The 72,089-nt window shown below is 39.3% G+C and overlaps 1 protein-coding gene and 1 long non-coding RNA gene across 3 annotated transcripts; one reads left to right on the top strand and one right to left on the bottom strand.

Moving 5' to 3' along the window:
* Positions 1 to 13,016: 13,016 nt before the first annotated feature.
* Positions 13,017 to 33,483, bottom strand: RAB32 (RAB32, member RAS oncogene family). The gene is made up of 3 exons (XM_053904399.1): positions 32,970 to 33,483; positions 18,236 to 18,513; positions 13,017 to 14,155 (listed from the first exon to the last, which is right to left on the bottom strand). Exons 1-3 carry the CDS (start codon positions 33,217 to 33,219, stop codon positions 14,006 to 14,008), a joined length of 678 nt encoding a protein of 225 aa, XP_053760374.1. The 5' UTR covers positions 33,220 to 33,483; the 3' UTR covers positions 13,017 to 14,005.
* A 12-nt stretch (positions 33,484 to 33,495) lies between these two features.
* LOC109252468 (uncharacterized) lies at positions 33,496 to 51,299 on the top strand. Of its 2 annotated transcripts, none has more exons than XR_008422865.1 (5): positions 33,496 to 33,607; positions 35,086 to 35,189; positions 35,333 to 35,438; positions 35,659 to 35,781; positions 50,351 to 51,299. It is a non-coding gene; the product is annotated as an uncharacterized LOC109252468 (long non-coding RNA). The 2 variants fall into 2 exon arrangements; XR_008422864.1 differs by lacking the exon at positions 33,496 to 33,607 and adding an exon at positions 33,672 to 34,192.
* Positions 51,300 to 72,089: the final 20,790 nt, after the last annotated feature.

The following is a 72,089-nucleotide window of genomic DNA, read 5'->3' on the forward strand; positions in this document are numbered from 1 at the left end:
TTAGCTGACATCTGAGAGAATTTCTAAATTATTAAGAGCTATATCACACAAATGAAAGGGGAGGATGCTTAATTCTGTTTTAGTCATTTGCAAGTGTCTGTCTTATAAGTTCTTCAGAAGCAGGAAATTGTTTGTTCATCTTTACAGTGTGGTTTGGGTAGAGCCATGACAGGTACAGGGTAGCACTTGACTGTCCTTGTCTGTTGCTTTGCCAACGTTAGGATGGGGTTGTTTGTTCCACTTGCACGAGAACTGGCAGAGAAAACGTCAACCATCTTTTCGGAGAAGAGGAAACTATTTTTACCCAATAGAGTAGAAGGTAGGTTAGCACTTTAGTAACAGGATCATAATCTAGAAAGCAGTTATTCAAGGGTCTGTGTATCTTAAAGGATTTCTTGAAAAAAAAAAAAGTATGGAGAGGCACTGGCATTTAAAAAGTCATCTTGTGGGAACATATTATTAAAAGCAGGTTAAATAAATCTTTTAAAATGCTCAGCACAGTGTTTGGCATATAGTCACAACAATGAACATAATGATCACTGAGCCCTCATTGCTAAATCGAGGACACACATTGCATACGATGACTTATTTCTACCCATGCCAAACAGACTGGAGTTTTAGCACTTAATCTTCAAAGGGCTTTGGATAACTTATGAAATGGTTATGTTCCTATATAAAGGATTTGTACCCTTTCTATATTCACATTTGATTTGATTATGAAAGGAAAGCCACAGCACTGTTCTGCTTCTAATCTGTTCTTTCTAGTAGTTCCTCTCTTCTAAGCATTGCTGGACTGAACATCCTTCCCACGTGAATTATATTTACAAATGTGCAGGCATACCTGTAGAATGAATGTCAATGAGAAATGTGATGTAAAATAACATTTATAATTTTCATAGGTATTGTCCATTTGTCCTTTGTATAAATTTTGTCATGTTCCACCCTTTTCAGCAACACGAGACCCTGTTTCACCAAACTGTAATCATTGTAGCAAATACATTTTTGGTCAACCTAAGAGATGAAAAATGGTTTCTCAGTGTGGCTTTGAATTCGCATTTTTGTGAGTGTGTTTGAGCATCTTTTCATCTGGATAATAATCATTTGTATTTCCTTCTCGGTGAACTGTTTCTGTTTGTTCTTTGCTCATTTTTCTATTCGGCTGTTGTTTTGTTTGTTTGTTGACTTGTAAGAGTTCTTTAAAAATCAAGGACAATAGCAGTTTAATGAGAATATGGGTTACTTTTCCAGAATTATCTTTTGAGTTTATTTATGGTGGGTTTTGGCAATGTATCTATTTACTTTTCCGTAGTTGAGTGTATCAGAGTTTATGGTTTTTGTGTCATCCTTGGAGAGATTTCCCCAATTTCAAGGTTCTCTTAAAAATCCCATGCTTGGGGCGCCTGGGTGGCTCAGTCGGTTAAGCGTCCGACTTCAGCTCAGGTCACAATCTCGCAGTTCGTGAGTTCGAGCCCCGCATTGGGCTCTGGGCTGATGGCTCAGAGCCTGGAGCCTGCTTCTGATTCAGTGTCTCCCTCTCTCTCTCTGACCCTCCCCCGTTCATGCTCTGTCTCACTCTGTCTCAAAAATAAATAAAAATGTTTAAAAAAATTTAAAAAAATCCCATGCTTTACCATAATAATTGTTAAATATAAATTATTACTCATCTGAAATTAGTTTGAATAAATAACGAAAGGTAGGGAGTCAACATCTTTCCCTGTATAACTATTCACTTTTCTCAACATGTCTTATTAGATAATCAAATTTTGTTTGCTGATTTGAAATAAAACCTCTTCATATTCTACACTTCCAAATTCCCTCACATTCAATTTTTGATTTTTTGATTCCTTAATCTGTCTAGCTATTCTTAAGCTAATACGAAATTGTTTTACACGTAGAGGTACACAAATACTTACCTCAGCAGAATGTTGAATGACTTAAGCCTATTTAATCATCACAGAAGGAATTTTTTGCTTTACAGAAGCAAATAGAAAGCTGCATCAAAAATTTACTGGTCACAATTAAATTATTATTTTCCTAAAAAAATTGTAATGTTTATTTTATTTTTGAGAGACAGAGAGAGACAGCGCATGAGTGGGGGAGGAGTGGAGAGAGGGAGACACAGAACCCAAGCAGGGTCCAGGCTCTGAGCTGTCAACACAGAGCCGACGTAGGGTTCAAACGCACAAACCACAGATCATGACGTGAGCCGACGTTGGACGCTCAACTGACTGAGCCACCCAGGCCCCAAGGTCACAATTAAATTATTAAAAAATATTTTAGTATCCAAATTTAGACGTTTAATGTAGAAGTTTATATACGTTCCCTGTCAAAGTCCCTGGAATTGAACGATGAAATTCTATTATAGCAAATATTGCTTAAGAAATATATGCAATCTGGGATGTATTCATTGGTTACTTCATTAACAGGTTCCAGCAAACTAATTACATCCTATACAAGCAACGACTGATGATCAAAAGAACTTACATTATTTAATAATGAAAGATTTTTGTAGTTTTTATTTAGAGTCTCTTTTATATAGAACGGCTTCTGTTTGACATGTTTAAACATCTATGTTCAGAACAGACAGTTCCAAAATGAAGAGTGTTAACAGTACTAAAACTCTCATAGTCTCCAACACACTTGTTCTGTTGTTGTCAATGATAATTTTATGGCACTTTTCCTTATAGTTTTCCATTGTCTAAACATATCTTCATTCCCTCCCACTGTGATGATTTCGGAGTGAGACCTAGAAATCTCTCTGCAATTAAGTAAAACAAAACAAGCATTATTAAATTTATTATTAATCTGTCATGCTGTTAAACTTACTATTCCCGCATGTCCAAATGCCTGAAATAAGACTCAGAAGGGTACACTTAACATCACTAACGTTAAAAATATATATTGTTTGAACAGCAAAATGTAATTCAGGAAAAAAATGTTTTTCAACTTCTAAAAGGAATTTTTACTACAATTCATAACTTGGGAAAAATCTAAAAAATTCTCTTCATCTATTAAAAATTACTATAAGCCCATAGCAATCTTCTTCTCAATGACATTGTCCTTTAAATTCCTAGTTTCCATAGACACCCAAACAGAAAATTGTCTCATTAGAATACCATAACCAAGTCTTTTGTTTTGAAGTTTGAGCAATGGAAGGAAACATGTTTTGAATACTTTGCTTTTCTCTAAGATTTATTTTTTCTTATTGTTGCTTAGATGGGTCATTATGTCTGGCTGGAGGGTAATTTGTCACAGATCTTGTACATGATTTTGAAGTTTTTGTCACCTCGATTACAGGAGAAGCAAAATTAACCTTCTTGTTTTTAATTTATCTTAACCAGATTTGAAGATTTCTCAAGAGGAACTTTTTCTTGAAGGACCCTTGTCCTAAAGGGAATTAAACAACTAAAAGTAAAATTCAACCTTTACAGGATAGTTCGTTAATGTTATGAACACTAACCAGTTGGTTAAACAATTCCACAATGACCAGAAGTCTACAGTTGAGAAACCCCCTCTCTTATTAACAGCAATGTTCTTGGGTCCAAATAGAGAAATTGTGAGACAGAATAGGTTTTGAATAACGTTAAGTTTCTGTAGCGTTAAAAAGGATGTAGGATAAGCAAGCACACAGAGTGCTTGTAAGGTCAAGACCATGGTCGTGTAACTCCCAGGAAGTCTTTGCTATCCCGGTCACTCAGCACTCAGGATCGTAAGAGAGGAGGTTAGGTGAATCTACTCCATCTTATCTCAGAAAGCCCGTCAGCCTTGATTGCTACCCAGTCATATGGCCCTCTCCAGAGCTACTTTACTAGACCCCATGCTTCCCTGTGGCTGCTTGATCACTACTGGTTACTCTTTACGAAGAATATTGACAATGAAGTCTGGTTGCTCGGCCTCCTACATGGTCCTCAGTCTGAGTCTGGTTTATCTTGGATCCAGTATAGGCACACATTCTAACAATTTTTTGAGTTAATGTTTCAAGAAGGAAATGACCAAGAGTAAAATCAGGCGTCACCGTCACCGAGGCTAGACAAAAAACTACCAAACCGGGGGTTAACGCTTTCCTTCCAATAATCTGCTCAGTTTTATACTAAATTTGTATAAACGTTACATTAATAATTTTTCTGCCTTACATTTCTATAAATACTCATTATTTTAAAAGGACACAACCCTGCTATCTAAACATACCCTCTTAATATTGGTATTGGCTGTCAATGTATTTTTGTATTTAAAGACATTTATTAATAATTGTTTTTCCACATAAAATTGTTCTTACGGTTTTTTATACACTATCTATGAGATGTTTAAACAAGATAAAATGGAAGCTAGTACATGCTAAGAAGGAATCAATGAAATCACAAAAAATCCTTAAGTATTAAGTAACCTCTTTTGTATTAATAGCCAATGCTTGCTTGCGGAGAATATAATTAGTTTGCTGGAACCTTCTGAAAAAGTAAGCAAATATACCAGGGTGCCTATATTTTGTTTATGATATTTAACAATCATTTATCTCTTAACTCCAGGAAAAATACCGTTTTTCAAAATAATAAAATTGTCTCAATTTGTATCTGCAGCTCAGGTATACTGGATCCTCACAAATGTTAGTATTTTCCTTGGATGTTAACTTTTGGGCACAATGGATAAACTTAAAAAAATCATATTCAGGAAATAATAGCCACTTATCCCAAAGTTTGCAAGTCACAATCAACTTTTGTGAAATTCTTTTGTACAGCATTTATGGAAAAATTACATGGTCCTCTTGATTTGTTTTCATGCCACATTTTTCTTGGCTTTCCTAACAAATCTTAATAATAAACAACTTTAGAAGCCCCTATTGGGCATCTTACATTGATCTTTATTGTGCTATTGGCTTCATCTGCTAATTATTTATGTGGGGTTTTTGCATAGCTATAAGGTTGGGGGCTAGTTTACTATTTTTATGCAGCCTCGCCAGGTTACAATATAAATACCATGCTAACTTCCTTTAGCACGTTTTTAAATCCTAGAAAAACCTTACCATTTGGTCATTTTTATTATAAAGTTTCTTTTTTTTCCCCAGCAAATAGCGTTTCTTTTATGGTTAAGAATTTCAGTGCAATCATTGACTCACAACAGTGTGTTGTTTCATTCTTGATAGTAAGCCTGGGATGATGATGAGACACCAGCTAGACAGAGGTCATGGAATTCAGTTTGCTTCGTTTTCCCCTCATTATGGAAAGTCCACTCCCTTCTTATGCCCCCAACACGGTGATACAGTGTGGGTGTGCACAGATCATTGTTCCCTGGAGGCCTTGGGACTCACCTTCTTTGCGTTCCCCAAATTACTCCACAGCACTTCTCAGATCCCTAATCGTGAGTAACTAGCCTTCCTTTAAGACAGTATGACAGACCCTATCCATGAACTGGCTGGTAAGTCACTGTCATCAGCTGTGTGACTTGCCAAGCAAGGAGGTGTCTGTTATACTTCAAGCTAACTTCCTTGAAACAGAGACCTTCCTATTCTCCACGTTTGAAGCCATTTAAATAGTATTGGGAAGATCAACTCCTTAAATATTTTTATTGAGTTCCCTGTAATCTATTCTAGATCTCATGTGTTTTTGATGATTGTGGTTACAAAGAGGGCTGAGCTCGGTAAAGGTGAGATTTTTGACCACTTATATCTCAAATATAACAATTAGATGATTTTTCTCCCTGGAGCAGTTTAAGAAATTTAGGTTTTCCTTTGAATTCATTTGCATGGTGTTGAGTGAAGTTTTCAATTAGGATTTTTTAACTTTCTCATGTAACTGTGATTATGTTCTTTTCACCATAATTTTCAAGTTTATCTGTTTCATCTTCTCTCTCCAAAAAATTTACAATAGTTAATATGTTTTCTAGTAAACAAACTTCTGCTAGCATTGATTTTTTTTCCTTCATTGGTCTTTTAAGTTCTTATATTGAAGGTTTATTCCATTCCCTTTTATTCTTTCATCATTTAGAAGTAAGTGTTTTGATTTTGGCATTGCTCTTTGCAGCTCAGTGGTTTCTATATATGGTATCTCCTTCATAGTGATTTTCCAGACATTCTGTAATTTTAGGTTCGATTTTCTCTTTGGCCTAAGGTACGCGTCCAGGTTAGTTTTTCTTTAGTTGGCTTGGTTGTGTGCCTTCTGCTATTTTTTTGAGCTTATTCCTTTGTTATAAATGTTGTCAACTCTTTTTTTTTTTTCTTTTTAGGAATTTGAGGCTTCTTTATGGCTAGGCCAGGTGACTTGTGATTGATTTTCCCATAATTTCTGGAAAACAAGCTATTTCCTTTGGGAGGGGGGAGGAATCTGTGCATGTTTACAGAGGGCTGTCTTAGACTCTGGGTCTGGAGTTCTCTCTTGTCCAGCAAGAGAGCAGATGCAGGATTAAAATGCCAGAGAGGCTAATGTCCAGGAGGCGACAAGAGCCCCAAGTATGGGTCCTTGCTCCGATTTTATTAGAATCAAAAGGCTTACAAGCGTGATGGGCATGCACAAAGAGACAATGAAACTGTGAACATGAACTCATGGACATGAGGGAAAGGGAGTGTCGAAGATATGCAGTGTTAGGGGTTTGGGTCAATACGAAACAAAATTCTGGTGCTGGGCAGAAGGTTGTGTACAGCAAACATGAGGCACCACCTGTTTACCTGAACTGACCTAGGGGACTAGAAAGACAGAGCATGCTACCTCAGGGTCAATAAGCACCTTTCTTTTGCTAATTAGCTCAGCTCTGGGCAACTTCACCCTGCTGAGGTCTCAAGTCCCATTTTCCTGTTTTTTGTCCTTCCTTCCTGTGAAAGCAGCTTTCTGCTATTGTACTAAATTGGAGGGCATTTCCGCCCCAACACCTAAACTAGTTTACCTCATTTTTGATGTTTTCTTCCTGAGGCTTTTCTATTCCTGTATCTTTGTCCTATACTGGGGCCTTTGCCCTGTTTTCCTAATCTCGGATGCGTACATTCTGTGGCTTTCTATTTCTTTATGCCTTGTTAACCCATCGGTGCAAGCTCAGGGAATTCCTAAACGTATTCCCCACAGAGGGTCTATCTTATGTTATTTCACATTCGATTGAGGAAAGCTCAACTGAAATCTTATCCTACAATTTTTCTTCCCTGACCTATAAAAGAAGCAGAACTGATGTTGGGGTGTGTATTCATTTCCTTCAATTACCAGAACTCCAAACTGAGTGGCATATCCTAGCAGGAATGTATTGTTTCACAGTCCGGAGGCCGGAAGTCTGCAAAGAAGGGGTCAGCAGGGCCACGCTCCCTCCGAAAACTGTAGAAGAATCCTTCCCTCTTTCTAGTTTCCAGTGGTTTGCTGGCCATCTGTGGTGTTCCTTGACTTGTAGATCCATCACTCAATCCTTTGTCTTGACATGGCATTCTCCCTGTGTCTTCACAAGGCCACCTTCTTATAAGGACACCGGTCCTATTGTTGTAGGAGCCCATCTTATCCAGTATGACCTCATCTTCACTAATTGCATCTGCTACCAATCTATTTCCAAATAAGGTCACATTCCGAAGTGCGGGGGGCGGGTAGGACTTCAACATGCCTTGTCGGAACACCATTCAACCCATGACAGGGTGCACCCACCCTACATTCCTTATTCTATCTCCTGTATTTTAACAATTGTTTCATTTAAAAACAAAGATCTTGGAAATATGGTTGTTTATATAGCCGCTCCTTGGTAAAAGTTCTCTTATGAAGTGTTTGTCACTTTGGGTTCCTGTTCCTTTTTTTTTTTTTTTTTTTTCTGTTATCTTTGTATAAATTCTGATCTGGTTATAAAGTTGAAATATAGGTAACAATGTCATTTCTTGTGAAGTGTTTGTCACTTTGGGTTCCTGTTCCTTTTTTTTTTTTCTTTCTGTTATCTTTGTATACATTCTGATCTGGTTATAAAGTTGAAATATAGGTACCAATGTCATTTCTCATAAAAATTGTAAGAGATCTCATTATACACCAAAATGCTTTTTAAGAGGCAAATGGTCATTTTTGTTCAATAGGAAACTGATTTTGAACTCAGTGTATGAAACCTCATCTTTACTTCAAGCTTATTTTTTTTAAGAGGTAATGTTAATTGTGCAATATTTAGGGTAAATACTAATGCTGCCTTAGAAATAATGAACTCCAACATTTTAAAGTGACTTCTAAAACCAATGTTAGAACAGAATTAGCCAACCATGATATAATGGTTATTTTATTTAAACTTGGGGTTGGGAACAGAATAAAACATCACATGTAAGGACCTGGTGGGAGTTAGCTAAAATTTCTTTTCTAATCTAAGCATACTGAGCGGGCCAAGAAACTCATAGGTAATTCCTTTGGACAGACCTGCTTCATTCTCTTATCAAGTTCACCATCAACTTTGGTTTGAAAAGAACAAAAAGGCTTCAAAAATAGACTTACAAATACGTTATTGAGTAAAGGTTAAAAGACAGACTCACTCTCTTATAATAAGGAGTTCCATAAATATCACTACTAGAAGTAGCCATTTGGAAGCTTCTCCAATTGGTTAAGGAGGAAATAAAGTCTCAGCTTTCTTTATCTGTTGACTAATATATGACATGGGGAATTAAAGAAGGGAGAAAGCCTTTACTTGTCTCCCTTGAATTGTAGGGACAGGAGTTTGGTCCTGACCTTTCAATGGTAGTTCATGCCTATGCATGGCCACCATTTTGAGTAAAGGGTTAGTTATCACATCACATCAGAGTCTGGCACCCACAAGTCAGGACAGGCTTAAATCATGAGTTCAAGGAATAGGGTACGGGAGTGGATTTCATATACTCTCAGCTGAGTTTGATTCAGCCTAGATCTATCTTAAAATTTACATACAAAATATTGGAATATTTTCATACATAAGTTTAAACTATCAGAACATATATTTTCTGTTTAAACTATCAATATATTTTCATACATAAGTTTAAACTATCAGAACATATATTTTCTGTTTAAACTATCAGAATATATTTTCATACATAAGTTTAAACTATCAGAACACAGTATTTTCAACTTACCATCAATTTAGCATTCAGTCTTCATGTTATACTGTGACAGGTCTCTGAATGTTTGAACATAACCTGATTTCTGGTTAGCAGTGACTATTATTTCAGAACAGGATACACAGTATTATGTATCCCTGAAGAATGGCTATTAGCAACATGTATTGCATTTATATTAAATCATCTTCTTGTTAAATAGGACTGGATGGACATATGCCCAAATAGTACCACAAAAGGAGTCTAGAGTAAAAGAATATATTCGATTTTTAGAAGTGTTATATTCTGAAAAATTAGATTCCACTCCCAGCTGTTAAAATCATTCTGAAGCAAACCAGAATGAAAGTCCTATAGCACTTACCACATTTCCATAGGAGAAAAGTTTTTGGGTATTACCTCAGTTTGCAATCAATAAAAGAAAACAAATCCACGAAATTTCATCCTTTAAACCTCAGATGGAGAGAGGAGTGGTATGTTGAATTGAAATTGAAGCCGGGTTATTACAAGACTTTACTTAAAGCAATTATTGTATTTCTTTAAAGTTCTGCAAGCTCTCAAATCACAATTTAACGGCATGACTAAAGCTATATTAAAGACTCAAAAGCAAAGTTTTCATAAAGGGAGGAAAATGGCAGCTAGAAATTTAGTGGGGTTCAAAAATACCAGCTAGATAATCATGCCACTAAAAGGTAGCATTTCATGTTAACTTAGAATGAACATAAACAAAACTTATTTAAATTATAATCTGTAAACACTTAAACCTCTAGAGCGGGTTTGGCAACGGGAAGATTGAAAGATGACAGGTTTGGTTTGGGAAACGCCGACAGACTGTCAGGACAATACCACATGGCATTCGGGTGACTTTGGGGAGGCAGTGGATTGAATTACTAGCATATACACAGTTCCAGCAGTATTTTATATGCAACTCAAACCTTTATCACCCACATTCCTCCCTCCTTTCCCAACATACACACAGAACTTGGAGAAACAGAAATAAGAATGGTGGCTTCACACATTCATCTTTCAGAACAAAATCCTGGATAAAAGAAATGGGTAGTTGATATGATTTCACATGCCTATGAAGCCTGTTCTTGTCTATTCTTGCACACTGGCTAGAACGAATATCAACAAAAATCCACCCATCACAAATGTACATTTTTAACTGAGATGAATAGTTCCAGCTATTAATCTTAGGAAAGTTAAGTGATTTAGGGAGTAAACAAATACATGTAAGCTCTGACAAGGGGGAGGTCATCATAGATGAGGTTATTAAACGTAGTAAAAAGTAAAGATAATCCAAAGCGTTTTTACTTTATTTTCTTTCTTTTTCTTTTTCTTTCTTTCTTTCTTTCTTTCTCTTTTTTTTTTTTTTTTTTTTTTTGTGAAAGAGAAAGAGTATGAGTGGGGGAAGGGAAGAGAGAGAGGGAGAGGAAGAATTTTTTTTTTTTAATGTTTACTTTTGAGAGAGAGACAGAGTGAGAGCAGGGGAGGAGCAGAGAGAGGGAGACACAGAATCCGAAGCAGGCTCCAGGCTCTGATCTGTCAGCACAGAGCCCGAGGCAGGGCTCGAACCCAAAGACTGCGAGATTATGACCTAAGCTGAAGTCGTACACCCAACCGACTGAGCCACCCAGGCGCCCCGGAGAGGGACAATCTTAACCAAGTTCCACAGCCAGGGTGGAGCAAAAGATCATGACTCTGAGATCATGACCTGAGCTGAAATCAAAAGTCTGATTCTTAACCGACTGAGCTACCCAGGCGCCCTTATTATCTTTTAAAGTATTGTGTTCCAAATGGGAATGTTCCTTGATTTCAGTGTTAGGGTAAGAAACATACTGATTGCAGGAAAATGAATTGCACCATAAAAATGTAGACATTATCTAAAAAGCTCAAGTCAGTCTTAACTGACATCCACAATTCTTACTATCAGGAATTACAATTAGGAACTTGGTATTTACTTTTCTGAATGGCTCACACAGCATTTAAATTCTTAATACATTTATTTTTCTTATTTAAAAATTTTTTAATGTTTATTTATTTTTGAGAGAGATACAGCATGAGCAGGGGAGGGACAGAGAGAGAGGGAGACACAGCATCCGAAGCAGGTTCCAGGCTCTGAGCTGTCAGCAGAGCCCAACGCGGGGCTCGAACCCACTGGCCTTGAGATCATGAGCTGAGCCGAAGTCAGACGCTTAACCTCCTGAGCCACCCAGGTACTCCAGGTGTGCAGACTTTTTAATAATACTGATGTATAAATGGAAATAAAAGTGCTGTACTTTTAAAATGTTCATGTTTTAGGTAATGTTATAGATTTCAATCTCAATAACGTTTTATTATTTAAATAGAAAACTATTTAAATAAGTCTGAAGGTTCAGGAATTTTCACTAAGCAATTAAGTGAATAAGGAAATCAAAATATTCTCTTCTTTCCTTTGGCCATTTATGTAGCTAACCTTAAATTCAAATTTTATGTTCACATTACAAAAACAAATTGCAGTGAGAATTTAGGAGTAAAGTGAAATCCTCAGTTTTACTTCTAAAATGTAAAAAATGATAAATAGAATACATTGTCACACACAACATATGGAACCCTGTCTATCAAAAAACCATTATGTAAGGTACTCTCAATCCTTAAAATTATCCTAAGAAAACAAATACGACAAAGAAAGCCCAATACTCCTGATTTTCAATCCACTGCTCAATTTAAACAGGATGAATACCTTATAAAAATGAAAATCAATATGTAAAAAAAGAAAATTCCAAGACTTGTTGCTTTCAGCCATCATCCAGAATGAGTTTTACATTTCTTTTTTTTTTTTTTTTTTTTTAATGTTTATTTATTATTTAGAGACAGAGAGAGACAGAGCATGAACAGGGGAGGGGCAGATAGAGGAGGAGACACAGAATCCAAAGCAGGCTCCAGGCTCTGAGCTGTCAGCACAGAGCCCGACCCAGGGCTGGAACTCACAAACCGCGAGATCATGACCTGAGCCAAAGTCGGACGCTTAACTGACTGAGCCACCCAGGTGCCCTGTGAGCTTTATATTTCTAATGTTTAGGTCTGGCACCAATTTTTCATACTACTTACATTATTGGACTTTGGAATTAAAGAAAAATTAAGAAGTTGTACTTTGTATTGAGACCAGAAAACATTTTAGAGTACAGAGTATAGGTTTAAACATTTTAGACACGGGACACCCAGGTGGCTCAGTCAGTTGAGCGTCGGACTTCGGCTCAGGTCACGATCTCGCGGTCCGTGAGTTCAAGCCCCGCGTCGGGCTCTGTGCTGACTGCTCAGAGCCTGGAGCCTTTTTCAGATTCTGTGTCTCCCTCTCTCTCTGACCCTCCCCCGTTCATGCTCTGTCTCTCTCTGTCTCAAAAATAAATAAACGTTAAAAAAAAAATTTTAAACATTTTAGACACATAGGTTTCTTAGAAAGATTTAATGCAATACCTTTTTAAAAATTAAGAGGGACTGTATTAACTATATGAGAAGTAATATTTAAATAAGGGTGTTCTTTATATTCCTTAGCTTTGGAAAATCTGATTCTATATAGAATACATGTCCCAAAAGATCAAAGAGCTTATTAAGTGCAGAACATATAAACACCTTTGTGATTCCTAAGCAAAACTTAGACTTAATGAGAAGAGCAAGCTATGTTTTATGGCCCATGTCAACTATTTATTCCCAGAATACACCTGTCAGAGCAAAGGCAATTCTTGCTAATTTTTTATTTCCTGCTCTCAATAAATACATGGATCTTTTCCTATCCCATGTTCATAATAATGTATAAGACAATTTGGTCAATGCCTCATTTGCATTAGCATTGGATTATGGCACAAACACCTTTAAAATTCCTTTGAAAAATAAGTTGGACCTTTCAGAAGGTATCAACTCCCTTAAAAACAACAGGAAAATGTGAGCAGACACGAAGTTTTCTAAGGCAGAAAAGTATACCCCATTTACCTTTCTAGAACCACATTAGTTAAAGAAAAACAAAAGAGGCTTCAGTCAAAATATTTATTCTTTTCCTTAACTGGGTTAAATGGTAATACAAATATTACGAGGCTGTCCTAAGTTTCTCATGTGTTCTACTTTAAATGTCCAAAACTTTACATAAAAACTACGCATGACCTAGTTTCCTTCACAATTCATACTTAGAGAATCTCAGATTTAATTGTATATGCTTTCAAGTAACTTCTCTGTTACCGTTACTAATACAGATTTGAAAAGACTAGCTCCAGTTAGATAGAACTCCAACAGTAATAGCAGCCAGGCTCTCAGGTACAAAAATAAACACACGGGAGGAAGAGGAAAGCAGGAATGTTCATTTATATTGTTTCCAACTGGCAGCAACCAGAAGCCAGGACACCAGTGCACCTGCGTTGTTAGCAAGGGCACACCACGCCGGCCAGGAGTAATGACATAACGTGTGATGATAACAATTTTATAGAAGTATCAAAGTTTTAAGTAGAAAAAGAACTGCAAAACAGCCTTCTGTGACTAACAGAGATGACAGCCTCCCTGGGGAGAATGTAATGTGGAGATAAAAACACAGGCCCATAAAATTACTGGAAGACCTCAGGTCAGGTTTCATGACCATCCCAGTGCTTCCACTAAAAGGCACAACTTGAAAATCTTACCAAATCCTGAGGACCATCATTTTTAAAAAATGTTAAAGAGGACGTAAACATTATCCTGAATTCATGGTGACCACCCTAGAGGCCTAAGTGTGCCTGCGTTAAAGTGTGGGGTCGCGGGCAGAACCACTTTACCACACGCCCCGTGTCAGCGTAGGCTCCCTGGGGGTGCCACCACGGCCATTCTGTACAAGGAGAAAGGTCTACACAACCTGAAGAAAAACTGGAGCGTTCGTCTGAAGTGCAGCCCTGTGAAGATTCACAGAGCAGCACAGCCGCCCCCTTATCCATTCTCGGGCTTGGATCCAGCCCGGTCAGGCTGCACTCTGCACACAGGCCAGAAGCAGAAGCCATGTCAGCAACATTGGGACTTGCCCTCTGCTCTCAAGGTCTCCTGATCCAGTTTAATTTTGTCCTCGTTGTTTTCTTCACTAGGAAAGCTTTGGTGGTTTGCGAGAATATTCTCCACTAGGAACCGGGCGGCTTCATCTATGTTTATATTATCCTGTAATGCAGAAATGACGAACACGATGAATTCTTCAGATTAATGCTTGGAAGTAAGCATTAAGAGTATTAACGGGACTAGCCGAGTTTGTCAGAGGGGACATTATAATACACGAGCTATCATCTTCTCCTCCCGTACTAAAGGGTTAAACCCTAAGAGTTTAATGCCACTGAGTATAATGTGGCTAGGGAACTCTTTTCTTTTCACAAATGATCGCCCTTTCTGATGCTCCTGTTTCAAACTTCTTGCCGCTGAGATTCACTGAACTATCTCAATGGTTGTAAAGGAATCTTCATTCCCACAATGGGTTCCCACTCACATAAATGAAGGCACTAAGATGAAAACCTTCCGCCCTAGAACATCTAAGTCAGTTGTTCACGACACATTATGAAGAAGAATGTCAACGGGCTCATACCACACTAAAATATGATAAACGCATTATGTCGTCCCCCATCTCTGAGTGCAGATTATTACTTTTAATTGTCATGTGTAAATTAACCTGAAACAATGTGGTGGGTGCAACGGCCATTAAAAATATTCTAATGAGTCACAAGCTATCACAACATTTGTGTGACAGATTTATTAGCTGTCACTCACTACACGAGTAACAACACAGAGCAAAATCTGGGCTTATTTAAGTACTTAACTTCATTTTTAAATAATTTCAGGTTTACAAAACCATTGCAAAAATAGTAAAAATTCCTACATACCCTCCACTCATCTTCCTAAAATATTAACAGCTTGGAAATCCAGATTTTCAGATAAAACCAGGAAATTAGATAATAGTGTGGGCATGAATTATGAGCCTTATTCAAATTTTACCATCGTCCCAATGTCCTATTTGCCATCCAGGTGACCAGCTGTATTTCGTGCTCATGTCTCCTTGGTCTCCTTTAACCTGGGACAGTTTTTCAGTCACCTTCCCTTCCACGACTTTGACACTCTTGTAGAGTACTGGCCAGAAAATATCCCTTAGTCTGGGCTTGTTTGGTGTTTCGTATCATTAAACTCAAGTTATGCATTACTGGCAGGAAGAAGGGATGTGTCCTTCTCAGTGTACAAGGAGGCACTTGCTTTGAGTCACGTCTGCCAGGCTTCTCCACTGAACAATTACTATTTATCCTTTGCCCTTAGTAAGTTCCAATATATAAATCACCTGGTTTTTTTTTTTTTTTTTTACCAGTTTTACCCATTAACTTTACCATTAATTAATTTTTCCCTGAAACATTTACTACCATGGTGATTAAAGGTGACTTTCTATTTCCATCATTCCTTCTACATATATTAGTTAGAATTCTACCGTCAGGAAAAGTTTTCTCTTCTCCCTTACTTATTAATTGGTTTATTCATGTCATGGATTATTATTTTATTCCACAGATTAGATCCATTACAATAGCTATTTACTTCATTCCTCAAACTGTGTTACATTTTTGGAGCTTCTGTAAGAACGGTCCTGTTTCTTTTTGACACGTCTCCATCATTTTGTGCTCCCTTAGTTTCTGGCTCCGCAAAATATCTCTGGCGCATCTTTATTTGTCCCACTAGTCCTGGAATCAATCATTTCTCCACAAAACCCCTGTTCTTTTTACGGGAGAACAGTATTTAAAAAACAAATTCTGGGGACCAGTAAGCTCACTGGATCTGTGGTATCATTGCTCCTAAGCCCTCTGAGCAGAGAGAGGTAATAAATATATATATGCATCCACAGACCTGTAGACATCTATTTCTACGTTTGTCTCTCTGTTTATGCAAATGTGTATATATAGAAACACATATATACACAGAAACATATATATATATTTATATGTACATATGAAACATTAAGTTCATACTGATCTCTCCAATTTCAGTCTAACAACATGAGGTTCATTCCAGCTTTCTTCCTTATTTGCTATAAGTTTCTCAGACAGTGAGAAACCTGTAAGACCTGTGCTATTTATTCAGGTATCTTTTCCAGCATCAACACAAGTTTTCTTTAATTAAAGTACTGATCTCCAAATGTCCAAATGTCACTCGGTCCCCACCCTTCCCATTATCCCAAAGAACTACAATGCTCTCTAACTGCATTTAGCAGCAATTGACTAGGAACAGAAATTCCCATATTGTAATTAGTCACACATTTTCATACTACAAATCCATTGTTTGTCATAAAGGTGAAAAGATGAAGTTCACAAATTCAAAACTGTCTTTTGGCTGTGTTCCCATTAAAATTCAGATCACTGGGATTCAAGCAGGAATCAGATGTGAAGTTAGCGCCAGCCGGCTCAGAAATATACAGACATTAGTGACATGTGGGCAGTACTTTTAAGGCTTGCCTAAAATTTTTAACCTAGATTTTATGCTACTGTTATTCTCTTGGGCCATTCCTGGTTCACTACTAAGGAGATTCTGCAGAAGGTGTTGCTAATATATTTGTAGGAAAGCACAGAACATATCTGACACTTCTACCGCTAACCAGCGTGTCCCTTCTCACCTCCACATGTAACGCTGTCTATAAATTTAACAAAGCTGATGACTTGCACAGTCTCAAGCTGCAGGCCACATGACACTATCATTTGTGAATCTCCCATCTAGACTCTGGGGACAAATTTGGATTTATTACCTGAGTGATTAATTCACATAAAACCTAGAGAAGAAATTTTATCTGTAATACGTGCCATCTCTTCCAACAAATCTCATGCTCTAATAAACATTACACATACCACTAATTATTTCCCAACAAAGCTGGGAAATAAAGCAAATTACCCGACGGACACGCCGCAGGAAGGGGGACGGGTTCCAGGACAAGGGCCTCCAGGAGCAGCCTCCCCCTTCTGCCATTTCTCCCGTCCTGCCTGGCTAAGTGCTCTTGCTGCACCCACCCCCCCTGCACTGCAGCTTTCTTCTGCTGCTACTTTTTACTCATGAAACGAAATTTTAAGATTCTGGAATGTCTTTCTTTCAACAGATAGCCTTTAGCTTAGGAGTAAAAACCTCTGCCTCCAGCAGACACCAGCTGTGCCGATGACCCCAACATCACTCAATAGCTTTCCTTTCATTATTCCGATCGTCGGTGGCACCCAATGGTGTTCTGCGATGAGGGTGGGTTTCTGGTAAAGCTAAAAGTAACCGAGTGGTAAGCAGGTACTCAGACCAGTAGATAAATCCGGTCACATTTGTTACCTAGGAGGAAAAATTCTTTTAAAAACAAAAAACAAAAAAACGTCTGCAAGAAATCCACAGAAGGCATTCCAAATGCTGGGACTGTGTTAAGATACGCCAGTCTTCTGGTTTCGGATTTTGTTTGTCGTTGAGAATTTCTCAAACATTTCACCATTCTTATGTAAGTCCAATTGTTATTTGACCTCTAATGTGAAATTCCCAATGTGCGTAAACAAGTTCTCTCCCCACCAATACTTTGTGCCTGTGAATTTCACCTTTGCTCTCTTGTGTATCTAGACTGGTAAGATTTTTAACAGCCGACTTAAGTGTTTTTGTTTTTCTTCAAAAAATATTTATCCCATAATATGTGAAAGAAAGAATTCTCACTCCGCTATTCATGAAGAAGCATGTCACAAATGTTGACACTTGCCTCTAGTTCAAATTCTTTCATACACAATTAATCTGAAACTCTTCAAACATCACCTGAATACATTGTCGCTCTGACAGTTTCTGGTCCATTTTTGTTAGTACTGCACGTGACCCACATATTCACCAGGGTCATCTCTGTGCCTATATTTTGGCAAGCCTTCGGTAAAAATTAAAAAATCCTTGTGCTTGACAAAAAATCCCCCATAAACTCCAGTTGCAGAAGTGCTCCATTTAAAGGCTCAAACTCAGAGAATGTCATTGTTCTTTATTCTAAATAACAGCTAATTTTTAGTCTGATGGAAAACCTGCCCTTCTAGTCACCTCCCCACTAGCCAATTTTGAAAGCATTTCTGCTGCCCACTGAAGGAAACTATAACATATCCATGCTATGTTTTGCTTTTTATTAGGCTCCCAAAACCCACTCACATAAACCTGTCTAAATGTTTTATAGCTATAGCTCAGATTTAGGACTTAAGAGCAGAGCAGATACAAACATGAAGCAGACCTCACCTTTGCCGAGGTTTCAAACCATCCAGTGAAACCATGTTCTTTGCAGAACTGGTCCAAATGGGAAGGATTCTGGCCACCATCCTTTTTCTGGTCACATTTATTAGCTAAGAGGACAGCAGGAATAGGGCTGCCATTTGGAAGATGGACTTTACTATCCAGATCACTTTTCCATTTTAAGACGGCCTCAAACGTGGAACCTCTCGATATATCAAAGACTACAAAAGCACCAACAGCTTCTTTGTAGTATACTCGGGTCATGTTGCCAAACCGCTCCTGCCCTAGAAGTAAATATAACAAGAGATTAAGAACTCATAATCAGACTGAGTCTATATTTAGATATAAGGCCTCTGACTCTAGAACAGTGCCGTAAACACAGGTTTCCCATTCCATAGCAAAGAAACTGGTGGGATGCACAGAACCATGTGGCCGATCATGTGGTCTCAGTACGGAACTAACTAGCGTTGTGTTCTGTGAATGTACAACATATGCTCCATAAACATCCAGATGACGGTGCTTGAACCGACAGAGCCCAGCATTTCCCCCTGCATTTCCCCAGTCTAAGAGAAAGGTACTAAAGGGAAAAAGAAAGCCAGGAGCGGAGGGGAGAAGAGACAGAACAGAAGAAAATGAAGCTTGCAGGAAGAGATAAGTATGGTGGGTAAAACGCAGTCGAAAAGACTAAGACTGGATAAGAGATAAAGGAGTTCATCTTTCGTCCCTGTCTCTAGGCTGTACCCGCTTTGGACGCTGCTTGCAAGATTGCTGTCTTCTAAGAAGGCAGACGCGTGCAAACCTACTAGCAAAAAGTGGCACAATTATCTGTGTGATTGAAAGAAGGACCAACTGCAGAGTTCTTCAAATATCATACTTTTAAAATAACTTACCATGTTCAATAGTTTGGGGAAAATCCTACTGCTTCGCATACCACATGGACTTTGCAAAGCGTTCTCTTTCTGTCTGGTATCACACTGTTCTTTGACATAGGAAGGACCCTTATCTTCATCTGACAGATGAAAAACCATGCAAAGAGCTGCTTGGCCAGGATTACAGTGGCACTGAGTAACTAAGACAGCACTAGAACCCAGGTCTTCTGAGTCCCGTGCACCCCTGTTGCCAGCCATTCTGAACTATCTTACAGTTACCCTGACTTCTAAGGCATTTACCTTCCGTCTGTCGAGTTACTGACTAGAGTACTAAGGAAATATGACTGGCAATCAATGTAAATCGAAGATGTGAAACTCTGATCAATGATAAAAACAAAGCTGACAGGACACTTTCCTGTTAAAACATATGATGAAAAAACACTTTATCTACATTTCATTGATAGTAACAAATGCAAAGCTGCCCACAAAAAATATTTTCTCTCTCCTCCAAATTCTACTAGAGCATCATACAATGTTAGATATTGCTTAATGAAATAATGGGAAAAGAACACAATAGGCAAGCTTAAATGGATAAAACTGAAGTTCATTTGTGGTTTGTCGTAACTCCTCATATGGGCTAACCTGAAGTTGTACTATGACAGTTCAGATGTCTGAACTTTATTACAACAGTCACATATGAAACCCCACTATCATATTTATATTTTACTGGTAATGTAAATCTGCCCAGCCAGCTATATAGTTACTGGATCACAATGCTGACAATTATAAGAAATTAACATTGTACCTTTTCCTTAAACTTATACTTCATAACTACACACAGCATGTTCACAGAGGATATACCAACTGATCAAAGTCAGTATCACTAATCTGCAAAAAGACTATGTAGATGCATTAAAGTGGTTCTGAGTTCAATTTTAACTAGAGAACACATACTACCAATTTTTGTTTTTATAAAATTTAATTATTAAATATAAAATGACTATGACAAAAAAGGAAATTAGCCTCATTAAGATAGTCCAGATTACATGATTATTTCATATTATAAGAAAGTACTCTTTTGAACTATCCCTTCAACTTAGAAAAGAGGGCGGGGTGCCAAACTAGTAAAAGTATAGAAATCCAGAAGTAATAAAGAATGATTAAGCTTTAGTGAGTGTTGCTTTGTTTACTGAATCATCTATAAATCCCTAAAAAGATTTCTTTCAACCAATCATACTAAGTCATATACAAATTTGTATTCACATAAACTTTCTGATAAAATATAAGAAAATCAGAAATGTATATGACAAGGAATTTTCGAGATGGACCTGTGGATTAGAAATATCAGGTTACTGGCACACCTGGGTGGCTCAGTCGGTTAAGCATCTGGCTTGGCTCAGGTCATAATCTCAGGGTTCATGAGTTCGAGCCCCGCATCGGGCTCTGTGCTGACAGCTCAGAGCCTGGATGAAGCCTGCTTTGGATTCTGTGTCTCTCTCTCTGCTCCTCCCCCACTCACATTCTGTCTCTCAAAAATAAATAAACATTAAAAAAAAATCTTTAAAAGACAAAAAAGAAATAATCAGGTTACTTTCCCTAGGTTCCAAGGTTAGTATTCAAAACTCTCTGATAGTCTCAGAGTGTGCTTTCTAAAAACCATACTATATGGCAATTCAAAATAGTGTCAATTATGCTATTAAGCAAATGAAAAGGAAAAGTACAAACTGGGAGGAAAAAATGCAAACCCTCTATCTGGTAAAGGACTTATACCCTTCAAACTCCAGAGTAAGAAGATAAAAAATCTAATTAATAAAGTAAGCAAAAGACTGGAACAGATGCTTTATCAAAGAATGCATACAATGACAAGCAGAGGAAAAGACGCCTAGCATAATTAGTTACTGGAGAAATGCAAATTTAAATCACAACTAGGGTGCCTGGGTGGCTCAGTCGGTTGAGCGTCTGACTCTTGATTTCAGCTCAGGGTTGTGGGATTGAGCCCCATACCAGGTTCCGTGCTGAACATACAGTCTGCTTAAGATTTTCTCTGTCTCTCTCTCCCCGCCCCTCGTCTCTGCTCACGCTCTCTCTAAAAAATTAAAAAGAAAAAAAAAATTTTAAATCATAACCAGCTTCCCCTTCATGCCTATGAGAATGGCTAAAATAAAAAGTCTGGGTTTACCAAGTATTGGTGAAGAAATGGAGCAATCAGAACTCTTACTTACTACTGGTAAGAATAAGAATCTAGAATAGTACATCCATTTGGGAAACGATTTGACAGTTTCTTCAAAATTTAAACATATATCTACCATACAACCAACACATTCTACTCCTAGGTATTTGCCCAAACAAAATGAAAGCACATGTCTACACAAAGTCATGTTCATGAATGCTCATAGGTGCTTTATTTTTAATAGTCGAAAATGGTAATCAATAAAATATGGTATATTCATACAATGGAATATAACAACAGAAAGGAAAGGAATAGATTATGGATAAAAATAACAAAATAGATGAATCTCAAAATAATTAAGCTAAGTGAAAGAAACTAGACCAGAGAGGGAATAGGTAATACTATATGAATGCATTTATATCAAATCCTTAAAAATAAAAACTATAGTGACTCAGTAAGAGGAAGCCCATCAGTGATTACCTTGGGCAAGGCAGCGAGATAGGTTCGGAAATTCTTTTGCAATCTTGATTACAGTGATGTTTCACTACTGTTTACATGTCAAACATCAAATTGTGCAGTTTGTTGTATTGTCGATTATATATCAATAAAGCTATAAAAAATAATACCTACAGATGGTCACTGGGAAGGTTTAATGCAAAATGTCTGCCTGAGAGTCTTCTAGGGCAGAGTACGACAAAGTATAATTCATGGTCAAACCTCGCTAAATAAAGTTTTACTGGAATACTATCACCTTCATCCGTTTATGGGTTTCTTCATTGGTTTTCATTCTACAATGGCAGAGTTGAGTAGTTGCAACAAAGAGTGAATGGCCCATAAAACCTAAAGTATTTGCTACTTCTATGCTAGAGGGTTAGGGGATAGTCTATACCTTGAACTGACACTGGTATATAAAAATTCATGAAGGACTTAAGATCTGTGTATGTAAATTACACTTTAAGTTCAAAAAAGTAAAATGTCAGCCTCATGGTAAGCACTGTGTAAATGTTAGCTAGTATTAAGTGCTCAATAAATGTATTACATGATGAAAGCCTAAGTATCCTTTTTAAAATGGTACAATTAAACATAGCAAAACCTTAAACTATTAGCTAGTTATATGCTGTAAACTGTAGTGGTGAAAACAGTTGGCAGAGGAAAATGAACTTGAGGAAAGTACAAATGTACTAGAGAATCAAAATACCAAGCACCCAGGGATGCTTCAGTCAGTTAAGTAAACATCCAACTTTGGCTCAGGTCGTGATCTCACAGTTTGTAGGTTCAAGCTCCACACTGGGGTCTGTGCTGACAGCTCAGAGTCTAGAGCCTGCTTTGGATTCTGTGTTTCCCTCTCTCTCTGCTCCTCTCCTGCTCATGCTCTGTCCCTCAAAAAATGAATAAACATTAAAAAAAAATTTAAATACCAAGCACCCAAAGGTCAAGCAATCCTAGGCAAGTAACTCTGTCAGCCTCAGTAAGTCATCTGTCTTTAGAGGATTTTAGGGATCTTCTAAGCCCTCCCAGCTCTTCCTTCTGATGTTTTAGGTTTCTGTGTGATAACTTTAATGTTATAATGATTTGCTAAAGATTCTTCAATCACTGAATCCAGACAGCAATGGGGATCAAATATAAATAATCCAGCATGAAAAGGCCAAGCCATGCATTTAGGGAAATTGCTTACTTTCCAACAGAATAGTGAAATATACTTCCTATTTTACTGAGTTCATTATCTTTTTAATTCTGAAGTAATTCTGAAAAATTCTGAAGTAATCCATTAGTGCTTCAGAGATATTCTTGAACTGGTCAAAAAACCTAAAAAGCACAAATTTCTAAAATATGTAACATTTAATTAGAAAATAGGGGCGCCTGGGTGGCTCAGTTAAGTGTCTGACTCGGTTTTTGCTCAGGTCATGATCTCACAGTTCGTGAGTTCTAATCCCACATTGAGTCCTACACTGGGTTCCACGCTGGCAGTATGGAGCCTGCTTGGGATTCTCTCTTTCTCCTTCTCTCTCTCTCAAAATATATGAACTTAAAAAAAAAAATCTTTAATTAGAGAATAAAGAGACAATGAATTCATTTAAAATAATAATCTTAACATAAAATTGAGAGTTGTTCTCCCAAAAAACCTAACAAGGCAAAACCTAGATTTAACTATTTTGGTTTCAAAGGTTTAAATACATAGATATATCAAGCTCTTCCAGTCGTTAAACCGGAAAATAACATAAAGTTTGCCACTGGAGTAAGAGCTGCATCCTACAACTTCGTTATTATTTCTCCTTGGGTAATTTTATCTATTCTCTTGTTATTGTCTAAAAGAAAGAACCACAGTGGAAAACAAAACTAATGTTCATGAATATTCCATTTTCCTCCATTTCTAAGTGTGTGAAGGATCACACTCTTCTGCCCCCACTGAGTCAGGAGTGGCTACGAACTCGTCTCGGCCAATGAAAGGTGAACAGAAGTGTCACTTTTAAGCAGAATCACTTGGCTGACAGTGTCCCTGTCCTGCTGCAGCAGGCTCGAACCCTAATTTTGAGAGGAGAGTATCATGAGATGAGCCTCCATTAGTCTGAGTCTTCAGGTAGTTTCAATGAAAAATGCCTTCACATCTCTACCACTGCCCCAACCTCTGCCCTCACTGTGGGCATGAAGAAAGAGTGAGGAATAATTATTTTAAGCCATTGACGTTTTTAATGTGGTTGGAACTCCAACATAACCTAATCTATCTTGACTAAAACAGCCCCCAAATCGTGTCTAGATTTGATCTCCACTAAAAAACATGCATTAAGTTCCTTGCATGTATCAGGCACTGTGCTAGATACTGGTGAACAGCATGGAACAATCAATATGATTTCCTCTCCTGAGGAGCTCACAATCTATCGGAGGAAATAGACAAACTGCACCACAGGGTGTTAGGTGTCATCAGAGATATGAAAAGTGTATCATGGGGGCGCCTGGGTGGCGCAGTCGGTTAAGCGTCCGACTTCAGCCAGGTCACGATCTCGCGGTCCGTGAGTTCGAGCCCCGCGTCAGGCTCTGGGCTGATGGCTCGGAGCCTGGAGCCTGTTTCCGATTCTGTGTCTCCCTCTCTCTCTGCCCCTCCCCCGTTCATGCTCTGTCTCTCTCTGTCCCAAAAATAAATAAAAAACGTTGAAAAAAAAAAAAATTTAAAAAAAAAAAAAGTGTATCATGGTATCAAACAAAGGGATGCTCTTCATTGAGGTACGTAAGCTAATCTTAGTAGTTCTGAAAGACACATTATCAAGAAATGCCATTCAAATGCTTACCTGTCATGAAAATCAGTTGTCTTTATTCCTTTGTCTCTAAACTGTAGATGCAGCAATGCCCAAAACCCACCAGCAGTCACCCTAGTCAGAGCCAGGCTCACCATCAACGGACTAAACAGATTCAGGTATTTAATCTCTAGATACAATCTCCAGCAGTGCTGAGTCTTTCTCATGGAAATAATGCATTCTAGTACTTACCTTTCACAACACTTCAGGAGTTAGCCCTTTCTAAGTTTAAAACAGGGGTAAGGACCAAACCTACCAACAGGGAAGACTTTCACATTTACATTAGAATTGCACTGGAATTCTGTAGAATCTTGGACTTTTTTTTTTCCTTAATTTTAGACAAGAAATATAAAGAATGCTCCCTGGGAAGTAGTCAATCAACCATTCTAAGTTCAGTCCAAGAAAATTTTATTGTTCTCAATCCTACTTTCCACAAATGCATAAATAAAATGCAGGAAATTCCCACTATGCTGAGTGCCCCTGGGTTGTATCATAGGACAGGAGAGGATGGGGTAGAGAAGTCTGCAGTTATTAAATACAAAGACAGATGCATGAGTTTTTTTTCATGGTGTGTGTGTGTGTGTGTGTGTGTGTGTGTGTGTAGAGTTAAAGCTTATGGCAATATAAAAATTCAGCACGACCTGAGGGATCTTCCTGTCACGAGATCTGTAGAAGTAGCTCAAAGAGTGTGACGGGGAATCAGCAACACCATCTTCCTTAACTGGTGTTGTAGTCATTTCTTAATGGGGGGTGGGGGGGTGGGGAAGGACCACTTTCATGCCTTCCTGACCAACACTTAAATGGACAACATTGTAACTGCCAGATGCCACCTCACATCACCTAGTCCAACCTCTCCTATTTTACAGATGAGAAAATAAAATCCCGGGGAGACAGAATTACTCAAATTGCCCAGGTTGATTTGTTATCTGATGTGCTGTCCAATCTGTTAGCCAAATACTTTCTGGAGGACACATTGTTCCACATGTCCCATACTTCCGAATAGACCCAAGGCAGTGCCATCAGCCTGCAGTGACTTTCTTTAAGGATAGCAGAGCCCTATTACACAAGGTCCCTTTCTCATAGTCTCTTAGGGCTTTACCACAGCAGCTACGAGAAATGCCCCACTGCTGAGTGCTTTAGTGACCCCAATACTAGTGGCAGCCTCTTTTATCCATATTGCTGTAGGCATATTTCCAGAATATTCCAAATGACTCCCAATGCTTTCTTTTAAAAAAGTGTGTTACTTCCTTCTCTAGAAGACGGAATCTTTATTGTAACTAGATATCTTGGCAATGAGAATGAAGAAAATGAACACAGTGCAGTCATCTAGGCTCAAAGATATCTAATCTTGGCAATGGGAATGAAGAAAATGAACACAGTGCTAGTCATCTAGGGTGAAGCCCTAGATTTCCCAGCTGCCCTTGCAGCAAGACATGCATATTTGACTAGAGCGCAAAGACGAAGAATATGACAATATGACGAAGGAATGGTTGTGTGATGCAGTGTCAGCTTTGGCCCATGGAGACTTTAAGGTTCTGCTCAGCAGCTGTGGACTGCCCAACCATGGACTTACCAGGTGAGAGAATTAACCTCTTTGTTAAAATCACGATGCATAGTGGTGTCAGAGGAAGGCAGATCTATCGAAACAGTTGATCCTAACGAATCTGCATTTTAAGCACCACGGGTGAGCCTGATGGAGGAGTCTCCATATAATCACACTAAAATAAAACAATGTATTTAGCTTAATTTCAAAAAGCAACAAAAAAAGTCACTACAGAGGATGCTTAAGGAAAACATCTGGACAGAAGTGAATGGAAAGAAGGCAGAAGAGGAGAATGTAAGGCCATGTGTCAGCTAGAAAGACCAACAAAGATCCATAAACTAACCCGTACTGTCCATTTATTTTTATGTGGTTCATCTTTCTCAAAACAAGACTGAAGAAATTACATGTTTCTAGCTTCCTTGATTGCAAAAAGTGAGAAAAGCACTTTTGGAAATACAACTGAGTAGAATTCTAAAGCATTTTTACCTCATCTTGCAGAAATCTGCAACCCCTATCATTTATGTCTGTACTGTTCTCACCATCCAGATCTCTGCAACCAAAACACAACCTAAACTTGTTCACTTAGCCTACCCTCTCCTTTTTTTTTTTTTTTTATTTTTGAGAGACAGAGAGACAGTGAGAGAGAGAGAGAGAGAGAGAGAGAGAGAGAGAATCCCAAGCAAGCGCCATGCTCAGCACGGAGCCTGACATGGGACTCAATCCCAGGACCATGAGATCATGACCTGAGCCAAAATCAAGAGTCGGATGCTCAACCAACTAAGCCATGCAGGCGCCCCAGCCCACTGTCTACTTCTTAAGTGTTGATTAAGTGTGAAATCATCACTAGTTTCAGGATATGCTGTTCTTGAACTATAAATCTGAGGCCTTCAAAGTTTTCTTCTTTGGAAGAGCACTTTATCTCTCAGTCTTTTCTAACATGCCTAGAAGTATGTGTTCATGATGGGTTTTTTTTCTATATTATAATTCTTTGATGTCTTGGGGCCTTGTGGACCAGCAGAGAGCCTGCCTCTCCCAGGGTTAGCTAGTTCTGAGAGACTGCAAACAACCTGCTGAAAGCACATCTTGGATAGGCAAACCAACCAATTCGGAATCCTTACCATCCCTTTTTTCAGGCATTTTTAAGGCTCCTGCAGTCTAAGTCACTATCTTCCTGCCCTAAATCACCCATGGCCAGGTACTAAACAAATAGGGACCACCCCCATAGCCCAACGCCCACTGAAATAGGTCAAACTAACCAATCCTAAGCTTGCTCTTCTTGCCTGTACTGCCTTGGCCATTCCTTCTTGCAAAAACCACAATAAAGGCTCTAGCCCATGCTTATCCCTTGCTCCTTCTGCCTCTTGACCAACCCTGGTGCTTCCCCATGTGGCCCTGCATGGGGTGGATACTCCCTCCTCTTGGGATCTATGAGTAACAAACCATCTTTTCAATGGTGATCATCTTCTGGTGTGTTGGCCTTACCATACCTGATAAAAACAAAAATCTTGGGTACACTTTAAAATAGAATATGAATGAATCACTGAAATTTCCATATCAGAAGCTTAAGAAAATCAGAAGGTCAAGAAAACAAATTCATAATGGATAAAATTTCTCCTATAACATATCTGAAAGTAATACTGCCTCTCGAAAATAACGCATGGCTTGTAGGTTTAATCAGTGAGATTACAGAGTAGACCATGCAAACATCTATAATTATTACCTTGCTTTTCCAGGTGTGCTCTACAAGCGTATAGCAATGAACAGCTTTGTTATCTTCAGAAAGTCCAGTGTGGAAAGTCTTTCAAAACGCCCTCCAAAAATGATGGGGCCGACCAAAGAGTGTCTACATTGGAAGTTCAGTGTTTTATAATTAAGAAGAGTATAATAACTGGAAATTCTGGACTGATAATATAAAGAGATGATAATTATTGCAAAGGGGTTTAACATATGAATCATGTGCACTACTATGCGGATGACCAGAACATTTGCTAATTTAGACAAGAGTCTGTTAGACTCTCAGATGACATTCTTTGGAGTGTTTTGACACCAGTGAACCAAAAATTCACTGAACAATTAAAAGCTTATTTTCATATTCCAGCATCAGAAGACATGTCTTTGTATAGTGCCATCAATTATCTGTGTTTCCTTGGTCAAGTTATTATACTTCTCTGTATTTAGACTATGGGATCTCTAAAAGCCTATATAGTTCAATTCAAATAGTAGAATGATTAGGAAAATGGGGGAAAAGTCAAACTTTAGTACTTTTATCAATGTCCCACTCCCTCTACTACTAACCTGGGCACTTTTCAGTTTATGTGGGCCAATTGAGGCAACTGAAAATGGTAACATATTAAAAAAAAAAGGGGGCAATAGGCATATGTTAATATGTTGTTACACTGACCATTCTGCCTGGGCAATTGGGGATACAAAATCCAGACTGGAGCACCCAAAGTGTCTTAGGATTCACAAACTGAGGAAGATTTAAAGATGTAAAATGGGGGCACCTAGATGGCTCAGTGGGTTGAGTGTCCGACTCTTGATTTCAGCTCAGGTCATGACAATCCCAGGGTCATGGGATAGAGCCCCATATCGGGGCTCCGTGCAGCCGGGAGCCTGCTTGGGATTCTCTCTCCTCCCCTCCCTCTCTTTCTCTCTCTTAAAATAAATAAATTTTTTAAAAAGAGATGTAAAATGGAACAGTAGGTTTTGTTTGTAACCCAACACAGCATTTTAGTCTGTATAAGGCTAAGGACAGGAAGACTGTACGGAAGTCAGATATAAGGAAGATTTTAAAAATCCCTTTAAGTGAGTTATTAAGTAATTGGAAAGTCATTGTAAATTCAGTGTTGAAGAGGGAGACTACAAATAACTATAGACTGATTCCTCAGAGCACTTCTTCTGCATATTTAGAAAAAAACTGAATTTTAGTAATTTTGACTAATAGATACTTTGAAGGTCAAGAAAGCACTGGAGATAATATTCAAGATTCTTGCTCATGAGGGTTAAAGGAGAGTTATGAAAGACAAGAAGAGGCCACGAGGTACAGTGATCAGTGACTGCCACCGTGGAAAATGGGATAAGAAAAGCAGGATCAACGTTCTAATTTAGGCTGGGGATCAAAAAAAAAAATTAAAAGTGAATCTAAGTATAGTTTATATAATTGATAATGTCTTCCAACCATGCATTTTATACTTTGGTAAATACTATTTACATGAACTTCAGAGTAGAATGTTCCTGATTGGTTCGTTGGTCCAAAGTTTTTTTTACAGAAGATTTTTACTCAGATTTTTATACAGAAATACTAATCCTAAAAAGTGAAGCGTGGCAGAAGAGACCAGGCCCCCAGAAAATGCCACTTTGGCATAAGGATTAATTTGAACTAAAGGGACTTCAAAAAGAGCAGGTGCCCGAAAGGTACGCTAATCTCTCTTTTTTCTTCCTGAAAGCAGACGAGAAAACCCCCATAGGAGAGATGTCCTCTCTCTACCAGGAGGAAAGAAACATTCCTATCACCACGGACAGGAATTGAAGCTGGGAGAATTCTCTATAAACAGACCATACAAAATAACTCTTATTTTCCTTTAGCCTCCCCATATATTTTAGTTATTTTCCCACAATTCCCTCCCTTTGTTCAACCTGTATAAAAGCACTTAGGTTTTGTCACTTCTTTGGGTGTTCATTTTCTTATGAGGACTCCTGTGTCAGGTAAAACTTAGGTGACATAAATTTCTGCTGTTAATCTGTCTCGGATTGATTTTTTTTTTTCTTTTTTTAATTTTCAGGCTCTGCTGAAAACTCTAAGAAGGTAGAGATAAAGTTTTGCCTCCCCTACAAAAGCAATCACTTCAGTGAATACGGGAAGACTAAATTATGTTAGTTCTAAATGGACAAGCTTGTCTTTACTTTCTTTTTTTCTTAAATGTTTATTTAGTTATTTTGAGGAGGAGCAAGGGGAGGGGCAGGGAGAGGGAGAGAGAGAATCCCAAGCAGGCTCCACAGAGCCCCAGGTAGGGCCTGAACTCACAAACCATGAGATCACGACCTGAATGAAACCAAGAGTTCAATGCTTAACTGACTGAGCCACCCAAGTGCCCCAAGAGACCACTATTTAAAACATTGCTGGCCTATAATAAATGGGTTCATTTATGTAACAGCAACAAAAAGAAGATCAGAGACATCTCTTGCTACCTCTTAATTTAGTAGTATTTATTAAACTTTTTGAAAAGCTTACTGAAGACTTCAGTGTCTTAGTATATATTTCAGTCCTGTGTTAAGAGCCATCTTCAAACAGGTATGGGGTAAGAGATGGTTGCCCAACACAAAAATTATATTGAGGTGCATCGGTATTTTGTAGCTACATTCATTTGATGCAATAAGAAAGCATTTGGAAGGCCTGTACCCAAGAATCACTGCGGTTCCTAATCTGAAGAGTTTAGCTTAAACTGCCTGGCCACATTTATGGAAAACATTTGGCCAACTCCTCCCTGTTACCCCTGCCAAAGTTTCCAAGTATAGAGACCCAACAAAATTCCTTGACCATCTTTCTCATCTCTAACCAACAGTGAAAAACTAGTCACAGGGCCACACCTTAAGTTAGTCATATCAACTGGCCAGCTCTACCTACTGTTTTGCAATCAAGGAGTATTTCTAAACTTTCACAATTAAAGATCATTCAATGTTGTAACTACATAAGGCAAATATGTTTAGCCATGGGGAACTTTTTGGAGTGGCCTTCAGTTTGCTTCATTACATCATGACCACTTAACTCAAATGGTATGAGCTAGGATTCACTAAGAGGTCAAATATTCAAAGCAAACATAGTTAATGATGTAGCTCCCTAAGCCCCAAGTGAAAGCCAAATTATTTCTGTGTTAACTTCCTTATATATTAAGACTCCATCTCTGGAAATCTTATTTATAAGGTGAGACTAGTAATTTTCAACTACCTCATTAATTTACCCCTAATCTTTTTAACAGCTCGTGTGTACTTGCTGAATGGTACTGAACATCCAGGAATCCCTTTTAGAGATCTTAAAATTCTGCTTTCTGTCCCGGCAAAGCTCAACCTTTGCATTTAGGGAAAAGTGCAAGCACATTCCATCTAGGCCAATGGTACCAGAGTCTGACAAGACTGATTATGTCTCTTTCCTGGCTGCATAGGTCTGTTAGAGCTGGACAAAAAAATAAGAGGTGATACCCAGGGAGAAAATTACTCATGACTTTGCTTTCCCAAGCCTCCAAATACCAGCATTTTTGCTTGAAGCTTAAAAACACAAATGTGCCAATAAAATCTTTTATTTACCTGCAGTGAAATCCAATCATAATAGCTAAATATGATATTATTTAACAAGAAGAATAAGGCAAAGTCAACCACCCTCCTAGGTGAGGGGTGTAAAATCTTCACGGAAATCTGTAGCGACAATGAAGATTCCTGCAGAATGACTATCACATGGTAAGGCAACCTTTAGAATTTATGACTTTGTCAAGAAGCAATACTACTATTCATAAGTGTCTGTGAAACAGCAGGAAGTATTTCAAAAGAAGCCTGACTTCAAAAGATGACTTTTCAAACGAACTTTTGGTTTTCTGTAACCAAAAGGGAAAAAAGAAAAAAAAAAAAAAAAAAAAAAGCTGAGCCCAGGGCAGATTATCCTCCTTTCTGTGAGGGATTGACATACATAAATTTATTTGCATATCTGAGGCAGAAAAGTCTGTTCTTGAATAAGTGAGTATTTAGGTTAATATACATAGGTTAATTCTTCAATACTTTTTCATATGTAATAAGCTGTTGGTGAAAAAAACACTGCCTAGCAGACAGACCTGTGTCCCCTCCACTCATTTGCCAGCTGGGTGACCATACCTTCTACAGTTGATGCATCTGTAGCGTGAAGGATGCTCTCTCGCTCTGAACATTCTCCCATCCAGATTCTCTATTGCAGACTGAGCTTCTTACCAGCAATGATTGAACAGGGTAACTTTTGCTATCACTTCCATATTTAAACTTTCCAAAAGTCACCATCTTTTTAAATGCCCACACTCCACCACCCCACCAGACAGAGCTCAAGTTTTCGTAAATTAGAGCAAGGAGAATATGCACCCCCTTCAAAGAGGGGCATTATGCTCCCAAATTGTCAACTGAAAGCAAATGCCAGGGAAACAATCTATTGTGGTGTGGAGTGGGGCAGGGCCAGGAGTGGGGTTAGGCCTTGGCTTAAGGAGGGAGGCAGGATTCAAGAGTAGCTTTCCCAAATCTTCCCCGGGGTGCAGGGGTTGTTAAGGACTCACCTAGGAGATCACCCTACCTGAAGAATAGAATTTCACTCAGAAAGAAGGGTCTCAGATCCAAGGTGGGTGATGAAAAACATTCTGAAAAGGCACCTGGTTGCTAGCCTTGGTTGTGTTACTATCTAAGAGGGTCACTTGGGGGCAATCATTCAACTTCTGTGCTCCTCTGTGAAATATTAAAGCTGGTTGAGAGGAGCTGGCCCCTGCCCCCCCCCCCTCCTCCTACTCTTCCTCGTGTATTATAACTTGTCATCATTCAGAGTTAAAACTCCAGGAAAAGCCCCCATGGCTGTTTCACCTCTGGTCAGGGGAGGGAGGGAAAGAGAGAGAGCACGTTGGAGTGGAGAGGGCCACCTTTCCATCTCTTAAAAATGAGATGCTTTCTGCAGACTTAGTAGAGGCATCTAACCAGGGTTAGTTACTTACACGCACTTCTCGATCTTGTCCTGCTTTTAAACCCTTCAACTACTACTGCCCCTTACCGTTGTCGTGATCCCACTGGGGTCCACCCAGCCACGTCCCTTTCCGTGTGGCTACCTGAGTTAGCCGCCGGCTCTCGACGGAGGCCGCAGCCCGCCACTTACCGGCGATGTCCCATAGCTGCAGGCGCACCAGCGTCCGGCTGTCCCAGTTGAGGACCTTGAGGGCGAAGTCCACCCCGATGGTGGCCCGGTAGTGCTGGGAGAAGAGCTGGTGGACGTAGCGCTTGATGATGCTAGTCTTGCCCACGCCGAGCTCGCCGATGACCAGCACCTTGAAGAGGTGCTCGCGGGTCTCGGGCGCGGCGGCCGCCGCCGTCCCCAGGACCGGGTCCCCGGCTGCCCCGCCCGCCATGAGCTCCCCCGGCCCCGCTCCAGACGGCCGGCTGCCCCCCGCGAGCTCGGGCTCCGCGCCGGGGTCGCCGCCCTGCCGCGTCTTCCCCGCGCGCCCGCGGAGCCCCCGTCGGCCGTCGCAACGTCCCGAAGCCGGCCGCCCTGCGCCCGCGCCACCGCCCGACGGGTCACAGGACCCGGAACCTGCCGCGGCGGCAGCCGAGCGGGGCGGGGAAAGGGCCGGGGACTGGCTGGCGGGGGAGGACCCGGAGGGGAGGCCGCTTCCCTCCGCCGCCTGCGCTCTGGGTGGGCGGCCGGGCGGGAGCCGGGAACTTCCTTTCCCGGGGCGTCCCCTCCTCGCAGGGGCGCGCGGAGCCCGGCCGCCCCCTGCTGGCCCTGGGCGGTTCGAGGTGGGCCTGAAAAAGTGCGGAGGCCACGGAGCCGGCTCGCGAACGCCCGGGTCCGGGCGCGCAGGCGCGGGGGTAGTGGTCCGGGGGCGCGGCTCTGGCCGGGGGTTAAACCTCCTTCCAGCCTCTGCCCCCAGAGGGTTTAACACCTGGAGTTCCCGCCTGCGATTTCTCTCTTGCGGCCCCTTGGGAAAGGGAATGGCAGATTGACTCTGAACTTGGCAAAGGACTTATAACGCTTTAGTATTTAAATGAAGGAGTGGGTCTGAAGAAGACCGAGGATCTGTAAAACAATCTTATTTAAGCCTTCAGCTACCAGAGGCTGTGACATAAACCCCAGGAATTGATTGAGAAGTAATAGGTAGTTTTGAGGGCTTTTATTTAAAGAACAAAGATAGGAAGCTTTGCCTTGCTGTGTTTATAAAAGCGAGGGAAGCCCCCCACCCGTAATATTTAGAAACACCTGGAGCCGACAATGCTCTGGCAGCGTCCTGAAATAAACTAAAGAAGCTGTTCACTCTGCTATAATCTGACATCTTTGAAAAATGTTTTTCAGAGGTGGAGGCGTCTTAAAATTTAGACATCAAGGTGGGAGTAAAACCTTTACTAAAATAGCTATTGAAAAAAGCATGGATATGTCTTTAAACAAGTTTTATGGCCTGCCAGCATATGGCTTGTATGTTCACCCAACTAGAGAGTCCTTTCAATATGTCTCCAGCTTGAGGAAAGAGGAAATCCTCTATTTATTGCCATAAGTGCAGCATATTGTTCCATACATACATATCGCCATAGATTTTTACAGGTTCCTCCTTCTCTAACTCTCTTAGGTTCCCACTGACATTAGAAATAGAATTGTGGTGCTAAAACTCATAGGCGGCAAATGGCTTAAAGTTAAAAATGGTCACAGCTAAAAGCAGGAAAATGGCTCGAATCCAGTGCTTCTCAAACTTGAGTGTTAAGAGTTTGTTAAGACAAATGGCTATGCCTACCCCCAGAGGGGTTCTGGTCCCCCAGAACTGGGGTGCAGTCAGCTAATTTGCATTCGAACAAGTTCCCGGGTGATGCTGACGCCTTAAGTGTAGGAGCACAGTGGTTTAGATCAGTGCATGCCTCTCAAACTTAAAAGTGCATATGAATCATCTAGGATCTTAGGAAAGCTGATTCTGATTGAGTACATGTGGGGTGGGGGCCGAGATTCAGAATTTCAAATAAGTTCCCAGGTGATGTGAATGGTTTGAGTGGACCACACTTTGGTTAGCAGGATTTAGATGAGAATTTAGTCGTTAGCACACTTGCTCTGCATTCCTGAAGTTATAGACTACATGTAATCCCCGACATTTGTATGTTGAAATCCTAACCCCCAAAATAATGGTGTTAGGAGGTGGACCGAAGGTGATTTGGTCATGCAGGTAGAGCTCTCATGAATGAGATCAGTGCCCTTATGAAAGGGGCTTCAGAAAGCTCTCTCCCCTTCCACCCAGTGAGGACACAGAAAGAAAACACAGGCCTGTAACCCAGGAAGTGGATTTCACCGGAAACTGAATCTGCTGACACCTTGAACTTGGACTTCTCAGATTCCAGAACGGTGAGAAATGTTTGTTGTTTAAGCCACTCACTCTAGGTTAATGTTGCAGTAATTATGATAGTAATTTGTTGTATCAGCCCAGACTAAGACATCTAGGGAGCTGGCTAGTGAGCTTACTCAGACATTCTGGCTTAATCTTTCAGAAGGAGAGCCCAGGAAGCTATATTTAAAAACAAACAAACAAAAAAAAATGAGATGAGCGTGGCATGCACTTGACTTGCAGAACTACTGACTTAAAAATAATACCAGGTAATGTAAATAAGTGCTGAGTAACATCCGCTCATGCAACCCCAAACTGGAAAAGGCTGAGAGTTGGGTTGGGCAGATGGAGAAGTCTTCAGAATCCTGGGCTGGTATTTCAGTGTGGAAGCAAGTGTTTTTCATCTATCAAATGAAAAGAAAATAATACGAGTAATCTGAGACTTGTGACTGAGTAAATGACTCTTTAACATTTCCATTTGCTACACAGAGGAATGGCCTGCTTGGAAAATCCCCCAGTGATGCTTTCACACGTTCATCGAACCTTTCATACTTACTACGCTCTTTATCTGGAATATGTTCCAAACCATTACCTCATCCAAGACTCTCCCAGGTAAACTCCTCCTCATCATTCAAATGCTGGGTCAGCGGATTACCTGCTCTTTTCACTCCGAATTTCCCTGGCAGATTTACACATTCGTTTATTTAGAAATGCTTTTTATATAGAAAGCTTATGATCGTGCCAAGAAATGTTCTAGATACTCCAAGTACAACAGTGAGTAGAATGGACAAGATTCTTACTCTCAAGGACTTTATATTGTAGTGGAAGCTAGGTAGAATATTAAAAAGCAATCAAATGAGATAATTTCAGATAGATGCAGATTTTACAAAGAAAACTAGAGAAAAATGCCATGTAGTGAGTGATCATTGAATGAAGAATAAAAGCTAATCAGCAGGACTGTTCTAAAGGAAATATTGAAAGTAGATATCAAGTGTCATTTGTTTCCCCCACACAAATAACCAACTGATGCAGAAATATTCACCTCCTTGGTCTTAATTCAAGTGCTCCTATGAGAATGGGTCTGTTCTGGGTTCCCGGGTGGCTCAGTGGGTTAAGCATCTGACTCTTGGTTTGGGTTCAGCTCATGATCTCACAGTTTGTGAGTTCTAGCCCCACGTGTGGCTCTGTGCTGACATCACGGAGCCTGCTTGGGATCCTCTCTCTCCCTCTCACTCTCTGCCCTTCCTCTGCCCTCTCTCTCTCAAAATAAACAAATAAACATTAAAAAGAAAAGAAAGAAAAGGTCTGTTTTCACTCTCTCCTTCCACCAGTCTATGTGTCTATACTTGGACCCATTCTTATGTGTGTTAACTACTATAGCTTTATTATAAATCTTTTCAGGCAAGTCAAATCCTCTCATTTTGTAATTCTTTTTCAAGTTTGCTATAGCCATTCTTGTTCCTTTACATTTCCAGATAAATCTTAGCATTGACGTCTCAGTTTTCACAAACACACCTGCTGAGACTTTTATTGGAATTACATTGAATTCATAGATTAATTTAAGAAGAATTGAAAATACTCAGTCTTCAAAAATATTGATGTGGTATATCTAGCATTAATGTATGTCTTAATATCTTACAATAATATGTCAAGTTCTTGAATTGTTTATAGTTGGTTTATAACAATGAAAATAAAACATTTGTGGAGAATGAATTTAGCTTCAATGACTATGATAATTCTAAAAATTAACTTACAGAGTTGGCATTTTTTTTTTAATTTTTTTTAATGTTTTTATTTATTTTTGCGACAGAGAGAGACAGAGCATGAGCAGGGGAGGGACAGAGAGAGAGGGAGACACAGAATCGGAAGCAGGCTCCAGGCTCTGAGCTGTCAGCACAGAGCCCGATGCGGGGCTTGAACCCACAGACTGTGAGATCATGACCTGAGCCGAAGTCGGATGCTTAGCCGACTGAGCCACCCAGGCGCCCCACAGAGTTGGCATTTTTTTAATGTATAGAAACATATTGTTTTTTTCTGACTTTCCAACTCTTATATATTTTATTCCTTTTTCATATTTCAATTCACAGGCTAGGGCTTCCAATATGATTTTGAATAAAAAGGGAGATAGTAGGCAACCCAGTTTTTGAGAGAAAGTTTTCAGCATATCCCCATTAATTTAGTTTAATGGGCTTTTTGCTTTAGAATAGTATTAGATTTACAAAAAAGTTCAACGATAGTACAGAGAGTTCCTATATACCTCATATCTGGTTTCCCTTGTTGCAAATATATTAGTTATGGTACGCTTGCCACAATTAATGAACCAACATTTATACAACTAATAAAGTCCCTGCTTTATTCAGATGTCCTAGTTTTGACCTAATGCCCTTTTTCTGTTCTGGGATCCCAGCCAGGGTACCACATTGCACGTAGCCTTCTTCAGCTTTGACAGTTTCTCAGACTTTCCATGTTTCTAATGGCCTCGATTGACAATTTTGAGGAGTCCTGGCTAGGTATTTTGTCGACTGTGCCTCAGTTGGGCTTCTCTGACATGTTCCTCATGATAACAGTTATGGGTCTGGGGAGGAAGACCACAGAGAAGTGCCACTCTCATGTCACGTCAAGGGTATATACAATCAACGTGTCAACGCTGTCGATGTTGATCTAGACCACTTGGCTGAGGTAACATGTCAAATTTCTCCACTCTAAGGCTGTTTGTTCCCCACCCCCTCCCTTTCCATAGTGTTCTTTTTGGAATGAAATCACTGTGAACAGCCAGCACTTAGGGAGTGGGGAGTTCCGTGCCACAGCCTTTAGGGTACAATCGCTACATAAATCCTTTGGAATTCTTCTACATGGTAGATTTGTCTCTTCTCTCTCATTTATTGATTCAGTCATTTCTTTTTTTTTTTTTAACGTTTATTTATTTTTGAGACGGAGACAGAGCGCGAGTGGGAGAGGAGCATAGAGAGAGGGAGACAGAATCTGAAACAGGTTCTGGACTCTGAGCTGTCAGCACAAAGCCCGATGCTGGGCTCGAACCCACGAACCATGAGATCGTGACCTGAGCCGAAGTCAGATGCTCAACCGACTGAGCCGCAGTGCCCTTATTCAATTATTTCTTTATATCAGTTTATCTGGATTGGTATTAGGATAATTCTGAATTTATAGGAAGGGATAGGAAGTGTTCCTTCTGCTGCTATTTTCTGTAAAAGATTGTGAAGACCTTGCATTATTTTTTCTTTAAACATTTAGTGGAATTCACCAGTGAAATTACATAGGTCTGGTGCTCTATTTTTTGGAAGTTTATGAACTATTGATTCAATTTCTTTAATAGATAGACATATATTCAAGTTATCCAATTATCCCTGTGAGGGTTGGTATAAGGAAATGGTCCATTTAATTTAAGCTATCAAATTTGTAGCCATAAAGTTGTTTATAATATTCTTTTCTTATTCTTTTCACGGGCTCTGTAGTGATAGTGATGACTCCTTTTTCATTTTGCATATTAGCCATTTGTCTACTTTTTCCTTGGTTAATGAGGCTCTATGTATGGATTTTGTTGTTCGTTTTAAGAAAACAACTTGGTTTTATTAACTTTTCCCCTTTGATTTCATTGTTTTCCACTATAATTTTTATTATTAAGTTTTTCTATTTACCTTAGGCTTCATTTACTTTACCTAGCTTGCTGAGGTAGAAGATTAGGTTTTATTTTTTTTATTATTATTTTTTTATTTTTTTAATATATGAAATTTATTGTCAAATTGGTTTCCATACAACACCCAGTGCTCATCCCAAAAGGTGCCCTCCTCAATACCCATCACCCACCCTCCCCTCCCTCCCACCCCCCCATCAACCCTCAGTTTGTTCTCAGTCTTTAAGAGTCTCTTATGCTTTGGCTCTCTCCCACTCTAACCTCTTTTTTTTTTTTTTCCCTTGCCCTCCCCCATGGGTTTCTGTTAAGTTTCTCAGGATCCACATCAGAGTGAACACATATGGTATCTGTCTTTCTCTGTATGACTTATTTCACTTAGCATAACACTCTCCAGTTCCATCCACGTTGCTACAAAGGGCCATGTTTCATTCTTTCTCATTGCCATGTAGTATTCCTTTGTGTATATAAACCACAATTTCTTTATCCATTCATCAGTTGATGGACATTTAGGCTCTTTCCATAATTTGGCTATTGTTGGGAGTGTTACTATAAACATTGGGGTACAAGTGCCCCTATGCATCAGTACTCCTGTATCCCTTGGGTAAATTCCTAGCAGTGCTACTGCTGGGTCATAGGGTAAGTCTGTTTTTAATTTTTTGAGGAACCTCCACACTGTTTTCCAGAGCGGCTGCACCAGTTTGCATTTCCACCAACAGTGCAAGAGGGTTCCCGTTTCTCCACATCCTCTCCAGCATCTATAGTCTCCTGATTTGTTCATTTTGGCCACTCTAACTGGCGTGAGGTGATATCTGAGTGTGGTTTTGATTTGTATTTCCCTGATGAGGAGCGACGTTGAGCATCTTTTCATGTGCCTGTTGGCCATCCAGATGTCTTCTCTAGAGAAGTGTCTCTTCATGTTTTCTGCCCATTTTTATTCTGCCCATTTCTTCACTGGATTATTTGTTTTTCGGGTGTGGAGTTTGGTGAGCTCTTTATAGATTTTGGATACTAGCCCTTTGTCTGATATGTCATTTGCAAATATCTTTTCCCATTCCGTTGGTTGCCTTTTAGTTTTGTTGATTGTTTCCTTTGTTGTGCAGAAGCTTTTTAAGAAGATTAGGTTTTAGAACTTTCTTCTTTTCAAACATGAATTTAGTGCTATACATTTACTTCTAAGCCCGCCTTTCATTGCATTCCATAGTTTGATAAACTGGAGTTTCTTTAATTTAGTTCAAAGTAAATTTTAAGTTTATCTTGATACTGCTTTGACCCATGTATTATTAGAAATTATGTTAATTTCCAAATATTTTGGGATTTCCCAGCTATCTTTATGTTACTGGTTTCTAGTTTAATCCTACTGTAGTCCGAGGACGTAACTGAGTGATTTCTATTCAATACGGCAGCCACTGGCCACATGTAGCAACTTATATTTCAATTAATTAAAGTTAAAGTTTGAAAGTATTCCCTCAGTCACTAGCTATACTTCCAGGGCTCAACAGCCACGTGTGTTTAATGGCTATGGTAACAGTTTGACGTAGATAAAGATCATTTCTATCACTGCAGCAATCCCCCCCCCCCTTTTACAGAGATAAAGTTAACATATAACATTGTGGCATCTGAGCCTCCAGTTAAAACAAAAATAGGCAAAAAAAAAAAAAACATATAACATTGTGTAGGTTTAAGATATATGACGTGCTGAGCTGATAAACTTATATATTGAAAAAGGATTACTTCTGTAGCATTAGGAAACATCTCCATCACTTCACATAATTACCATTTCTTTTTCTGTGGTGAGAACATTTAGGATTTACTCTCTTAGCAACTTGCAAGTATATAATACAGAATTGTTAATGATAGTCATCATGCAGTGCATTAGATCCCCAGGACTTATTCTTCTTATAGCTGGGAGTTTATACCTTTTGAGTTTATACCTTTTTACTCCCTCATAACTACTATTCTACTCTGTTTCTAGGAGTTTGGCTTTTTTAGAATTCACATATAAACGATACCAAGCAGTATTTGTCTTTTCCTGCCTGACTTATTTCACTTAACATAATGCCCCCAAGATCCAACCATATTGTCGCAAATGGCAAGATTTCCTTCTTTCTCATGGCTGAATGTGTGTGTGTGTGTGTGTGTGTGTGTGTGTGTGTGCGTGCGTGTGACATTATCTTTATCCAAACATCCATTGATGGACACTTAGATTATGTCCACATTTTGGCTATTCTGAATAATACTACAATAAATGTAGGTATTTCTTTTCATTTCCTTTAGAAATATTCCCTGAAACGGAATTGCTAGATCATATGGTAGTTCTATTTCAGACAATACCATTATAGAACATGACAAAAGAGGATATCTTTATGATTTCAGGATGTTAGGATTTTTTAAACAATAACAAAACTGACAGTTATAAAGGAAATTATGCTAAGTTAAACTACATAACATTTAAATTTTTCTCTTAATTAAGCCAGTAAGAGAGTAAAACGTAAGTTAACAGAGTAGGGAAATATATTTACTACACAATAAAAACAAAAAACTCAAATTGGAAATATGTAAATAATTTATAAAACTCATTAAGAACATACATATGACAAAATAGAAGAATGGGAGAACAAGACTTGTAAAGATACTTCATAAAAACAGGCTCCAAATAGGGGTGCCTGGGTGGCTCGATTGGGTGAGTTTCTCACTCTTGATTTCTGCTCAGGTCATGATCTCACAGTTTGTGAGATTGAGCCCTGCATCTGGCTCTGTGCTGATAGCGAGGGGCCTGCTTGGGATTCTTGCTCTCCCTCTCTCTGCCTCTCCCCTTCCCCTGCCCCTTCATGTGCTGCTCATGCTTTCTTTCTCTTTCAAAATAAATAAACAAAAACAAAGAGGATCCAAATAGCCAACAAACATATGCAAATGTGATCAGTCTCATCAGTCAGCAGGGAAGTGATCATTTAGACCACAAATCAATCTTTTCACACTTCATAGATTGGCTCAAATTAAAAAGTGTCAGGGCACCTGGGTGGCTCAGTCAGTTAAGCATCCAACTTCAGCTCAGGTCATGATCTCATGGTTCATGGGTTCAAGCCCCGCATCAGGCTCTTTGCTGACAGCTTGGAATGTGGAGCCTGCTTCCGATTCTGTGTCTTCCTCTCTCTGCTCCTCCCCTGCTTGTTCTCTCTCTCTCTCTCTCTCTCTCTCTCTGTCTCTGTCTCTCTCAAAAATAAATAAAAATTTTAAAAAAAGCGCTGATAGTACCAATTGTTGGCAAAACTATAGAGGCCCCAGAGCTCACATGTATTGCAGTTGGGAGTGAAAACTTGTACAACTATATGGAGAAGTTTTTTGCTTGTTTTTTTTTTAAGTCCATTTATTTATTTTTGAGAGAGAGAGAGAAAGCAAGCAGGGCAGGGCAGAGAGAGAGAGAGAGAGAGGGAGGGAGAAAGAGAAAGAGAAAGAGAAAGAGAAAGAGAAAGAGAAAGAGAAAGAGAAAGAGAAAGAGAAAGGGAAAGAGAGAGGGGATCCCCAGCAAACTCCACCTTGTGCGTGCACAGTGCAATTCAGGGCTCAAACTCAGGGACCAGGAGATCATGACCTAAGCCCAAATCAAGAGTCACTGAACCGACTGAGCCATCCAGGCACCTCCATATGGAGAACTTTCATCCGCTGAAGTAAAGGTACACATTTCTACTGCTAGGTACGCACTTGTGTGCACTGAAAAACATGCAATAAGTTTTCTGATATCATCCTATGTTAAGCAACAACAGATTAGAGAAATACATTTTTGTGTAGTTATGCAATGAACGATGCAGCAGCAGTGAAAATGATCACCTATCAATCTGTTCTGCAGCATGGACTGACCTCACAGACAGGTTGAGGAAAGGAAACCAGACTCAATCTAGTTCGTGTGGTCTGGTTCCACTTCTATAAAATAGTAAGACTAAACAATAAGATTAGCATTCAGGATAGTGTTTATTATTTGGCGAAAAGAAAGGGTGGAGTATTTAGAAGGAACATTCTAGGTTTTGGCAGTGTTTGATTTTTTAAAATCTAGAATCTAAATCCTAGATGATAGCTGTGGTGGAATTGTTTAGTGATAATTCATCCAATTCTACACTTTTCACTTGTGTAATTTTTTCTTTGTAAATCAAAACACTAATGAAAGTTTATTTAAAAAAATTAATGTGTTTTTTTAAAGAAGCTTATATACGAATGACCAAATGGGATATATGAAAAGCTTCTAAATCAAGAAATAATAGCAGTGAAAAAAATACAAAATAAAATAACAAGATAATATTTCACAATCATCACACTGGTCAAAACTATTATAGTGTGACTAAGTTAAATGCTGGTAGTAATGTGAAGAAATAATCCTTCTTCTAACTGATGATGAGAATGTAAAAATCCTAGAACATTTGTAGAACATTTTGGCAATATCTGGTAAAGTTCTATGTGTACTCATTAGATGTATTAGAAGAGTTCTCTGAAGAAACAGACTCAGTAGGATGTGCATGTGTTATAGGGGCCCACGGCAGGCTGCCCCAAGATGGGCCGCTTTGCCATGAAGATGATTTTGAGTTAAGAAGCAATCAAAACCCAGGAGTTTCAGGAAAAATTCTTTGCCTTTCCCACAATAGCTTAAAAAGGATTTAGATAGAGGACCTGCTCCAAAAAGAGCACTATCACCATAGATAACTACATTATCCTATGAACTAGGTATGGTAGACAGGGAGGGACCTAGCAAGGTCGGTTTTGTTCAAGTTCTGTCTGTCCCATTGTTTCTGAGGGACCCAGTGAACATTTGTTTAACAAGCATTTATTTTTTCATCTTCCTGTGAGTTGCATTCCTTCCCTTTGAAGTTCCAGACCCCTGCCCCACTCTCCTTCATTCAGAATGACATATATATCTCATTTTGCCTGACTGTCTTTGACGGTCTTTGGAATTTCCAGATCTTCGTGGATTCCCCATACATATAAGAGCGAACTTGATTTTCTAATGTCTCATGTCAGTTTGATTCTTAGTCTGGCTAGAAGGAACCTGAAGGGGACAGGAAATGTTTGCTTTCTGACAGTGTTTACATAAATATAAAGACACACATATCTCTAATCTCTAATTTGTAGATCTAAAGAGGAATTCCTTTATTTTAAAGAGATGTCTTATACAATGATTATAAACACTAGCAAGTCAGAAATATGCAGGGTAGGCTAGCAGGATAGAGACCAGGAAAGAATTAAGGGTTGCTGCTCAACTCTGAAGGCCAGCTGCTGATGGCAAGTAGAGCTCTTTCTTAAGGTTTTCAACTGCTTGGATGAGGCTCAACTACCTTATGGAGAGTAATCTGCTTTGCTCAAAGTCTACTGACTTCAATGTCCATCTCATCCAAAAAAATACCTTCACAGCAGCATCCGGATATCCGGGTATCGTATCCTAGATGAGCTGACTCATAAAATTAACCATCACACCTATAGGGTGCCTGGTGGATCAGTCAGTTGGGCATCTGACTCTTGATCTCAGGATCTTGAGTTCAAGTCCCGTGTTGGGCTCTGCGCTGGGTGTGAAGCCTACCTACCTACCTAAGTACATACATACATACATAAAAAATTAACCTATCACACCTAATAACCCAACATCAGTGCTAAAAACATAAAACAAAACCCAATCTTTTACAAATATTCACAAGGAGTCATGGGCAAAAATATTGCATCATTCAGTGTAATCGGAAAGGCAGGAACAAGAAGAATGAGTAAATAAGCTATGATTTATTAATTTTTTGTAACATTTTTAAAGTATATTTATTTTGAAAGAGAGAGAGGAAGCGAGAGAGGGAGAGAGTGAATCCCAAGCAGGCTCTGCACTGACAGCAGTGCTCCAACTCAGGAACCATGAGATCGTGACCTGAGCTAAAACCAAGAGTTGGGTGATCAACACACTGAGCCACTCAGGCACCCCAGCTATGATTTATTTAGATAGTGGGATAACATACAGGAAATAAAGGTAAGCGAAATACTACATGGATATGTAGAGATAGCTTAAAAATACAAGGTTGAGTGAAAAAACTAGGTTTCAAAATTATTTTTATGGGTACGGAGAACAATTTGCAGTTGCCTTTGGTTTCCCTCTTACTTTGTGAGCTTCTTTTCCTTCCTCTCACCTCCCCTTTCTCCTCCCAGTGTTTCCTTTACTTCCCAAATAAGCTACTTACATTTGAAACATTATCTTTGAGTCAGCTTCTGAGGAAATCCAAACAAAGGCATGCAGTACATATAATTCAAACATGCAGTAAAAAAATACTGCATGCGTACAAAGGTACTTTATGGAAACTTCAATCCTTCAAAGGGATCTTGTGTTTTACTATAAAAGTAATGTCTCATTTCACTTTTTCTGCCTTATGTTTCTGCTTTATGTCCTCCAAGCTCTCAAAAAGACCTATAAAATCTCTAGTAAGATTGTCAAGTATGTTAGGTAAACTATTAGGCTGTTGGCTGTATTATTTTCCATGAAGCTATTCCTCCTAAAGCCTTTCATTGTCTTTCTCTAATTGGGACTGAAATCTTGGGCTGGCTGCACAGCTGTTGTTCTAGAACTTTCTCTTGCCATAATTCTGAATTTTTTTCTTCTAATATGTTGGAGCTCTCACTTCTTTGATCTCAAGTCTACCTCATCTTATTCTCATATTCTTTAATAACTTTCTGGAAAAAAGGTTTTGAAAGTAAATAATTTTGAGTGCTTACATGACTGAAAATACTATTACTTTACCCTCATATTTGATTTAATGTTTGAATAGTTCCATGATTCTAGCTTAGAATCTTTACCTTCTCAATTTTAATTTCAAAAGCATTTGTTTATTGAGTTTTTGCTTTCAGTATTACCTTATTAAGACCAATTCCATGTGGTTGACTGTTTTTCATATGTAGCCTATTTATTTTGTCTGGAAGTTTTAATCCTTCTCTTTATCCATGATATTCTGAAATTTCATCAGATCTTCCTTGGTGTAGATCTGTTTGTATTCATTGGGCTCTTTTATTTTATTTTTTAAAACAATTTAAATGTTTATTATTTATTTTTGAGAGAGAGACAGAGTGCAAATGGGGGAGGGGCAGAGAGAGGGAGCACAGAATCTAATGCAGATTCCAGGCTCTCAGCTGTCAGAGCAGAGCCTGATGCAGAGCTTGAACTCACAAACTGTGAGATCATGACCTGAGCCCAAGTCCCACGCTTAACCGATTGAGCCAGCCAGGCGTCCCCATTGGGCTCTTTGAATATAGAAATTTATGTCATTCAATCCTGGGAATTTTTCATGTATTGTTTCTTTCCTATGTTCTCCCCTAAAATGTTTTTGGTTCTCTCTTTGTGAAATATCTATTATCTGGCTGTTTAAACTCTTGGATTGAGTCCTGTTTGTTTGTTTTGAGTTTTATATTTTTGTCTTATATTATTTTAGTTATTACTGCAATAATGCTGTGTAATAAAATTCTCTAGAGCTCAGTGTCACAAAAAAGCATTTATTTGTTTGTTTGTTTGTTTATTGCTCACTGGTCTCTAGTTGACTGGGGCTCTGCAAGGTTTGGCTAGAGTCACTTGGGCTTGGCAGATCAGGGTTATTTGCCATGTGTATTTCTCATCTTCCTTGGACCAGTGGCTTCTCAACAGGCAGATGTTCAAGAAGCCAAATAGAAACTCATGTGCCACTTAAGACTTTCGTTTAGAAACAGCACACTGTCACTTCTACGTACATCTTTCGGCCTTGTGGTTCTAACTCAACATCAGTAGAGTGGGAGAATATCCTCTACTCTGTGGGGGAAAGGAGGAGATATTTTCTGAAAAATAATCCAACTTCTCACACTTATATTTCATTTTTTAGCGAGGTTATTCTTCCTCAATGATTTCCTATTGATTTTTTTGCAATTATATATGTTACCTCCAAGAATTCTTCTGGTTCTTTATTCTTTTTTTCTAATAGCACCATTTTTTTTCTAATAGCACCATTTTATTTTAAACAAAAAAATATTTTCTCATACCTGCCTGAAAAATTGATCTTTTTTTCTCTATTTTTCTCCCAAATTTTTTCTAAATAGCACCATTTTTTTTCTAATAGCACCATTTTTTTTTCTAATAGCACCATTTTATTTTAAACAAAAAAATATTTTCTCATACCTGCCTGAAAAATTGATCTTTTTTTTTCTCTATTTTTCTCCCAATTTTTTTCTAAATTTTCTACATTTCTCTTGGAGTGTTTTTAATCTTTATTATGTCTCTGGCTTACATATTGGAGGGTATATTTCAATGTCTCCTGATATTTCATTGATTCAAGAGTGAGACACCATCATTAGTGGAATTCTTTGAGCATGAATAGGGATTATTGACTGGTGAGTTTCACCATTGGATGATTGGATGGGAGACCCAGCTACTACTTTGTTGACCCTCTCCAACTCAGCGTCTGCAGTGCTTTTCTCTTTGGTTGCTCACATTTTCCAGAAAATAATTTCTCAGTCTCCTTTCTGAGAGCTATAAGCCTCATTGCTAGTTAGAGAGCACAGAAGTCTCCATGTTCAGCCTGCAGATGTTCACCCACCCACCTCGTCACTTTGCCCTTCATTACACCATGCTTGGTATCCCCTTCCATGTAATTCCTCCTGATAGCAAACCCTATGGATTCTATAGGCAGGTGAATGGTAACATGTTGTACAGACTTGCAGAGAGGATCTGATCAAGTAACTGAACTTTGAAGTGATATTAAACTCACTTTAAACTGCTCAGAGTTTACCTCATTGCCCTCAAAAGAATCTTTACCTGCAGGCTCCTAAGTCTTTCCAGGTCTACCTTCTACATTGCATAGTTTCTCATAAGCATCTCTCTTACAAGTGCCTAGATTTCTGCATTCTCAGCTCTGTTATGTCAATTACCACTTCTGGTATGCTTTCCATTTTCAAAATATTTGTAACCATTTCTCATTTCCTCTTGTCTCCTTTTTCAGTCTATTTGATTTGGGTTTTTTTAACTTTTTTTTTTTTAATGTTTGTTTACCTTTGAGACAGGGAGACAGAGCGTGAGTAGGAGAGGGGCAGAGACATAGAGGGAGATGCAGAATCCAAAGCAGACTCTAGACTCTGAGCTGTCATCACAGAGCCTGACACAGGGCTCAAACTAAGGAACCATGAGATCATGACCTGAGCCAAAGTCACATGCTTAACTGACTGAGCCACCCAGGCACCACTTAGCTTTTAAATTCATCTGTTGTCATGTTACTGGACTTTTAGGAGCAAATGGAGGTAAATACATGCATTCAATATGCCATGTTTAACCAGAATTCAAACTAAATTGTGTCTCAACCCTGTTTAAAAATCATGAGTGTTTCTGGGGCGCCTGGGTGGCTCAGTCGGTTGAGTGTCCGACTTCAGCTCAGGTCATGATCTCGCGGTTTGTGAGTTCAATCCCCAAGTCCGGCTGTGTGCTGACAGCTCGGAGCCTGGTGCCTGCTTCAGATTCTGTGTCTCGCTCTCTCTCTGCCCCTCTCCTGCTCACGCTCTGTCTCCCTCTGTCTCAAAAATAAAACATTTAAAAAAATCATGAGTGTTTCCACACGAAGTTCAGTTTGTAAGATGACATTTGTTGCTTCTCAACATCTCGACTTCCACTCATACTGTCTCTTTTAGTCATTGCTGAAATCCATCCTTTTTTCCTAAGATGCCATGTTCTCTTTTTTCTTGGGGCACTTACTCTGAATTCCCCTTCCCCTTCGTCTCCCTTCCTTTGTCTCGTTCCTAACAGCCTTCAGCTCTCAACTTAAACCACACTTCCTCTTTTCCCTTCTCCCAGTCTAGGAAGGAAGCCCCTTATTTCCTCTGCAATAGCATCCTGTGTTACCCCACTCACTTTGGCACTGCATTATAATGTACATTTAGTACTTTGTGTCTCATTCTGCATTATAAAGTCTAATCAGGGACTTGGGCTTGGTCACTCTAAGAACATCAACATTCAATATCTATGTAGCAGGTACTCATTAAAAATTTGATGAATGAATATCGATTGAGCACTAGACTCTAATCAAAGATCTGAGCTCACATCCTAGTTTCTTCCATTGACTAACTCTGTGATCTTTGAATAGATAAAGAGCATATCTAGCACGGTTAGGTCAATTTCTGCCTCTGCCGTTTCTTATGTGACCTCAGGAGATCATCAACTCTCCAATCTCCATTTTTGCAGCTCTAAATGGAGCTCAAATATATGCCCTGCTGTCCGCACAAAGTGATATATAGATAATATTCATAAATATGCAGTTCATTTTATCAATGCATAAAATATGCTAAAAATCAATCATGCTTTAAGTGGCTATTGAGTAGCTCGTACTGTGGTCCCTGGCAAGTCCTTTGCTATGCATGTCGAAGTAGATTTTCTGTGTGTCTTTCTGATTAAATTATCAGCCTCTCATTTTTCTTAAGTGTCTATAGTAACATGATATGATTGAGATCAAAAGCACAAAGTGCCCCATTATCAATATAATCTTAAGTAATTAAAAATGTATTAATTTTTAAAGTATCAGACAATTAAATTTCCCAATATTTTTCCATAGGTTATGTATTCCTACTTAACCATTATAATTTTAATTCCATGTTTCATTTTTATATAATTTTCAACAGTTGATGCAGAACAGCTTGGCAAAACATAAATGAAATTCTAGCCAATTTTGACAATTCTCTTCGTGGCCTTCTGTTTTCACATTGTGCAGGATAATCTAATATTCATGAGATCAAAGAGCCAAATACAATGATAACATCTTAGTTTGTAGGAGATTGTATTTTGTGTGGCAGACTTATTGTGGAGGTCCCACTATTGTGTGGGAGCAGGATATACTTTTAACTATTTCTTCACGGAGCCAATTGACACCATCTTCCAGAAAATGTACAGTAATCAATTTTATGACTAATTCCTATATTGAATTGAAAATCCTCTTTGAATCCACCAAAGGCCATTTTTTAAAGTAAATTTATCTGCTTTTTTTATCTGCAGTACGATTTTCATGTCTAAACTAGTCATTGCAATGTTGATTTGATTGCCCGGAAACGTTAAAAGGAAATAAAAAAGAGAGAAAGAACACTTAACAAATACCTCTTTTCTCAGAGCCATTTAAGAACATCATTTGTGAAGATATATTTACAAATCTTAATGTTTCAAACAAAACCCAAATGTCTTCGTGGGATTGTCTTCATGGTTTGATGGAGATCTTGTTGGAGATAGGACATTTCAACATAGATTATGTCATATTTCTAAACTGTTGAATGTATCTGTTTTGAATATATTTTGAAATGTTCAGTTGGTGCCCCTCAAAGAATAGTAACTTCTTGTTTAGTTCATGTATGTAACACTCTGAGGAAATTGTGTGCAGATACTAGTTCAGAGTCACTACAGACAATGTAAATGTACTTTATTTGAACACTTGCTCTGTAGTAAATATTATTTTGAGTCCTATACATCTATCAACACCTTTAACTGAACATCTCCATAATATGGGTACTTTTACTATTCGTATTTTACAGATGAAGGAATGGGCCTCAGATGTCACAGATAAGAGGTGGTAGGTCCCAGACACAAAGCCGGACAACTGGTTCCAGAGTCCATACTCTTCACTCTGCATTGCTGCCTATTCCAGAACTCAGCAGTTAGTAGCTTCAAGAGCAAGTAGACTATTCGCTATCATCCAGGTATAATAATTTGTCGATTGGAACTGTTTGGCCTCAAGAGGGCAAGCTTTGCAAATTCAATCCGGCTGAATTGACAGAAAAAGTCCTGGAATTCAAGACTAATTTGCCTAGGAGTTTCCTTGAAGCAAAGGCCATGAAGTCTCAGTCAGTAATGTGTTGTCCAATGTATATGGTTATGGCATTTTGAGTCAGTTAGAATATCAAGAAGGTTTCAAGATTTGCTACATATTAATTAAATACATGTTAGTGGTTGAAGGATGATCTATCAACAAAACGACTTAGTCAAAATTTCCAGACTCTGGCCCTTTGAAAACAAAACCGTGAGGCCAGACCCAGCATAGTTGTCATAATTACATAGAGATACTCTGAAAAGCAAGATACTGGGTCAATCATTTCCTTTTCCCATCTCCCACCAATTCTACATTAACGTATTTATTGATTCCATCTTAGGAATTGTTCGGGTTAAATATGAAATGTCAATGCAACCAATACTGTTTTTACTTTCATTAGTGTGGTGGTCAAGTAAGTCTAAGTTAAACTTCATTAACAAAAACCCTCAAACTGCCATGTCTTAACCTAGAACACGTTTATTTTTTGCTCATGTGGAATCCTATGTGGATCTGGGCGAGGCTCTAGGCAGCTGCCCACCACATGATGATTGGGATCCATGCTGCTTCCATGTGGTGGGGTCATCGCCATATAAACTTCTGCATCTGAAATCGCTACACCAGAGCAAGAGAAGACTGAACAGTCTTGTACCAGCTATGAAACGCTTAACCCTGAAGTGACACACGTATCTTCTGTTTACGGGGCATTGGTGAGTGCTAGTCATGAAAGCCTGTCTACATCCACAGGGTTAGAAAAGTAGAAGTCTACCATATGGCTGGAAGGAGAAGACACCAGAAATTTCTCCCATATGTTAGATTACTGTTTCTAGATTACACAGAGAATAAGCAAACACATTTATATTGTGAAAGACAAGGAGTTATTTCAATAGTTATAAGTGCATTATATAATGATCCCTATTGAAGTATAAAACGCTAAAACTGAGACAATTGTCTAGTGGCAAATATATTACGGGAAGTGTTTTGCCCATTATATGTGCTTAAGCTTGGACCAGTGTTGAACCTTGGTTTATTGACAATTTGAGGTGGAGAATTCTTTGTTGTAGGGGGCTTTTAGCATTCCTGGTCATTATCCACAAGATGCCAGTAACCAAGACCCCTCACCACCCAGATGTGATGACCGGATATGCCTCCAGACATTGCCAAATGTCCTCCAGAGGGCAAAATCACTCAAGGTTGAGAACCACTGGTTTGAAACACCCTCCCTCTAATTGTCGACCCCAAACCTTTGAGTTAACACAGTAACTTATGCTATGCGTATATACTTTGCAATCTATAAAACACATTACGTGGCTTCATCTCCATTCATACGATAATTAGAAGAGAATGGTATTGTTATATTTAACACAAGGAAACAAGTTGGAAAAGGTGAAATGCTCTGTCCATTTCAGGTGAGTAAATGGCAGGGAGACAACTCATTCTAAAACCTCTCACTCTGGACTCATAAATAGTCATAAGTCTATTGAATACCTTCTGTACGACAGGCACTGTTGTAGCTATAGAGGATACATACATAAAAGGTCCAGTTCCTGCTCTCAGGAGACTCCGAGTCTAGTGGATGAAAGAGGCAAATTAACGTAAAATTACATTGGCGGTAATTAAGTGCTGATAGAAAGGTTTCCAGTGGTTCAGAGGGAGGCACTTCACCCGCAGGAGTCTCAGGCAAGCAGTGGAGATACTGCAGAAGAAAGGAAGGAATGATGGGACGCAAGGGAACAACGAGAATGTTGAATTCCATTTCTGACTCACTGCAGAGAAAAGGAGCTGAAATAGACAGCACTCCTGAGCAGATCAAAAAGAAAGGAAAGCATGATAGTCTGAGCTGTGAAAGGGAAGAATTGTGAAAAAATGCTAATCCCCAAACCTGCAGGCAGGTGTTGTCTGAACAGTTGCCAGAGACACTAACACCCAGCACATCACAGCTGTTCTGTTTGTTGATTCAAATGAATCCCATTGAGCATTACAGAAAAGCATTAAAAATTAAAAAAAAAAAAAAAGCTCAAACTCTATATCTTTGAAGTATAAGAAAAGTAAATGAGCAAGAATAGGTTAAAAGAAGGGATCTCGCGTATAGATGACAGACACTATAATTTCTAGAAAGTGTGACCTGCTGGAAGCTCAGCAGACAGTTCATTTACCCAAGGGTTGAACTGCAGTCACTTGGAACAAACTCGTCTTGCCTTTCGAGTTGACTATGTCCTGATATTTAAATATTTCACTCAGTTTGCAGCTTGAGAAAGATTTCAAAACTGTGGCGATTCATTAGCTAAGGGTGACTATCTGTCAATGCGTAATTTAACAATGTGGTCAATTACATGACGGCACACTACCTCAAGTGTACCAGACGGGCCGTGCACTTTAAACTCTCACTTGGGATCCTGGGGATTGTTATTGAGTAAAACGTGTCTTAGTTTCCTTGTTTGAAAACCAGAGAGGGTGCAAGGCTATTTTCCCACACAGGAGCATCTAGGTACTCCGTGCTCTTTTCAGTATGAATCCGTTCACTTCTCTCTTACCCTTTACCCATATTGCTGTGTTCCTTAGGTCACCTGCCTTCACAACTAGCAAAGAGTGACTCATTCCTTTTCCTGTCCCACTATTATCTCACCATGTCAGGCTCACTTTACCCTCTGGGCAGGTCCTGCCTGCCTCTTGTTTGAAATCCCACCTCTTTTCCTGATCTTGGGCATTAAAATTAGTCCTCACTTTCTGCATTTGGCTCTTTCTGCATGGGTCACTGTTGGCAGCTCTAAGCAGGACCTTGTGTTGGTGGAGGGCAAGAATTCCTCACTCAGACTCACCCCCACCCAATCTCCCCGGGTGCTCCCTGCAAGGAAAAACTGACAGTGGGAGGGTCAGCTTCTGTAAACTCGCTTTGATAAAACCTTGGCAAGAGTAAAAATTGGAGAGATCTATGGGCAGGGAGTAGTGTAAAGAGAGGTGGAGCATCATGGGAAAGAGCTCAGGGAGGAAGTTTCAGTGTCTTTGTGACTTGGGTAGGGAGGGGTGAAGGTGTGCAGTGCAGGAGGGACAGCCTCCTCTGGGCTGAATCCCCCAGAGGTTCATCCGTGGGTGCCTGGGAAGTCACTGGAAGACAGGTTCCCTCTGCATCCAGAGAAGGGAAACCCCGGGGCTACTGAAAAGGAGTCAGCGATGAAGGAGCTACAGCTTACAGACATAGGATCCGAGAAACATGCTTTTCTAAGAGGTGCAAAGTGGGAAGAGAGCACAGGAAGTGGCATCAGGAGCAGTAAAAATAATCTAGGAAAGCAAAGGGGGCTTGCTGAGCAATGGGGAGTCTGGCATAACTCTTTTAGTGTCTAAAAGGTTTATCACAGTGTCCTCGTTAGGGGCAGAGCCCAGGGCAGAGATGTCAGTTCTGCCGCGTCTAGCCATGCTATCTTGGGAAACGTACTTACATTCTCTAAGCCTCTTTAAGTCATTCCCACAGAAGTTTTGTGAGCATCTAATGAAATGAAACACATGCAATTGTGTGATGCCTGGCACAGGGGAGTTTTCAGTAATTGACCAGCTCCTCCTGTCTGTCAGAACGATGGCTGTGGGGTGAAGCTGGGACAGCTTGAGTAGTAGATAAAAGCCCAGACTTTGAGTCAGACAAAACTAGATTCAAGTCTAGTTTTAGACCCAGACTAGATTCAGACCTGCCCCTTGCAAGCATGCTGTCTTGATCACTTTAGGTAACCTTTATGACCTTCAGTTTTCTCATCTTTAAATGAGGCTTAATAAAATATATTTCAAAGAGATAAGGACTAAAGTGAGGATTAGCCATAATGTATTAGACATACACACACACACACACACACACACACACACACACACACACACACAGTTTCTGGCATAGACTAAGTCCAATAAATTCTAGCCAATTTTATCAAGACTCCAGCAAGTATGTTGGCTTTTTGTCTCTGAGTGAGCTTTCTCAGGGTGATGATCTATGAAATAATTTATTTTCCACAAAAATTTATCATATTCTTATTACGGTCAAGGCACTAGTCTAGATGCTGAGGGAAAGGCACTTAGAAATAATAAAAAATAAGTCCTGTCTTCAAAGTGGTCACAGTCTGATGGACCGAGGAGACATATACATATTAGTAGGCAAATGGTCCATTTGCAAAGTGGGGAGGAAAGGACTGAGCAGACATAGATATATTGGCAAGAAAATGGTCCAGTTGCAAAATGGGGAGGAAGGGGTTAATTCTTATTATAAAGACCCACAAGTCCCCAGGAAGCTGATCTTGAAGAGTGATGATTTCAAAGGCAGAGAACTGGAAGAAGGATGCCTTAGGGAGTTGGAATAACTATGCAGAAAGACTAAATATGAAAATGCTTGATGTGTTTGGAGAGGAATTTGGGGGCTGTATGTGTGTTGCAGGTTGCTATAATTATAACTTGATACTTGATTTTGGTCTTTCCTTTTTTAATGATGGAGCTATTTCTTATTCAACAAGACTTCATAGTGCCTTGTACAAGGTAAGCTTCAGTGAAATAAATTAAATTGAAGATGCTCTCTGATTAGATTCTAATTTTCCAAATATCCTAAGGTTTATTGCTTTTTTTTGCATGATAAGTTTATTTTGTAGAGCCATTCCAATTAATATGCTTAGGTATCTCTGCTGACAGTGTTTCAGAAATAATAATAGCATGACTTTTGAAATTTTCATAGCAATTTTCTTGGCTTTAAATAATTCATCCTTCATACTAGATTCTGTAAAACTGTGTAACAATTTAGCCACCACCACCTTTTGATTCTGGCTGATAATTATGAGGTTTCTTTCTGTCAAGTAGTAGCAACAAAGAAATGCCTCTCTGCCTCTTTGAGGGAAAGGGCTTGGAGGTGGAGGTCCAGAGGACAGGTCGCTTCCCCGCAAAAGAGGCAGCCAATCCAAAGATGCGCTGGTGCTAAACAGGAATGAGCACAAGACTGATCAATGTCATCATCAAATGCATCATTAAATGCACTCACCTGGATCATTCAGTTCTGACCTACATATTAATGAAGAGGAAGAGGGAGGAAGGAGACAGAAGGTGTTGCACAGGCAAGAACACTCTTCAGAATCAGACGCATTGCTGGAAGAATCCAGTCATCAGATATATTTGAAGTCCGTTTAGTTTCAGTAAGAACATAAGAAAGTAAAGAAGGATTATGAGATTCAAAGGACTATTATTTCAATGTTTCTATTGCTCGTGAATTATTGCATTGCCAGATGACCTTGAATTTATCTAGCTCATTCTTAGATCACCAGGTGTTTCCTCATGACTGGACCATTCCCTTGACCCCACATTCTCCTACAGCTACAACCTTGCTTCTTCCTCCCTGTTCCCCCACCCCGCCAACTCCCAAATGACAGAAGTTGTCTATACTCAATTCTTCCCTTTCTCCATTGTAGGGATAACAGTAATCTCCCCAGGACTAGTGCAGAGTCAGCCCTGAGCATTCCTCACTGGCCCCCTTGGCTGCATTTCCATAGGGGAGGAGCCCCATTATCCACACAACCTCTTGGTTTCCCCCTGCTTCTCCTCCTTCTTCTTTGGCTGCTCTCTCTTGGACTCTCTCTGTGATTCTCCATCATCCTCAAGACTGTGAGATGTGGGTGTTCCCAAAGTGTCCACCTCTGATCTGTGCTCTGAATTTCCGACTTTTATACCTGCCGCTTACTTACCACAGCCTAAAGCAGACTCTCAATCCCCAACCCACAGCATGTTCTCTCAATGTTTTCACCATCTCAACAAGTGTCATCCCCACTTTCCTATTGTTCAGGCCCCCCAATCTTGGAGCCATCCTTGATCTGTTCTTTCTCTCGCTCCCCATCTAATCCACCAGCCATTACTTTCACTCAGTGTTTTTAAAATATTTCAAATGGACCACTGTGTGTCTGGTACTGATCTAAAAGCTGTAGATACAGAGAGAATAAAGCAGACAAAAGTCCTGCGCTCGGGTCCTGGAGACTTTAAAGCAGATTGACAATCAGGGCACCTGGGTGGCTCAGTCAGTTAAGCATCTGACTTTGGTTCAGGTCGTGATCTTATGGTTCGTGAGTTCAAGCCCCGTGTTGGGCACAGCACAGAGCCTGGAGCCTCCTTTGGATTCTGTGTCTCCCTCTCTCTCTCTGCCCGTCCCCCACTTGTTCTCTTATTCTCTCTCTCTCTCTCAAAAATAAACATTAAAAGAAATTAAAAAAACAGATCGACAATCAAGTCACCTTTCATCTCCTACATATCACAGCTGTTACCACTAGAGACAATGCCACCCACCTCTCCCCAGGTTGTGCAGGAGCTGAGGCTTCCACTCTGCACCCCTATAGTCTCTTCTGTCCACATCAGCCAGAGTGATCATTTTTTTAAAAATGTTTATTTATTTCTTTTGAGAGAGAATGCAAGTGGAGGAGAGGGGCAGAAGGGAGGGAAAAAGAGAATCCCAAGCAGGTAGAGCCTGATGTGGGGCTCAAGGGGCTCGATCTCACAACCGTGGGATCATGACCTGAGCCCAAATCAAGAGTCGGATGCTCAACCGACTGAGCCGTCCAGGCACCCCCAGAGTGATCATTTTAAAACATAACTCAGACCACACCTTTTCCCTGCACATAACCCTCCGATGGTCTCAACTCACTGTGAGCGAAATCCAGAGTCTGTAACCAAACCTACAAGGCTCTCTATGGTCTGGGCCCTGCTATTGCTCTGATTCCTTCGCTAGCGCCCTGCCCTCTCTGACTTGGCTGTGGCCACACCAGCCTCCTTGCTATTGCCCAAACACCCTACACAGCTCACCGCACACGACCTTAGTTCTTGGGACTTGGCATATCACCTGACTGCGGAGGGCTTCTCTGATGTTCAGCATACAACAGCACTGGTATCAATGTCACTCTCTGTTCCCCTTCCCTGTGTGACACATGCATGTCTGTATGTACATCTGGCCCGTCTCTTCCATCTAAAAGGTAAGCCTGTGAAGGCTGGGACGCCGTTTTGCTCACTGCTGTATCTCTGTCTCCTACCGCAGTGCCCAGAAAAAATTATGCACTCAGTAAATATTTACTGAATTATCTTCAGTCCTGGAATTCTATAATTTAATTTCCAAGTGTGTTGATATAGAGTCCTTTTGACGAAGGGTTTGTGTTTGTGGGCCAGCTAATACTAGATGTGTGTGTCCTTTGTGGCTCGAGAGCAGGGAAGCCCAGCTCCCTGTGACCTCATTGACGTTCTGTTCTATCCAGATTAAGTGTAAACTTTCAAGTCTGAAGATTAAGTACCCTGTCTCTTCATTGTGACTAGTTTTCCATATTTGCTAAACTGTTAAACAGAGAGCCGGAAATAGACAGTTACAAGGCCTCCGGGAGGTAGAACAAGGACTCAGCATTCGGTGGTTTGTGGCTCTGTGTCAAATTAATCACCTCAAAGTTAGCATGTGGATAAACTATGAAGTCAGGTGAACTATGTACAGAGAAAATAACTACATGTACGTTGATCCTTAGATAGTGAACTTCGTAGGACACCATTTCAATCCAGCAGAAAGCTAGAGCAGTTGAGGAATTGTGGGGTTTTTTAAATATAATTTATTGTCGAATTGGCTTATATACAATCCCCACCGCTCATCCCAACAAGTGCCCTCCTCAATGCCCATCACCCACTTTCTGCTCTCCCCCACCCCCCATTCACCTTCAGTTGGTTCTCTGTGTTTAAGAGTCTCTTACGGTTTGCCTCCCTCCCTCTCTGCTTGTAACTATTTTTCCCCCTCCCCTTCCCCCATGGTCTTCTGTTAAGTCTCTCAAGAGCCACATATGATAGTGAACACATAGGATATCTGCCTTTCTCTGACTGGCTTATTTCACTTAGCATAATACCCTTCAGTCCCATCCACATTACTACAAATGGCATGATTGAGGAATCGTGGCTTAAAGGAGTCCATATACAGATCTTTTTCAGAAAAAAAAAAGATGAGTTGGCAGCCCTGAAAAAAAATAATGTAAATAAAAGACAAGGTATTATGCAATAAGAACAGTGAGCTCTTGTTTAGCTACCACTACCCGACTCACCCCCACCTCAGCTCCAACCACAAAGAGCATTTTACCATTATGTGTCTTCTTTGATAGATCTGAACCTTTACACGTCCTTTCATATGCTTGATCTGCCCTTGCTCTGTCACCTTAACTGCAAATCTGTCTGTGTGATCCAGTTCCAATAATGCCTTCTTGGTCAACTCTTTTCTGAACCCTTTGATGGTTTTAGTTGCTTTTTCTTCCCTGTTGTTATATCCACTGTACCTATGTCTACTATAGAACCTGACTGCATTAACTAGCTTGTGACTTTACCTCATTTCTGTCGGCTCCTTGAGGATAAGAAATATCTTCATTATTGTTATACCTCCAGCACCTAACCTAATGTCTTCTCATAGTGTAATATCTTCTCATCGTTTTGTCTATTGAAATTAAGAGAACGGCCTTTAAGTATTATGATTTCTATAAAGCGTATTTTAAACTTCTAAAGATTCTAGAATCTCACATAATGCCAACTTGTTCATGTGAAACAGGGTACATCAGAGTAATGTCTTTTCCCATCTCAGATGCACAGACCAGTGTAATATAGCATTCTGTGTGTGTTAGTGCCTCCTTAAGCACCTTGTTTACAATAATACAATTCGTCTCTTTTCTCTGCTGAAGAGCTCAAAACATCGTGTTGGGATCAATTCATACATCCTCATAAGATTCTCCATCAAATAGGAAGGAAATGGTTATTTCCAGCTTGTTTTCCATCATATGTTGGGCTTACAGATGAGCGAACAAAGCTTACTCAGTTATTCACTAAGATGTAGCTAGAAAATAACCCGACTAGTTTATATTGTTTTTATTTCCCTCTTAGAACTTCATTCCTAGTTTTTGCACTTCTCTTGGTAATATGTAAGTATTGACAAAAAAAAAAAATCTTAATTTCAGTATCCGGTGATCATTGATCATCCTTCGAACGTCTTCAAAATAATTTCTCTTTTCTTTTTTCTTCTAATAACATGGTGTACTTCTTTTCCTTTTTTCCTTTTCTTAACAGTGATCAAATATGGCTATTATTAATTACTAGATTTTCAGCTCTTATGTATCTCTCAGCCTTACTGTTAGATGTTTATTGACTCTGTCCCTGAAAGGAAGAGCCTTAAGGACAAGGACTGAATTTTGTAAATCCCTGATCCCAGAAGACGCTTCATCATGGGAAGTGCTGCCTGTGGGTGAGACCCTCCTTGAATTCTTTTGAATCTTGATAATACAGAAATTGCAGGACATGAAAGGCAAACCATAGAAGGCTTATACTCTCCCTTTATTCCCCTTTAACCACAATGCTATATTCCACATAGCTAGTCCTCACCATGTTTGCCACCCCCACTGCAATTCTTCAGGATTCCTAGGCTTCTGGGACCTCAAGGGGGGTGGAGCTGCTTTGGAAAATGCAGCATTGTTTTGTCCCCGCTCTGTAGCTGAATCCCACAGTGAAACCCATTAGGAGTTCCAGCAGAGAGAGGGTGTTCTCCTCACTTCTATTCACACTCCCCTGGATAGAGTCTGGTGTCCTTGATGGCAAGCAATTATAATTTCCTACTGCTTGATCTGAGCTACAGAGAAACAAGCTTTTCTTTAATATTAAAAAAAAAATTTCAACACCAGCAGGCATGATTTCTCAACAAAAGACCTTTACATAGAGTTGCAGACATTCCTTTTTCTTCCCTCACTGCAGATGGGCAGGCTGGCTCCCAGAGGGGGCATGTGGGCAGTACCTGTTCCCCTCCTGTGTTCCTGTGAAAGGGACACCATTACATGGCCCATCAGGGGCTCAGGCCCCTCATAGGGTGTTTCCCACAGCATCTCCCTGATGTGCCACTTGTTAAATATTGATAGAATTAAGTTATTATTCTTTTCATGCCCTTGCTCTGTCTGCTTCTCAGCTTACCACAGTATACAGCTCAGGTGCTTAAGAGGTTTGTAGAATAAAATTGGGTTAGCCTCTTTTAAAGAGCTGCTGAAATTAATTCTAGAATTTACATTTGCTCCATCTGATTTCTTTCTCTCTTCTCCCTCCCTCCCTCCGTCCTTCCTTCCTCCTTTCCTTCCTTCTTTCTTTTCTTCCTTCTCTCTCTCTCCCTCCCTCCTTTCTTTCTCTTTCTTTCTTTCTTTCTTTCTTTCTTTCTTTCTTTCTTTCTTTCTCTCTCTCTCTCTCTCTATTTTGGCACAATGGATCATAGAGTCTAACTTTTATTGTGATTTGTATTTCAGCCTAAGCAAAAAATAACCTATTCCTTCTCCTGCAGATCCACTAGAAGCCACTGTTGTGTCTCAGGGGCCCTGAGAATCCTCCAGAGATCCACATCTCCTTACCAGAATATCTGGCGTTTTGATAAACTTTTAGCCTTTTAATTCTGTGCTTGTGTCCCACAGCAGGTATAATTGTTTGGAGCCAGGCTCCAAATCTTAAATAGTCTAGAGATTAAGTGAAACAAGACAACTCTTATCTCATGGGCCACAATTTTAGGGAGAGCTAGGTTCTTTTTAAATGGAAAAAAAATCACACTGGATTCACCATGAAATAGAATTTATATCATTACTTTAGACAAGTGCTCTAGATTATGTCAGAGTTAGCCCTTCTCTTGTTACCAGAATTCATGAGAAGATCATCTTGGACTATATAGAAAATAGTTTTTTTTTTTCCCAAAATTAACTTTTAACAGAGTGCCTTCTCAACCTGTTTGTACCCCTAAGTCTACTGTTGAAATGAGATTGTAGAGGTGACTACATTTGGATGAGGCCATCAAAATCTGTCAGTTATTTATTGCTCCATGATGATCTCCGAAACTCTCACTTGATACTTGGAGAGAAGTATTCATCACTTCCTTACCAGTAGATCATTGATTTAAAAATCAATCTTCAGTGTTTGGGGAAATGTGGGTCTCTCCCTGTCTATAAATAGTAATAATAATAATAATAGTGTTGGATAGGTGATTCATGAGTATCATTTGAAGTTGAAGGCAGAGTTCCTACAATTATATCAAAATTATGTCTTAATACAATGTAAAAATGAATTAATAAATCCTTATTGAATGTTCTGAGATAGCTGCCACAATAATCACAGTAGGGTTTTGGTGAAAGCTTTAAAGCATAAAATAACAATTGATTTATGGGGTGGGATGGGAGGCACTTACTTTTCCATTTTGAAGTCTGAAGACAACCGCCCTCAAAGTCATTGTCGTTCACTTGGGTAGAAAAGAGTGCTTTTTTCCTGTACTTTTCTGAACTATAAAAATTAAATTGACTTTTTATGAAGACTATTTAACTTGCAAAATTATCTGAATCACATTAACTTCAAAAATCATCTGAGGGGTGCCTGGGTGGCTTGGTTGGTTGGGCGTCCGACTTTGGCTCAAGTCATGATCTCCCCGTCTGTGGGTTCGAGCCCCGCACGGGAGCCTGGAGCCTGCTTCGGATTTTGTGTCTCCTTCTCTCTCTGTCCCTCTCCCATTTGCACTCTGTCTCTCTCTCTCTCAAAAATAAACATTAAAAAAATTGTCTGAATTGATAAAGTATCATCTGAATTAGTCCCTGTTGAAGAATTTAGGAATTGATACCAAAGCACCCTCAGGTTAAGGATCTAACATCTTATGCTAATTGCCAAAATAATCCCATCTATTTTAATTGATTTGAGGTATGCCTGATTAATGATGGTTCCTATTCTTTATTTAGAGTTTAACTTGGAATTACACAAAAGGTACAAAACTAGAGTTTTTCAGCTGTCCCAATGTGATGAAAAGGCAAGGGCTTTGTTTCATGGCTCTGTGCTAAGAAGAATCCAGGCTGGGGTATGATTAGATTGTTCCTCTTTCTCCAAAAGAGTGAAACTAGGTCCCAGGGTAAGCTTTTGTGTATGTATATTTATGGCACTGACATTATCAAGTTGTTCAAATTAGAACTAAACCTTTTGCAATTAATATGTGTTTCTGATTTACAAGAATAAATTGTGGTTTAATCAATAAGGTCGTGTACATCTCCCCTGGATATCATGTTTTTGTTTTAAGAATCATTTCACATTGCTCTTTCTTGAACTACCCAAGGGCAGCTCTCAGAGGATGTCTTCAATATCTTTGAGTGTTTCTGAAACTCATTTGTTTTATCCGTGGGAGCAGACAGAACAAGACAACTGGACAGGACCTGAGTGTCTTGTATCTCAGGTCTTGGCAGTCATTTTGAATCTTTCTCCCTCACTGATACTTCTTTTCCAAATCTCAGCTGCAAGCATTCTCCTCCCTCTCCTATGGCTGTGTTGAGTATTATTCATTATTTGTCTCGGGAGTCATACTATTTTTAGTAGCTCAGTCAGGGGTTTAGGGATACAGTTTGAACAAATGCAACAATTCAAATAAATAAAACTCTAAGTATCTCAGGCTTCCTGGTTCTGACACTGCAGGAGAGTGTCAGGTGAGAGGAAAGCAATTCAATCTCACCATCATTTGTGACATATGGCTTATCTTCTGCCAAACAGGGCCCGCAATGTATGTCTTCCCAAGAGTGTTCTGGCACAGAACCCTCATCTCCTTTTTTTTATGGGAAGTTGACCACTCCTCACACACTGTACCCTTAGAAAAGAAAATTCTTCAGTACAGGGGTTTTCTCCCACAACTGTCTTCCAGATTCTCTGGCCGGTGGCAGGAGCCATAGATTTGCTTTCTAAGCATCAGTTTGTCAGAAGGAGTAACATAGAGCCAGCAGAATCTTGTTTTTCTTTTAAAATAGAACCATTTTCTCTGGCAACCTATTATAATCTATTCCAGGGATGCCCTCTCAAATCTTCTATCTAAGAAAAAGGATAGGAGCACCCGAGTGGCTCAATCAGTTAAGCATCCAACTCTTGATTTCCTGGTCATGATTCCCTGGTTCGTGAGATCAATTCCACATAGGATTCTCTCTCTCCTCTCTCTCTCTGCCCCTTCCTTGCTCATGCACACTCACTCTCTCTCTCTCTCTCTCTCAAAATAAGTAAATAAGCATTTTATAAGAAAAAGAAAAGGGAAAGGGAAAGCATTTTATAAGAAAAAGCTTATAAGCATTTTATAAGAAAAAGCAAAGGGAAAGCATTTTATAAGAAACAGAAAAGAAAAAGAAAAGGGCTTACTAGTGGGGCAGAGGCAATATGAGAGTGACAGAGAGGGCAGGGGCAAGGAGACTGATGTTGAGTCCCTTAGGGAAGATAAACACATGCTCTGTAGCCAGAACACAGAGCCTCCCCTACAATCTGACACATGTTGGCTGTTGCGTTTGCTGGGGAAAAGACTGTTATGAAGCAAGTGTTTATGGCTCTCCTACAATTTATGTGTTAAAACCTAACCCCAATGTGATGAGTTGGGAGGCAGGGCCTTTGGGGGCTGATTAGTGCCCTTCTGAAAGAGGCCCCGGGGAGCTCTCTCACCTATTTCCACCAGGTGAGGACACTTCAGAGAAGTTACTTGTTTATGAACCAGGAAGTGGGCTCTCACCAGATGCCCAATCTGCCGACACCTTGATCTTGGACTTCCCAGCCCGCAGAAGTGTGAGAAGTAAATTTCTTTTGTTTATAAGCCACCCAGTCTGTGGCACTTTGTGATAGCAAATGTTTAGACTAAGATAGAAATGACTTCATATGGTGCAGAATCTCATTATTACTCCCAGAGCTAAGCTCCTATATAGTTTGATACTAGCATGACGGTGGGTGAAATCCTTTTGCCTTCTCCCTCTCTGTGTAAGTAGACCCACCCACCCATCTACACCCATGCTCACACTCTATACCAGGACTTTCTATTCAGAAACTGTTGTCTTTAATAACAAACCCTTTGACTACCGGCAAGGTGCAACCAAATTTCTTCAGCAGTTTCCCCTGTTTATGTGATGAATACATGCTTCCTTTAGGGAATCTTGCTGCGAGGAATCCTGTTTATTTTCCATCCATTTAATTATGCCCGAAGTTTCTAGTCATGGTTTGGTAGTGTGGCCACGTGAAAATCTTAATGAGGAATGAGATTCTTCCTCCTCCCAACCCATTCATATTGCTAAGGCAATAAAAATGATAGATGATGGGGCACCTAGGTGTCTCAGTCAGTTGAGGGTCCGATTCCTGATTTCAGCTCAGGTCATGATCTCACAGTTGGTGGGATCGAGCCCCATGTCGGGCTCCTCAGTGACAGCACTGGAGGCTGTTTTCTCTCTCTCTCTCTCTCTCTCTCTCTCTCTGCCCTTCCTCCTCTCTCTCTCTCAAAATAAATTATTTTTTTTAAAAAGGAAATAGACTATTATACAACCTCAAGTCAGATTTAAATAAAGAATATGTCAATATGCCATCTTAGCAACTGGCATGGGTTCTAAATAAAAGGCAGGAAAGTGTTAAGTTTCTCATTCTACTTCAAAGTTTTCTGGTTCAAAATAATAATTTAGTAATAAAAAATCTTAGTTTTTCCAGTGGCTATAAATGATCAAATATAGCTGTTGAGTTTAATAAGCGAGCTGAAGGATAGTATGCAATTTTGAAGATATGTTGATAATTACTTCCCTTTTTAATAACCTAATTAAGGTGTATCTAGCACCTAGATGTGCACTTTACCATCTTTCTAGCATGATTTTTCTTCCAATTATTGCATTGAATCATTGGTTTCTCTTCCTTCTTTATTTATTCCTCTATAGATCTCTTTGGGAAAAAAACAATGAATGGTATAATCGTTCATCTTGCTTACTATTTCAATAGAAAATGGGAAAAAATGGGTTTCATAAAAAACAAATACTGGATACTCTCCTGACATGTTAAATGTTGAGGCCAATTGTACCTGAACACTGCATGTGGGCAAGTAATAAGACTGGAGCATTGTTCATTTTTTAAAACATAACACAAAAATTAGAGAAATGTTTTCAAAATTAAAATATCTCATATCGTGGGCATTTTGGGGTATGTGTACACACACATGCATTTTCAAAAGATCTAGGCAATATATGTTTAGTTAAGTCTCCTTTTCATGGAACAGTTAGCATGATATACATTGTTAGGGGATATAATGATCGCTTTGACCATTAATATTTTTTGTTCACCTATACTCTCCAGTAAAGTCTATTTCTTTGAAGCTATATTTAGCATTATGTTTTCATATCAATATTTGCCATTTTAAGTTAAATATGGATAAATTCTTAACAGATAAATATTTTTCAAGTGCTTCTTCTGTGCCAGGCACACTTCTTAAATGCAAAATGATTTAAGGAAATGGGAAGACCCAGCCTATGGCAGACAAGATTGATGCAGACCTCTCTGTATAACATTGTTCCCATATTTGAAAAACTGACTATGGATAAGAGATTCACCGTACACAGTATAGTTCCAAAGGCAATAATATTCATTTTTATTCAGAAGATATTTATAAGAACCTTCTACATGCCAGTCACTGTCAATGATGTTGAAGATACCAAAGTGAATAAGATATCTCTCTACTTTCAAGGAGCAAACTGTATTGAAACTCAAATAGGTCAAAGCTTCAGGGAAGACAATTTCAGTCTAATACAAAAATTCCCTAACAATTAGAACTACCCACAAATGTAACAGGGAATCTGGGAGCTCTCGTCAGTTTAGCTGTGATCTTCCAAGGGGAGTATAGGAGAGGCAGAGTCCAGGGCAATAGACTTAGTAGCATAATGGTAGACATGAGTGAATGAAAAACATGTCATCAGGATGCATTCATTAGGTCATGGCCAGTAGTGGGAAAATAAGTGGGCACAGGAGCTATGTAAGGAAAAACCCAGAAGCTAAGTCAGTAATAAAGTTGGAGGTCAGCCAGAGGAAGAGCCTCAGCAGTTCAGGTAGTACATTTTGAAAGTTATTGGCAAATAATTTTGACCACCTCTGAAGCCTGTGGGAGATGCATTTTTGGTGTGGGGAAAAAAAGACCTGCAAAACCCCTGAAAAAGGAGCAGGCAAATGCCAAAATTCATGGGCTAGTCATATTTAACAAATAAAAATACCAGTCACCAAGTTACGTTTGAATTTCAGATAAACAACATGTATATTTTTAGTATAAGTATGTCCCATGCAATATTTAGGACATACTTACACCATAATTTTTTTCATTGTTTATCTGAAATTCATAGTTAACGGGGAAAACTGTATTTTATCTGGCAATCCCAAACAAGTTAGCATCAGTCAGGCTTGTGTAAAGGCGATCCATTCGTAGGACTGAGTTAGATTTATTCATTCAACAGGATTAATGGATACCTAACATTTGCCAGACACTCTGCTCAACATTGGGAGTACAAGAGTGACCAAGACAGATGTGACCTTGCTGTTCAATATATTACTGCCTAGTGGGAGAATAAGACCATTGTATGTAAGTGCTGTGGTGGAGGAAACACGGAGTATTATGCGAGCACATTGTAAGAATATCCAACTTATTCCAGAGGGGTCAAAACATCTTCCCTGAGCATCTGACTAAATCCGAATCCGAAGAATTTGTAGGAGTCAGTCAGAGGAAGGAGCAGGGTAAGTGCTACCGGTAGAGGAAATAACAAATGTATGAGATTGAACAGGAAGATGCGAATGGTTCACTGAGACTGGAGTTTGGAGTTACAAAAGATGAGTCTGAAGCAGGAACCAGATTACGAAGGGCCTTGGAAGCAGGACATTTGGATGCTATCCTAAAGGAAATGGGAATCTCCAGAAAGCTCAACAAGCCAAAGATAGATATGGAGGAGATCATGTGATCAAATTTGCATAAAAGATATAAGTAGGTCATCAGGGTAGTGACATAGAACATCCTTGAGTTCAGTGCCCTCTTACAAGACCAACTAACAACTATCATAGACAAGGCGCCATTGTGAAAATTCCAGAACCCAGGATGAGGCTGAAGCACCCTTCTCTGCACTGTGGGGACCAGGAGGGACCACATTAGATGGGTAAGAGGAATGGCTACACTCCAACCGGATAGTCCCTTTCCCCAGCTGGCACAAAGCTGCACTGAGAGGGCCCCTTGGGTCTGTGGATTCTCCAGTGGGAAAAAGAGAGTCTACAGTGGACATCCAGCTCCCCCAGCATAGAGGGACACTACATGGGAGGTCCACTGGAATCTTTTTCCAAAGGGATCACAGGAGCATCTATGGGACTTAACAATTAGAGATTAGATTGGGATGGAGATGTGAAGGTGGGCCTTACAACAATCACAAAGCTGAAATAGTATTACCATATGATCCAGCAATTTCACTTCTGTGTGTATATCTTAAGGAAATGAAATCACTCTTGAAAAGATACCCACACTCTTATGTTCACTGCAGCATTATTTGCAATAGCCAAGACATGGAAACAACGTAAGTGTCTACCGATGGACAAATGGATAAAGAAAATGTGGGAAATGTTATAAATATACATATTATTCAATCATTAAAAAAGAAGAAACTCCTGCCATTTTCAACAACTTAGGTGCATCTGGAGGACATTATGCTAGGTGAAATGCCAGACAAAAAAAGACAAATATTATAGGATCCTAATTGTATATGGAATCTAAAACACTGAATTCACAGATATAGGGAACAGATTGTTGGTTGCCATAAGGGGTAGGTTGGCGGTGAGGGAGAATTGAGTGAAGGAGGTAAAAAAAGGTCCAACCTTCCAGTTACAAGATAAGTAAGTTCTGAGCATGTAGTGCACAGCATGATGACTATAGTTAGTACTACTGTATTGTATATTTGAAAGTTACTAAGAGAGTAGACCTTAAAAGTTCTCACCACAAGAAAAAAATATATAACTGTGTAAGGTAACGGATGTGTTAACTATGGTTATTGTGATAATCATTTTGTACTATATACACATATCAAATCATACATCGTACACCTCAAACTTTTATAATGTTATGTTATTGATATCTCAATAAAATGGAAAAAAGGGGTAGATCTAAGCAGTGGGAGAACACAGAAGTGATACGTTCTGGAAATATTTAGGAAGGCAAGTGAACAGGACAAGTGTCTGGGATGTATGTGTTAACAGACAATAAAGAATCAAATGTAGTTCTGTTTTTTTAGTTCTATTTTTAATTTTTCTCTTGGTGCCACTAGATGGTTGATAGTGTTGGTTCCAGATGCTTTGAAGGGGAATATTAGTGGGAAATGATCTCATTTTGAATGAAAAACACACAGACTTTGAGGTCTTATAACAAGAGAAGTTTCATATGCGATTTTATGTATTTATTGTCCTGGAGCTCAGGAGGAAGTTGTATCCTCAAGGTACAGATTTGGTAACTAACAACATGGACATAGCAATTGAATTCAGAGGAAAAAATGCTCAAAGAAGTGGACAAAATGAGACAGGCTTTAGGGCAGAGCCCCGTGGGACACTAACAATTACAATGGAGACTAAATCAAGAGCCTTAAGAGTTAATCACTTGTGTGACAGTTAATTTTTTTTTTTTAATCTACCCCAGACCTCAGTTTTATCATCTTTAAACTGGAGAATAACATATAGGATCGTAACAGTGGCTAACACACGTAGATAGTCAATAAATCTAGCATTATGGTCTGTGCGTAGCTCTTACCTTACGCCCACCTGCTTTATGTACCAAGTTCAGTTTATTTTACAGTGGTTCTGAACATTTTGTTTTGATTGAGCCCTTGTGAAAATCTGATGCAAGTGTACTCTCTCTTTCCAGAAAAATGCAAATGAAGAATGCAAATCAAATATTTGCATGCAATGTCAAGGGGCTCATGGACCCCCAGAATCCATCCATAAGTTCCATCTTGGTAGCATTATCTGAAGGAGTGAGACATCCAGATTGCATATACACTATTATCACCTTGGTTCTGGGGCCCCAAGCTTAAATCTGTTCCAGTTTCGCAGGCTGCAGCAGAGCCCAGGAGTTCTTACATTTAAGACAGAAGTAGATATTCTTGTTCTCTGTGAACATGCACAGGATGAGAATAGGTAACGTGTGAAAACATTCCGGCATTTATTTTCCCATGGCCCCGTTTGGTAACCAAAGGACATATTGCCTTTTGATCTTCCAGCACCATCTATGACATCAGCCTCTCTGTGGTTTAGTACCAGTCCACTCTTCATCCATAAGTGAAAAATCTGTTGGCTTTTCTCTTCCTTACCTTTCTTTCCTTCCCCAGCTTTCTTTTATCCTTTTCTCTTTTATTCCAGAATTTTCTGGTTCTTTCCTTTCACTGAACACAATACGAAAGAGAAATGTAGTTTGGGTTTTCTGTTATCTTTACTGAATACATTTTATATTCCTATTTGGAATGTTAATATAAAGTTAATATTAATATTAATGTCCAGCATTATATCCCTCACTTTACCTCATTTTTCCCTCCAAAAAAGAAAGTGTGTTCAACATATAGGCAGACTTGGATTAACTTTTTCCCCAGTACTTATTAAGAAAAAGTTCTTATTTCAGTTTTATACCTAGATTTTCCCCTGAACACTCTCAAATTTTTCTATTGAATAATCTTTTTTAGAAACAGATGCTTATTCTGCAAACTATCTTGTGCTGTATGTATTTTTGCTTTGTTTTCTAATTTTTTTTAAATTGTATTTTATTTTATATTTTTGGTTTTGACACTCCAAATTGAAATGGGTTTGCTGGGGCTGATGCATTCTAGTGGTAGCCACAGTATTTTTCAAAGATAAATGTCCCTCAGTATTTCCTTCTTTCATGAGTCTATTTTGGAAGTCGGCGGCTGCTGTCTCATAGCTCTTTCCAGATTGTATTTTTCATCTATCAGTAAAACCAATATCTTTAAGACATATGGTAAGGAGTGACCTTGAGTTTTTTTTAATAGATGAAGTGCAATCTCCACTTATAAAATTATATTAACACGTCTGCATATTTTTAAGCCTGTTGACTTTGCTTCTGTCATCAGAAGTCATGTGCAGGGAACAATAAAGACTGTCATTTTAAACTGTGTGTATACAAATCACTGGTAGTGTGCATCAAACCATCTGCTCTGCCTAGGGCTTTTTTTTCCCCCTTTTTCTTTTTCTATGCATGTCTTGTTCTATGCATAACCATGAAAAGGCTTTAAAATGGTAATGTTTCACGCTACCCATTTCCTGTGCTACAATTTTCATTACCTTGTCTCATGAGATTACTTACTTCTGATAAACTAGGTGCACAATTTCAACATTAGACTGGTTCTTTCCTTTCCACGTGTCACTTGTCATTTAAACTGGTAGGTCTTCGAATGTTACCTTCTGGATATCTTCAAATGCAATCTCTTCTGGAGCATAATTAGAATTTCAATAAATCTGATTGCTATCTGAAATCTATACGTATTAAATATTCAGAGCTTGATTATTTCAATCAGATGGGGGATTCTGCTTCATGAAAGGTCAAGAAACAGCAAAGTAATCATGGCAGTTTTGAATCTGAATGGAAGTAAGTACCTAGCTTCGTTGTATAGACTTTCCCCTGAGCCTTCTTCTTTCTCTCCTGTCCTTATCCTGATCATTGATCAGAATTAAACAATCTGTGGTGCGAAATTACCATCGCTAACTTTTACCTAGTAAGATCACATTAATTTTTTATGTGATATCAACATTCTTTGATAGTAAAAAGCAAGGTGTTTTTTCTCTCAAATTCTTGAATAGTGGTTCCATTTCCAAGTGAGTTATCTTCTGAAATTTCTTCTTCTGACATCCCAGAGGGAAAGAAATGTATCAGATACAACCCCACTTCCTGTACTGCTCAGCCAACTCATTTGTGTATGTTCAAATTAATCTCCAAGGGGGATTGGGTAGGGCTGCCATCTCAACATGAGGGCAGTCAAAAAGATCTACTCTTTTGTTACCAGCCTTGGAAGAAAATCCCACATCTGTCATCCAGTTATTAAAACAGAAACAGTAGTTTTATTTCGAATGATGAATATAAGAAAAGCTAGAAAAGAAGCCATGTTTGCAATATGAAACAGATGTATAAATGCCAGCCACCTTCAGAATTCATGGGCAAGATTTTCTAGAAGTTTCCAAAGTCAGTGAACCTTCCAATACCTATAATAAAGATATGGGAGGTCATTTGGAATGTTAATGGCAGGGGTTACTAGAGACTGTGGAATCTGATGTCTGCTGGTTCATGGCTTTTCCTTTCTTCAAATGCCCTAAGTTCTATTCCTTCCTCATTTCCTGCATCAGTCAAAGCCACTTGCCTAGGATAGACAGTGATATATTAACCCAGCTGTGCTAATATGTCATGAGTTAGAAGATTTAACCTAGCCTAGGTTTGTTTGCAGCATAGAAAAGGAGTTATTATAACCTAAAGAAAGTTCCAAGGGTATCCCTGAAATGAACTGTACTTTCCCTGTAAATCCACAGACTACTCACGTCAGGCATCTAATATAAAAGATGCCATCTAAAAGATTTTTAAGGGGTGCCTGGGTGGCTCAGTTGGTTAAGTGTCTGACTTCGGATCAGGTCAT

The sequence above is a fragment of the Panthera pardus genome, unplaced genomic scaffold (genome assembly GCF_024362965.1).
Source record: "Panthera pardus isolate Hobbes unplaced genomic scaffold, ASM2436296v1 HiC_scaffold_17, whole genome shotgun sequence".
Classification (NCBI taxonomy): domain Eukaryota; kingdom Metazoa; phylum Chordata; class Mammalia; order Carnivora; family Felidae; genus Panthera; species Panthera pardus.

Bases quoted from the DNA above. Each gene is read 5' to 3' on its own strand.
- RAB32 (XM_053904399.1), bottom strand. From the start codon at position 33,219: ATGGCGGGCGGGGCAGCCGGGGACCCGGTCCTGGGGACGGCGGCGGCC. The intron at 18,514-32,969 runs GTAAGTGGCGGG...ATTTACTTCTAG, and splicing joins GCAGCTATGGGACATCGCCG to GGCAGGAGCGGTTTGGCAAC. The intron at 14,156-18,235 runs GTGAGGTCTGCT...TCTGCATTACAG, and splicing joins GGTTTGAAACCTCGGCAAAG to GATAATATAAACATAGATGA.